Here is a 61,742-nt window from a genome sequence, read left to right on the forward strand (position 1 = left end):
ACTTCCTCCAGCCCACCCCTCATGAAGATCCCCTCCAACAGAAGAGCCCCGTACTCGCAAGCCCCTCTCACTTCTGGGGGTGGCTTAGATTCTTGCTCCTAAGTAAATTTCTTGCTTTCCTAAATACATGTGTGTGTCCTGAGTCCCCCACAGGGAACTCCTCCAGACCCTCCAGAGAATCCTCTTCCCTCCTGTCACGGTTGGGCATAGGACTTTAAAGAGAAGCTTAAGATAAGAGGTCCTTAGGATGGGCCCTGAGCCAATAAAACTGGTGTCTTTGTAAGAAAAGGAGATTAGAGCTGGGTGCTGTGGTACAGGCCTGTGATCTCAGTATTTGGGAGGCTGAGACATGAGTATTGCAGGTTTGAGGCCAACGCCAGCGGTTTAACCAGACCCTCAGTGACCTAGTGAGACTCTGTTTCAAAATAAAAAAATAAAATAGGGCTGGATGTGCAGCTCAGAGGAAGAATGTCCCTGGGTTCAATCCCCTGTACCCCCTGTTCCCCCCCCCCCCACAAAAAAACTAGGATTCAGCTGTGTAACAAGGGAAATAACTAGGTAAGCCACAGGAGGAGGAAGGCAGCTGCCTACACACCAAGGACAGCGGCCCAGGAGGGACCGGCCCTGCCCACACGTGGCCTCCTGACCTGGGAGGACAGAGAGGTCTGCGTTAAATCGCCCCGCTGGTGCCGCCAAATGCCCTTGCACGTTGGGGTCACCGCTGGGCTCTGGTGGAGAGCAGAGCAAGGCCAGGCTTCGTGGCTCTGCTGCAATTCATGGCGGGCCATCCCTGGCTGAGGAAGCCGGGCTGTGTGCTCTGGGCCTTCCAGCCACCCCGAATCAGCAACTTTTCCACACTTTCTCGGGCCAACTGTGTCCTGCTCCCCACACACCAATCCTGCCTTTATAGCTTTCGTGCACATTCTGTGCATCGTGAGCCCAGGGGCACGGGGTGGGCCTGGGTGTCCCATAGTCTGGACTCCCTTGGGTGGGCTCCAGGGGTCTCCTGCCTCCTCTGTTGGGGTTTCCCAGAGCCTGCAGCAGGCCGAGGGTTTCTGGCCACTGCCCTAGAATGGGGTATGTCTGCTGCACCCTATACCCATCACATCAATTGTATAAATTGCCTTGACTGGGGGGAAAAATTACATGAGCAGAAATGAAAATCAGCAGAAATGGTGCACCTTAATTTAATCTCTGTCCCAGCACCCGGGGATCGAGGCTGAGTGTTTATTGTTTTATTTCTTCTCATCTAAAGGACTCCGCGTGTTCAATAGTGTTGAGTCTTCATTTTCTTTCAGACATTCATCAGCAAGGAAATGAATGTTGCCATCTCAGAGGGCCCTGGAGAGCAAACCTTGAGCTCTCTGCCCTCCGACTCGGACGAGCTCTGACAGCACCATCTGCGACTGCAAACTCAACGCCTTTCTCCCGGGCACTGTGCGTTCACTGTGGGGTTTTCAAAGATAGTAAAAGGCAAGCCGCCCAACCTAACTGTACTCCATCTTTGTCCTCCAAGTGCCCTGTGTTTCGGTAAAAACCAGTGTTAAGGCCTAGAAACCAGAGTGACTTCATGTCTGCCCCTACCTTCACTCACACACACACACACACACCCCTTTAACCTGCTGAATCCTCGCCAGCCAATCAGCTTAAAGGTCAGGTCCCCAAGGGCCTGGAAAGCTAACCAGCATTCTGTTTCCCAGGCCACGGTGCCCTGACCCTTGGCGATAGCCAATCAGTGTCCGGCATGGTTTGATAGCCGCCGCAACTGAACCGAGCACCTGCTTCTGTCCTTCATGTACGTCTGTAGATTTTTGTCTTTATAAACCCTGCCTTACCCTTTAACGGCGTGCCTTCTTGAAGTGTCCATCTTGGATATGGAGGGTTGCCGCCGGCCAGCTTATTAAAGGCTTCTCGAGAACTGGCTGTACTGGCGGTCTCCTGTGGTTTCTCAGGCCCTCGCTCTGGTGGTTTACAACAATAGCTAATATTTCTGGGGTGTGATAACCACTTCCTTGTCCCTTGTGGGCTCATTCGATTTATTTTCTTATATTTTTTTGTGGTACTGGGGATTGAACCTAGAGGGCTCTACCTCTGAGCTATACCCCCAGCCCTATTTTATTATTATTAGTTTTTTTGTGGAACTGGGGATTGAACCCAGGGGCATTCTACCTCCGAGCTACACCCCCTGCTCTATATTTTATTTTATTTTTATTTTTTATTTTTTGGTGGTACTAAGGTTCCTGGAAACCCAACTATACTCCCAGATTTATTTTATATTTGTACTTGGAAAGAGGGTCTCTTAAGCCAGCACGGCTGGCTTCGCGCCTGCGCGATACTCCTGTCTCAGCCTCCCAAGTATTGGGATTACAGGCGTCACATGAAGCTGCATGTGGTGGCACACACCTGTGATCTCAGTACTTGGGAGGCTGAGACAGGAGGATCACAGGTTTGCGGCCAGCCTTAGCAACGTGGTAAAGTCTTCTGCAACTTGGTGAGACCATTTCAAAATAAAAAGTCAAATAGGGCCAGAGGTCAGCTCAGAGATAGAAGGCCCCTGAGTTCAATCCCAGCACCACAAACAAACTATAGCACATGTCTACAGAGCGATGCAGTGACCCACGGTCCTGAGTCACCCGTTTGAGAGATCGCCCTGTTTTGTTCTGTTCCTCGCCCCTGTGAGGACTCTGGGTCTGCACCCCGGGAGAATGGAGGGAGGCATTCATCACAGGGCAGCACTGGATGGGAGGCTGGAGATTTTCTGATGAAAGCCATGTCAGCTAGTTAATGATGATGCCCGCCCATTTGTGAGATTCAATTACAATGGAAAATCAATCGTGGCCATCCGCAAAGTGATGGATACCAGAAAAGGCTCGGGGAGGTTGCACACTGTACACGATCGGTCGATGCGAGTCCTGGACAGCCCGTCCGTCCTGGTCTGTTCTTATTTATGGAGAGCCGACCCCAGCCCAGAAGCTGCTGCTGCTCCTGAGCTCGGGGACTTATTTCAGTGGTGGGAGGGAACCACAGAGCCTTGTCCTCAAACAGAAGAGCAAACAGATGCCAAAAGGGTCGGTAGAAAATCAAAGACAGCGCAAAGGTAAATAAATCTGTCCACCCACATCAAAGTCCATCAGACGGATGGGGAGGATGGGGTGAAGATGAAGGCCGGAGATGGGGGGAGATAAGAGCGTTTGAGCTTTGGGAATGTGCCCAGCTGGTGCAATCGGACTCTGATTTACAAAAGAACGCGTGTGTGAGTCCCACACACCAGTGACAAATGTCCTGTCTGCCCAGCTGGGTAGGGGCCCCTGCTCTTGTGCTCCCAAGCCCAGAGTCAAGGGCTAGATGTTAGAATCCAACACACATGTTTTCAAACCCCAGTACTGACACTTATTAGGTGGAAACTTAGCCTCCCAGGGCTTTGATTTCCTGGTGTAAAGTGGGGGTTTCATAAAGATCGAATAAAGTACTGCTTGCTTCCTGGGCCTGGCACACAGGAGACATACCCACACCTGGCGGTTCTTAATATCATAATTACCTTGACCTCTACCAGGGTGGTCTATTTCCGGTCTGGCCCCTTCATCATCCTGTGAGTTTCTTCTAGACACACACTGTATTGATTTTTATTCCTGCTGCTAAAGCAAGGTACCATAAAAAGGCTAGATAGTGGGGGAGAGCAGAAAGAAAAAAGGGGGGGAATATGAGCTAAAGATTCTGGAGGATCTGTCTTTTTTTGTGTGGGTGGGTACTGGGGATTGAGCCCAGGAACATTCTATCTGCCTCCAAGCTATATCCCCATCCCTATTTTATTTTTTAATTTCAAAACTGAGTCTCACTAAGTTGCTGAGGCTGGTCTCAAACCCGTGATCCTCCTGCCTCAGCCTCCCAAGTACTGGGATTACAGGTGTGTGCCACTACGTCCCGCTTGGAGGGTATGTCTTCTAAATGAACCTGTGGCCCGGGGCTCTTATTTTTCTGCTTTTTTTGTGGGGGGGGGGATCTGGGGATTAAACCCAGGGGGCATTCAACCTCCGAGCTACACCCTCTGCCCTAATTTTTATTCTTTATTTTGAAACAGGGTCTCACTGGGTTGCAAAGGGCCTCACTAAGTAGCTGAGGCTTTCCAGGAACCGCGATCCTCCTGTCTCAGCCTCCCAAATGCTGGGATTACAAGCGTGCGCCACCACACCCGGCACCAAAACTAAATGTGAGTAGCTGCTGGAGAGGTGAAGGGGGATTAAACTTTATTTTTCACACCTTAGGTTATTATTTGGAAGTAGCAATCATGAATGATTTTATAATGAAAAAAAAAGCCCTCAAAGAAATAAACCATGCAGCTGACCGTCACTTGTCCCTGCAGCCTACCAGGTACCAGGTATTTAGATTTGAGCTGAACAGGGCCCAGAAGAAACAGGACAGAGGATCGGCCAGGCTTCCACTTAAGACCTCCACATCTGGGAAGTCCTCCAACAAGGCAAAGCCACCACGCCTGTCTTTCCCCTTCTGTTTTTCACGGGTTTCCTCACATGATTCCATCGCGCCTCTAAATTAACCTCTTCTATCTGCCCCCCCCTCCCTTTCTGGGAGAAGCAAGAACCAAGAAGCAAAATCTTACCCAGCCACATCCTTGGGTTAAGAAAGGCTTGATGCTGTGAAGGAGAAACAATGGGTGTGGATGTCGGGATTCTCTTTGGCCAGACAAAACCGCCTTCCTTGACCACGACCTCCAATTTCCTTCTCTCACATTTCTTCTGTATTCTCATCTGGTTAAATTCTTACCCCCAAATGGAGTTTCTTCAATGAGAATGGCAATCATCAAGAAGTCAGACAACAATGAACGCTGGCCAGGATGTAGGGGAAAAGGAACTCTTCTACACGGTTGGTGGGATTACAAATTGGTACAGCCTCTGTGGAGATGCCCCAGAAAACGGGGAATGGATCCACCACGTGATCCAGCTATACCACTTCTGGATATCTTCCCAAATGGAATCAGAATATTACGGCGGTGTAGGCATACCCATGTTCATAGCAGCACAGTTCACAATGGCCAAATTCTGGAGCCAACCTAGGTGTCCATCAACAAGTGAATGGATCACAAAATCATGGGATATCCACACATGGGATTCTACTCAGCAGCAAAGAACAAAATAATGTCATTTCCAGGAAAATGGAAGGACTTGGAGAACATTATGTTAAGTGAGATGAGCCAGTCACAGAAAGCGGAGGGGCAGATGTTTTCTCTACTGTGCGGAAGCTGGGGAGTGATGGGAGACCCAGAGGGACTCCAGACAATGGAGGGGAAGCCCAGGGGGCCGGGAGGGGCTGGGGAGGGGGGGGCGGATCAGTGAGGAGTCACTGCCGTGGCAGCTTGGACAGAGGTGAGAATACCAGCATACCAGCGCCAGCCTCAGCACCCTGTGTGGGCAGGGGAGCGGGAGGGAGCCGGGGAAGGACTGTAAGGCACCAGTGAAGGTCTGAACACAGCGGGACTTCTGTGTGAGACAGGCCTCTAGTTTGCTATATGATCTCTCTCTCTCTCTCTCTCTCTCTCTCTCTCTCTCTCTCTCTTCTCAAAAGAAATAAAAATCTATATATACCGTTGGGGCGAGGCAAAGAGAAGGTTGGAGGGGCAGGGCTCAGAAGTTCCTAGGTGTGTTCCTAGTTTTGGGCTTGCTAATAAAGGACATCAAGAATCTTGAGAATTTCTGGGTGGGTGTGCTGGTACACGCTTGCAGTCTTAGTACTAGGGAGGCTGAGACAGGAGGAGTACAGGTTCAAGGCCAGCCTCTACTAGGGAGGCTGAGACGGGAGGAGTACAGGTTCAAGGCCAGCCTCGGCAACTTCGGGAGACCCTGTTTCAATGTTAAAAACTAGAGAAGTTGGGAGTGTAGCTCAGAGGTAGAACACCCCAGGGCTCAATTCCCAGAACAACATTACAACAAATAAAAGGAATCCTAAGAATGAACACAAGCAGCGGGTTATGGTGCAGTCGCCCAGGTAATTCTTTTTGTCTTTGTTGCCAGATCTCCCTCCTCCTCCTCCTCCTCCTCCTCTCCCCTCTCAGACTAAACAAATGAAAGGCCTTCTTTTCCTTCTCTGGGAAGAAAAGAAAATGCTTTTTTAGTTTCCATCAAATTCCACCAGACCACACAAATTTGCTGGGTAAGGCCATAAGCAGGTTGGCTAAGGGTTCTGATCTAATCCAGGGTCGCTAGCCGGGCGCACTTGGGAGGCGGAGACAGGAGGATCGTGCTGGCTTAAGAGACCCTGTTTCGAAATAAAAAAAATTATATAAAATAGGTCTGGGAGTGTAGCCCGGAGGTAGAAGGGTTTCCAGGAACCCCAGTGCCACCAAAAATAAATAAATAAATCCAGGGTTGCCTAGGCCTCGCCCTGACGCTCAGCTGACACCAGAAGCAGAGAGTGGGATACACCCATAAACCACTCGTGGCCAGAGTGGGAGCTGTGGAGACCCTGCTTGGAGGAGGGGCTCCCAGACTTGTCTCTGAATCAAAGATCTTTCTGCATATCATCGGTTTTTTCTGTTTTCGTTTGGTTGTGCTGGGGATGGAACCCAGGGCACTCTGCCTCTGAGCTACACCCCCAGCCCTATTTTATTTTTAACTTTTGAAACAAGGTCTCATGAACTTGAGGAGGGCCTGGCTAAGTTGCAGAGGCTGACCCCAAACCGTTGAACCTCCTGTCCCAGCCTCCCATTAATTGTGTTTACAGGCATGCGCCACCACGCCCAGCTCAGGGGTTTTATTTAGTGATCTAAACTCAGCTTATGCTTGAAGCTGTTGTCTGTTTGAAAACTATCCATGAAAACCAACCTGGGCAGACGTTAGAAGTGTGTGGATCAGAGGAAGGAGTCGTGGTGGTGCTCACCTGCAGTCTTAGCTCCCATGATGCCGAGGAGTGGGGGATAGCAGGCTGGAGACAGGCCTTTGCCACCTGTGGAGACCCAGTCTCAAAATAAAAGGGGCTGGGAGTGTGTCTTGGCGGCGGAGTGCTTGCTCAGCATGTGCTAGGTCCTGGGTTCAATCCGTGACTCCACACAGATGTACATACACCATTTTGCCCAGTTATCAGGCAGTTAGCAGGCAGCAGGCTCTCTGGCAGGAAGTGCCCTGAAGGACTCCTCCTGGGCCCATCATGACCCATCCTGGCTGTTTGGTTCACCCCAATCTGGTTCAGGGTGCCTTTCTGCAGCCAGCTCTCCAATGTGCATGTCTAACATTTCCCTGCCAAAGGGCCTTGTACTTAAGAACAAAACTGTCCAGTAATGCAGATAAAACCCAGTTGCTGGGACATATCAAGGTACTGATTTTTTCCACAGTGACTGTAAAAACCTTTGGTGTAAAATCTTTGACCTCATTAGGGCTGCGATTACTTAGCAGGTCTTATCCTGCTGTCTTCTTCCGCTGCTTGGATCCCACAGTGCCCGAAATAAAGTCCACGCTCCCTTGAGTCCCGGCGTGCTGGGAGGCACGTGGGCTTTGGACTCAAACAAACCTCTGTCACGTACCTCTCAGTGCCTGGTTGCTCAGCTAAGAAAACAATCCCGTGGAGCCCTTGTGACGATCACAGCCAGTTGGCATACAGGTGCTCAAACACAAACAGAGCGATAGTGGCGACCCAAGTGCCTGTGTACCCGGGGATGAACGGAGGAACGAAATGCCATCTCCACATAATATTTCAGTCAGGAGAAATTGACCTACTTTATACCCAAGCGGATTAGTAAATTATTCATATCTCCATCGGGAGTATATAGTGTTCTATATACAAAGTAGATTGAGTTTTTTAATGAATTATGCTATTCAAATCCTTCACTAAACTTGATCTTTCTTCGTACTCTCTTTTTCTGTCCTATTAATATTTACTTTCTGTATGTTGAAGCCCATAGGCACCGGAGGTGTAGCTCAGTGGTGGAGTCCATGCCCAGATGTGTGAGACCCTGGGTTCCATCCCCAGCACTGAAAAAACAGTTATCGAGTCTTGTAACATTTTATTGTTATACCTTCTCTATAGATTCACCCTTTGCCTTAAGGTACATTCTTTTATCTCCACATGGTCTTTCTGTGTTAAAGTGTGTCATCTTTTGTTTTTTGTATAAAGTTCCTGTGGTGGTATGTATTTTTCCACCTTTACTTTGAAAATGTATCTTTTGAAGGCTGCATATAGATGAGAATTAAAAAAAGTTCTTAGGATTACTGTTTTTGGATTGGTTATAAATGGTCAGACTATAACCCATTTTAATTTATAATGTAGCCCTGGTCTTTATTCGAGGGGCCCCATGTACAATATTATAACCTTTCCTATAGCATACCTATTGGCTAACAGGAAGAGCGTGAGATAACTTTAAATCAAGAAAACTGTAATATAGAACTCATACTTGGGCATCCTTACAGGTGAGCTGTCTGTGGAATTACATACACAGTGCACATCTGTGGAAAGCCCCATCGACTCTGCTCAGATGGGGACCACAGCATGAAGGTTTCAGTTCCAAGGAAACGGTGACTCGTATACTTTTTCTTTTCCATTTCTTTCTGTCTTTTGAAGATAACTGGTCTGAAAGAATGAACAGAGGAGAAAAAGTGCCTGTGTTGCCAAGAAAGTTAAATGTTGCTAGAACGACAGAGCCCAAGAACATTACATTGTTTACCTCCAACCCACATTTTAGTCCACTAATGCTAAAGGATTGAACCCAATTTGAAAACATAACTCTGGTTCTGTAAGACATCTTTAAGTGACAACTGACAATGTCGTTTATAACTTTACCAAGTCTATGATGTAACTTACAGTAGCAAAAAATATTTAGTTTATTTGTATTATCTACAGCCCCAAGACTGGCACTATTTAACATGTATTTATGCTATGCATGTTATATAATACATTCATATAACCTCTCTCTCTCTCTCTCTCTCTCTCTCTCTCTCTCTCTCTCTCTCATGAGAGATTTGAAACTCACTGTGATATTACGAAGTCTTTGTGGTCCATACTACTCTCTGTATTCACTTGTACTTTCAAGTTGCCTATGTATTTAAAAATAAAAACAATCACTTAAAATTATATTTTCATTAAAACTCTATCATCTATCACTATTGTGTGTGTGTGTGTGTGTGTGTGTGTGTGTGGTGCTTGGGATGGAACCCAGAGGCATTATATCTTCGAGCTACCACCCTCCAAGCCCTATTTTATTTGGAGATAGTGCCTCCATAGGTTGCTGAGGGAGGGTCTTGCTAAATTGGTGAGGCTGGACTTGAACATGTGTTTCTCCTGTCTCAGCCTCCCAAATCCTGGGATTACAAGCATGCGCCACATGACCAGCTCCATCTGTCACTAAGGAAACAGTTTTGAATCCCTACCTACTAGTTAGTAGGGATTCCTATTACTTAGAGATGCCTTATCCACTGGTAATCAAGACTAACCATACAAGTCTTTGCATCCCAGAATATGGCAAAAGGATCAGTGATACAAGGTTATCTGGAAATAAAGCCATGCCGTCGGCCCTGGAGGACCACTCCGCAGCAGGCCTCCAGGCCAGATCCGGCCGTGTGGGCCTCCCACTGTCCTGGTTGGGGCCTCCAGGGGGCTGTTTGCACCGAGTTCACCTGATGACACAGTTGCCAACACATTTCTAAAGTTTAGAATAAAATATGTATTTATTATGCTTCTAGCATTTTATCTTGAGAAACAAAAAAAAAAGATATTTATAAACCTAAGGGAGTCCAGGTTCATAAAAGATTAAAATTGCTCGTCTTCTAGAACATTCTGCTCATTATTTATTATATTAGCCATTAGTTGATTAAGTACTAAATTTTCATGTAGAGACAAAAACTAAATCTTTTTTTTTTTTTTTGGTGGTACTGGGGTTCCTGGAAGCCCTTCTACCTCCGGGCTACACTCCCAGACCTATTTTATATTTTTCAAACAGGGTCTCTTATGCCAGAGTGACTGGCTTTGAACCTGCGCGATCCTCCTGTCTCCGCCTCCCAAGCGCGGGGATTACAAGCGTGCGCCACCACGCCCGGCTCAACCCAGGGACATTCTACCTCTAAGCTACATTACTTTGAAACAGGGTCTCACTGAGTTGTAAAGGGCCTCACTAAGTAGCTGAGGCTGGCCGCAAACTGTGATCCTCCTGTTTCAGCCTCCCAAGTACTGGGATTACAAGTGTGTAACTATTACTAATTATTAAAAAGCTAAATCTTTAGCTATTACTAATTACATCTACCATGATGTTCCTCGTAGTTTGTTATACCAACAAGTCCTAAAATAATCAGCATGAAACCACATACTCATCGCTTATATACTCTTGAGTTCTCCATTTTTTCCTCTGGGATTGAATTTTAATCAGGATAGCAATCAGGACACAGAGAATGATGAAGAAAGGAATCATTAAGAAATAAGGCCAGTTGCCAGGTTTGGACCGGCGATGGCTCTGCACGTAGTGGCTTCCTAGGAGAGAAAAATGCCGGAGGTTAGAAAATCAGTCGCCAGAAATATAGTAGAGATGTTTCTGATTTGTATTGCGACTGCAAGGATAAGAATGTGAGACACTTAATAGCCTTACAGTCCGCATATTGTTGACAGGGAGTAGGTAACCTGACTGCCCAAGTGTGGAGACGCCCTCCCAGCGCGTCCACGGGAGGCCTGGCCCTGGCTCTCTGTGTCGAGAACCTTCTATTCTCTGTCTGGAACCCTAAAGGAAAAGTGTAATCTGTATAAGATTTGGGTGTTTTTTTTTTTTCTTACACTCTAATCTAGCAACAAATACTGCGTATATAATATTTAAATGAAGTTGAATCTTTCTTTTCTAGTATTGATATGTGTTTTCATGCCTTTTCTAAGAAATTGCTGTTTATTCCAAGGTCATGAAGAAATTTTCTTTTTTTTTTCTTTTTGTGGTATGAAGGATGGAACTCAGGGGCCTTCTATCTGGGAACTACACCCCCAGCCCTATTTTATTTTACTGCTTTTGTAACGGGGTTTTGCTAAGTTGCTGACAGCCTCACTAAATTGTTGAGGCTGCCTTCGAACCTATGATCCTCCTGTCTCAGCCTCCCAAGTAGTGAGATTATAGGTGTACACCACCTTACTCGGCTTCATGTTACCTTCTAGAAAATTTAATTTTGGCTTTCACATTTAGATAAATGAACTATTTCATACTGACTTCTTTTTTGGTACCAGGGATTGAACCCAGGAACATTCTGATTTCAAGCTACACTCCCAAGCAGCACTTCTTATTCTTTATTTTTTGGGAAACAAAGTGTTGCTAAGTTGCGGAGGCTGGCTGCGAACCTACCATCCTCCTGTCTCAGCCTCCCAAGTACTGGGATAACAGGTGTGCGCCACTGTGTCTGGCTTGTCAATGTAAGCGTTATCTAATGGAACTCTCCTGATGCCGGGCGTGGTAGTGCACGCTTGTAATCCCTGCGCTTGGGAGGCTGAGACAGGAGGATCACACAGGTTCAAAGCCAGCCTCAGCTACTTAGTGAGGCTCATAGCAACTAAGGAGACCCTGTTTCCAAATAAAATATAAGATAGGTCTGGGAGTATAGCCCGAAGGTAGAAAGCCTCTGGGTTCCACCCCCAGTACCACCAAAAAAAAAAGGAACTCTCCTGACCCTGGATGCGCTGGCTGCCCGCAGGTTTTCTCTGATATCAGCCTGCCTTGTCTCTGTTTTTGTTGTTGTTGTTGTTGTTTTGCTGTATTTGGGATGAAACCCAGGGACATTCTATCTCCGGGACCCCCGGCATTACTTTTTACTCTTTATTTTGAAACAGGGTCTCACTGAGTTGCAAAGGGCCTAAGTAGCTGAGGCTGTTTGCAATCTGCGATCCTCCTGTCTCGGCCTCCTGAATGCTGGGGCGACAAGTGTGCGCCACCACGCCCAGCTGTCTCTGTTTTGATTCATGTTTCAGGGGGCTACTTTCCCCAAGCTCCTTGACCTGCCATCTTTGAGTTAGGTCTGATATTAGAGTCCCTGGGGAAAAGTCAGAGGATCAAAAGAATGAAATTGCTCTAGCACCCCCTCCCCCTCCCGTCCTCTCTAGCTGAGCCAGCAGGGGTTGTGTATATCTCCAGTGCTGTGCAGAAGGAAGTGCTCCTGAGGCCCATACCCTGGCCATCAGGGGTCTGTCACATGGCCAGGGATACAGCCCAGGTATGGGCCCAGTGACATCATAGCCGCTTCTTGTCCCTGCTGCCCTAAAGGAGCGGTAGTCATTCCCTATTGTTCATATCTGAATTGCTTCACTCTTCTCTGATTGGCTGAGAATGTGTTAGAATGTTATAATGACATGCTGTTCCTAGCATGTCTACAGTCTAGGACTCCTCTGAACGTGTCTGCGGTCCAGTTACCTACTTCCTGTAAAAAAAAAATATGCTGATTATAAGATTATTTAATGTCTGAATTATTTAATGTCTGGGATGGAACCCAGGGGCTTTCTACCTCCGGGCTATACTCCCAGACCTATTTTATACTTTATTTGGAAACAGGGTCTCACTAAGTTGCGGAGAGCCTCACTCAGTAGCTGAGGCTGGCTTCAAACCTGTGCGATCCTCCTGTCTCAGCCTCCTAAGCACTGGGATTACAAGCGTGCACCACCACATCTGGCTATTGTCCCACATTTTTATTCTTGCAGTCATAATACAAATTATTGCTAGAAATATTGTATACATATGTACACACACATATATTACTCACTAGAAGTAAAACATAAATAGCCACGTGTGGTTTATTATTAGATGTGCTAAAGACCGTTTATTAAATTTAACACATTTACAATGCTGTTTTAATGATGAATTCTGTTTGTTCGTGAGACTTACTGGCATTTTCTTGGGGCTGGGTTTGCCGGTTGCCACTGTCAACACTCCCACCAGGATAGTCGTTATTCTGTTGTTCACAATATGGAGGTAAAAAAGAGGGGTAACAGTGACAGTGTCTTCTGTTATTGCACACCTGAAAGAAGAAAATCTTGTATGATAAGCAGCTCGCTTTATATGTGCTTGAGGAGAATCATAAAATAATACTTGGGCTTGAGGGTGGGAGAGGGGAGAGGGGAGAGGGGAGAGAGAGGGGAGAGAGAGAGGGGAGAGAGAGAGGGGAGAGAGAGAGGGGAGAGAGAGAGGGGGGAGAGAGAGAGGGGAGAGAGAGAGAGGGGAGAGAGAGGGGAGAGAGAGAGGGGGGAGAGAGAGAGAGGGGAGAGAGAGAGGGGAGAGAGAGGGGAGAGAGAGAGGGGAGAGAGAGAGGGGAGAGAGAGAGGGGAGAGGAGAGAGAGAGGGGAGAGAGAGGAGAGAGGGGAGAGAGAGAGGAGGGAGAGGGGAGAGAGGAGAGAGGGGGAGAGAGGGGGAGAGAGGGGGAGAGAGGGAGGAGAGAGAGAGAGAGAGAGAGGGGGGGGGCAGGCTTTTGTTTTTCTGGGATCACTGAAAATAATTTCTATCCTTACCTCCTAGTCTTGATACTTACACCCCTATTGTTACAGTTTTGTGGCCTGCAGTCATAGTTCAAGTATGCACTATTTACACATGTCTTATTTCGGCAAATCTGAAAAGGAGGGGTCAAAATAAGCTAATGAACACGCCATCTAGATTTGCCACTTAATTAACATAATCCCATACTATCCTGGAGTTAAACTACAATGAAATATCGCCTCACCCCAGTCAAAACTACTACTATCAAAAGGACACCTCAACAAACACAGGCGGGGAGGGGACAGGACGCTCAGACACTGCTGCTGGGACTGTAGCCGGGACAGCGCCCATGGAGAGCAGTATGAAGTGTCCTTAAAGAAAAAGAGAGACTGAGAGAGAGAAAACAAAGCAAAGCAAAACCCGGGTACAGTGGCGCACACTCGCAATCCCAGCACTGGGAGGCTGAGACAGGAGGATCACAGGTTTGAAGCTAGCCTCAGCAACTTAGAGAGGCCCTCTGCAACTTAGTGAAACCTTGTTTCCAAAGAAAAACTAAAATATGGCTGCAGCTCTAGCTCAGAGGTAGAAGGCCGCTGGGTTCCACCCCATAAGACCTAGCAATTCCCCCTGCTGGGTATTTATCCAAAGAACAGGAAATGAATACACTGAAGAGACATTTGCGTTCTCTTATCTATTGCAGCACTTTGACAAGACACAGGAAGTAGAAGCCGCTGAAATGGCCATGAGCCTATGAATGCATAACAAATCTAGAGAGACTAGAGTAGTATTCAGCCACCAGAGAATGAAATCCCGTCCTTCATGTCAGCACAGGCAGCCCGGAGGACCAGATGCCACATGAATAAAGCCAGGCACAGGAAGACCAATCCTGGAGGATATCAATGATATGTGAATAGAAAAGGCTCAAAAGAAGTGGAGACTAGAATCCCGGGGGCTGGGGGATGGAGAGGGATAGATCCATGGTGCAATGTTACGGCTCATCTGGCAGAATCATTTCTGGTACCCTAGTGCAGAGTAGGAGGATTACAGCTAACAACAACGCATGGCAGATTTCATTATATATATATTTACTTTTTTGTGTTACTGGGGATGGAACCCAGGCGCATTCCACCTCCGAGCTACACTCCCAGCCCTATTTTTCATTCTTGTGTGTGTGTGTGTGTGTGTGTGTGTGTGTGTGTGGTACTGGGGGTGGAACCCAGAGGTTTTCTACCTCCAGGCTATACTCCCAGACCTTTTTTATATTTTATTTGGAAACAGGGTCTCACTAAGTTGCTGAGAGCCTCACTAGTAGCTGAGGCTGGCTTCGAACCTGTGTGATCCTCCTGTCTCAGCCTCCCAAGCGCGGGGATTATAAGCGTGCGCCACCACGCCCGGCTTTATTTTTCATTCTTTATTTTTGAAACAGGGCCTCAGTAAGTTGGCGAAGGGCCTCACTAAGTAGCTGAGGCTGCCTACGAACCTGTGATCCTCCTGTCTCAGCCTCCCTAGTACTGGGATTGCAAGCATCTGTCACCACGCCCAGCTCTACTATAAGTTTTAAAAAGGAGATTTTGAATATTCTCACAAAGAAGAAATGCTTAATGTTTAATATAATTGAATCACTTGCATTTGGCCATTACATACAGGTATCCATATTTCAAACTGTTACATCATATCCATAAATATATATAATCATTGTGTTTCAATGAAATAAAATACAAAACATTTCCCAATACTCAGTCAAGTCTGCAAATACAGGGAGAAATAGACTTTTTTTTCTTTTTTTCAGCTACACTATTCTGGAGTATTTATCCAAAAAAAACACTAAAATTGGTATTCTATATCAATACATGCATACCCACGTTCAGAGCAGTGCCATTTACAATAGCCAATTTATGGAGGAACCAGCTTACATGTCTGCCAACAGGTGAACGGGCAATGAAAATGTGGAGAAAACAGCCAATAGCTCCTTCAGCCATAACAGACAACAAAATTATGTCATTTATAAGAAAATGGACAAAACTTGAGAGCATTTTGTTAAAATAAGTCAGACTCATCAAGTCACAGGTCATATGTTTTCTTGAGTTTTATTGACGATAGAAGGGAAAAAAAGGAAAAAACGGGGAAGGGGAACTGAGTGTCACAAAAATAGAAGAGATCTCTGCAGTAAAGCAGAAGGGGGCCAGGGAGGAGGACAAGGAGAGGGGGTCCTGGGGAGCAAGGCGGGCCAAAGCACATTGTGTGTATGGGACGGATCCCACCCTCCTATAGCACTATAATGCACCCATTTCAAAAATGAGGACAGCCTCAGCAACCTAGTGAGACCTTGTTTCAAAATCAATCAATTAATTAATCAATCAACAGGGCTCCTGTCTCAGCTTCCCAAGTTTTGGGATTATAGGCATGCAACATCACACACACCCAGGAAACAGTGATGGGGTGTGTGTGTGTGTGTGTGTGTGTGTGTATGTGTGTGTGTGTGTGTGTGTATTACTGGGGATTCAACCCAGGGACATTCTACCTCTGAGCTATATCCTATTAGTCCTATTTTTTTTTTTTTTATTTTGAAACAGGTTGTCTCTGAGTTGCTGAGGCTAACCTCAAACCTGGGATCCTCTTATCTCAGCCTCCCAAATACTGGGATTACAGACATGTGCCACCACACCAAATGAACAGTGTGATTTTTAATTCAGTAAATTAAAAACTATATGTTTATCTTCCACAAAATAGTTACATAATCGTCAAAGGAACTGGCATAGTGTTGTTATTATTCATGATTGCAGAGTGTATTTTATTTTTAAAAAATTCCACTGGGCATGGGGGTACACCCTTGTAATCCCAGTACTTGGGAGGCTGAGACAGGAGAATTGCAGGTTTGAGGCCAGCTTCAGCAACTTAGTGGGGCCCTCTGAAACTTAGTTGGGCCCTCTGAAACTTAGTGAGACCCTGTTTCATAATAAAAAAATAAAATAGGGCTGGGGATGTAGCTCCATAGTAGAATATCCTTGGGTTCGATCTCCAGCCCCTAAAAGCACCAAAATTTTTTTAAATCTTATTTCCAAATTTCTATGTTGACTATATAATTGAATTATGAGAGAAAATACTAGACATATTTTATTTAAAATAAAATATTGGGGAGTACTGAGAAGAAAAGACTACGTGCCTTTCCCGCACCGCAGATCGTTCCGTCTCGCACCCACATCTTACTTTGCCCTTCATGACCATAAGGAAAGTCCAGGGAGACGCAGAGTTTTCGATTTACGTTGGCATAAATGATTATGGCATCGTTTATTTCAATTATGTCATCACCAAAGTACTCACATATTAATTTTCCACACTTCCGATTACTAGAATTTGCCCATAAATGAAAATAATTGATTTTAATAAAGACATATTTAAGTATAATTCCAAAGCTAATACACTTAAATAAAACAGTCAAAATTTGTGAGAGGATGCATGTAATGAATTTGGAAACACCAGAAAGTATAAGGGCCTAAATCATGACTGATGACAGCTGAACATTTTAATAGTTATGAACTAGGCCGGGCGCGGTGGCGCACGCTTGTAATCCCCGCGCTTGGGAGGCTGAGACAGGAGGATCGCACAGGTTCGAAGCCAGCCTCAGCTACTGAGTGAGGCTCTCCGCAACTTAGTGAGACCCAAATAAAGTATAAAAAAAAATAGGTCTGGAAGTATAGCCCAGAGGTTAAAAACCCCCTGAGTTCCACCCCCAGTACCACACACAAACACAAAAACTACTTCCTAATTAGGTTTATTATTATTATTATTATCATCATCATCATCAGTATTTTGCATGTGTGTGTAGGTGTGTGTGTGTGTGTGTGTGCGCTGTGGTCCTGGGGATAGAACCTAGGGGCCTTCTACCTCTGAGCTAAACCCCTAGGCCTATTTTATTTTTTATTTGGAAATAGGGTCTCACTAAGTAGCTGAGAGTCAAACAAAGTCACTGAGGCTGGCTTTGAACCTGCGACCCTCCTGTCTAAGCTTCTCAAGTCCTGGGATTGCCAGCATGAGCCACCACACTTGGCTTGTGATTACTTTTTGTGTGTGTGATTCCTTCAGTCTTGATCCTTAAACACATAAGCAAATCCAAACTTATTCATCATTCAAAAAAAAAAAAGAGTGAATTTACCTAATTACCAGTGCTGTTGGGTTTCCTCTTGAGCTCCACACCATTGGCCTCAGACTGAGGAGATGGTAAAACTTGCCTTCAAGAACCATTACATGCAAAATGCGTGCGTGCGCGCGCGTGTGTGTGTGTGTGTGTGTGTGTGTGATGTGCTGGGGATTGAACCAAATGGCATTCTACCACCGAGCTACACCCCAGCCCTATTTCATTTTTTATTTGAAAACAGGGTCTAAGTAGCTAAGGCTGGCCACTGAAGTCTTCTGACAACTTGGAGGACAAAGTCCAGATACCCCTCGCATATGGAGAGGTGGGCGTGCGGGTCTGCATACCACCAGGCATAGCCCTGTTATGCTCTGAAAGAAGTCCCCATCAGGGCATATAAAAATAGCTGTTTAACCTTGTATTGCTTTAGGCACAGCCCGAGTTGGTTATTACCCTTCTTGTACCCTGACCCTCTTTGTTTAATTCACCCAATAAAAGTAACGGCTGGGTGGATTTCGTTCCTGCGTGCCGTTATTTGTTCGGTTCCGACTCACAACAGGTCACTGTTGTGATCTATCTTCGTCCCCCAAGTACTGGGATTATAGGTGTGTGTCAAAATGCCTGGCTGGAAATGATAATCTTTGACCAAAAAAAAAAAAAAAAAAAAAAAGAATCACAGTTTTTTTTTCTTTCTTGAGATTGGCAGAATTGAGAAAAACACCTCATGATGAGGTGATTAAGACCAGATGTGTGTCATCTGAAGCACAGGTCTCCAGTCACCCATCTCCTACATAAACTTGTTCTACAGTCAGCTTCAGAGCAAGACAGTCCTGGGGATGGCCTGTCGCCTTATGATGGCTGGGGTGGAGCCAGAAGGTCGAAGGTGGAATATTCCTGGGTTCTGTCCCCAGTAGCACAAAAAAATGTACAAAGATTTGTGTTAGAGCGTTTTGTTGAAATTAGAATGATCACTAGAAGCTTGTGTCTTACAAACAGAGATTTAAGTAAATGGGTATAGTTCTTGAAGAATCATGTAGGCTTTTGAAAAAGTTATAGTAATTGACCCAAAGAAATCCTTTCTTGCAAAATGGAGATCATTTAGAGAAAGCTTAAAAATACACAATGATGGTCATGTACTGTATTGAATAAAATAATAACTACTGAACTCAATGGATTTTAATGATTACACAGATAAGAAAATAAAATAAATAAGTAAATATGCAGAAGTGGAATTCTTTTTCCAAGAATGTATTTCTAGCTAATCAAAACAAGAATCAATATTCAAGTTACGCAACCATCAGTGGATTTTTAAAAAGTGGGTCAAAGTTTGAAAAAGAATACATTATGCCCACAGTCCCCCACAAAACTATATATTGAATACAAAGGGAAAAATAAGAACATCAGTGTTGAGAGACTTAAAAATTAACTTTTAATGTTACCAAGCTGTTTAACTCACGACTTCCAATATGGAAAGAAAATTGTATGAGCCTTTATAAAACTGACACAAAAGGTGCTAACATTGCTTCAGGATAAACAAGGCTAAAATATATGCCCCCAAGTTTAATTTTGGAAAATATCAAACAAACTCAATTTGAGGAAGAATTCTACAAAGTCATTAGCTTTGTAGGATTAAAAGAATTATAGGATTAAAAGAAGCAAACACCCAAGGAAAAGAAACACAAATCGAAACAAGAGAAAGCCAGGTGTGATGGCACTTGCCTGTAATCCTAGTACTTGGGAGGCTGAGACAGGAAGGTGGAAGGTTCAAGGCCAGCCTCCACAATTCCCTGAGACCTTGCTCAAAAAATAAATAAATAAATAAACAAACAAACAAATAAGGGCTGGAGGTATAGCTTAGAGGCAGAATGCCCCTAAATTCAGTCTCCAGTACCACACACACATACAAAAATATGTTCCAGATTAAAGACATCTATACACACATTATAAATGAATGCAAAAACTTGACTCTGTATTTGTTGCTGAGCAAGGGAAAATATCTCTAAATACTTGTTTGAAATGACTAAGAAAGTTTGAATATGGAGCCCCGTTTGATAGTTATGATCCAGTTATGAAAGAAAATATCTTCATTTCCAGGTAAGACACACTGATTTACTGAGGGGAAAGAAGCCCAGACTCCAATTCGCACTCAGCAGGTTCATAAAAAATAATTATAAAGAAAGAAGAGTTGTAAAAACAAAAGGATGAAGAAAACGAGCAGAAGATATTGTCTGGTAAACATGGCCAAAGGGGCTGGGGGGCTCTGGGCAGCTCCTGCCTGAGGAACGAGGAGGTCCACAGTGGTGTAAATATTTGAAATCCAGAAATCTGGCTGTAGGGTATATGCCTTTAAATACTATTCTTTACTTTCCAGATAGTAAAAATTCTTGTAATGTCAACCCCATAAGGATCACCAACCTTTGTAAAATTCAGAAGATAGCATGCAAAATTAAAAAAAAAAAAGATTACTAATAGGTGATTCATGAACCTTGCTGTTCATAAAACTCTTGGTGGTGAAGTGTGATGGTTGAAGATTTGGGCATATAAGAGATGCAGTCTCTTTTGCACCTGTGACATTTATAATTGGGTTAAGCAAGATCTTACTTCACTTCAACAGGTAATTTTTTTTTTTTTGCTTACATTGATATTGAATTGGTGATGTTTTCAAAGATAAGGTAATAGGGGCTCTCAGTTGAATTCTTGAAGCCTACCTGGCCTCACATGGCTTGTATCCATCAGCTTCATAACCACAGTTCCCAGATATATCACTCTTAGAATTCAGTTCCTGATAACATGCATCAGTACCAAAACTTGAAGCTGAAAAAAGGAGGCTGTTAGTCACATTAAGCTAAGCACATAATAATTTATTATTATTATTATTATTATTATTATTATTATTATTTTTGTGTGTGATACTGGAGGTGGAACCCAGGGGATTTTCTACCTCCAGGCTACACTCCCAGACCTATTTTATATTTTATTTGGAAACAGGGTCTCACTAAGTTGCTGAGAGCCTCACTAAGTAGCTGAGGTTGGCTTCGAACCTGTGCGATCCTCCTGTCTCAGCCTCCCAAGCGCTGGGATTATAAGCGTGCGCCATCACTCCGGTTAAGCACATAATAACTTATATTAAAACAATTAGTAAACATGTTGACAAATCTGAGATGATTTTAAACAGATTGCACAAAGTACAATCAATAGTACAATGAAAATTTAAAAATAACTAGGTTTAAGGTCCCACGAAACCAATTCAATGAAATATTTAAAACCTGAAAAGATTCTAGTGATTTCAAAGTTTCTTGTCTAATTTTCAGGTCTTGGATCCATCTCAAGTTGGCTCTTGTGTGGGGTGAGAGGCAGGGATTTAATTCCATTTCCTACCTATAGATAACTAGTTTTCACAGCACCATTTGTTTAAAAGGCTGTCTTTTCTCCAATGTATGTTTTTGGTACCTCTTAACCAAGGAAACACTTCCATGGACATTATGTTCATCTGTGAAAATCCCAATCTCCATATCCTGTATGAAGAAGGAGGGAGAGGGAGCCACTCGCTGTTGTGGGCACGTCCGTCACCACCACTCTGAACTACATTGGGATGTGAGACTATAATTCCCCAATAAAAGTATAAAAATGTAAAATAAAAATTGACGTTTGGGTTGGGCGTGGTGGCGCACGCTTGGAATCCCAGCATTCGGGAGGCTGAGACAGGAGGATTGTGGTTCGCTGCCAGCCTCAGCTACTTAGTGAGGCTCTTTGCAACTCAGGGAGACCCTGTTTCAAAATAAAGAATAAAAAAATAGGGCTGGGGATGTAGCTCAGAGGTAGAATGCCCCTGGGTTCCATTCCCAGACCTGCAAAAAAAAAAAAAACAAAAAAAAGAAAGAAAGAAAGAAAGAAAGAAATGGAGTCTCAGCTATTATCCACACAGATGCAAACATATGTATGTTTAATAGATATATACATCTTAGCATTCACCAATGTGTGCTGACTAACTTCTAAAGTCACCATGCCCAGCTGAGAAAATTATTTTTAACAAATAATTGACCTGCTAGTCAATATGTTATTTTTGCATAGACATAGTATTGAGATTGGAGTCCAGAATTCCGCCTAAGTTTTTTGTTGTTGTTGTTGGCCTGGGGATTGTACCATGGGCATTCTACCTCCGAGCTACACATCCTGCCATATTTTTTATTCTTTATTTTTGAAACAGGGTCTCACTAAGTTGCGGGAGGCCCCTCTAAGTAGCTGAGGCTGTCCGTGAACCGCGATCCTATGGTCTCTGCCTCCTGAATACTGGGATTACAAGTGTGCACCACCGTGCCTGCCCGGCTTGGATTCTGCATAATTGAGGTGGGCGCCCAGGATTCTGCATAATTGAGGCGGGCACCCAGGATTCTGTGTAAATCCCTAGTGCCGGCCTCCCTTTTTTAGACTCCCTTTTGTCCCTCCACCGGTGTTCTAGTCCCTCTTATATCCCTATTTCTCCCTAGCTTCTGTATATGAGGAAAATAGATGATCTTTCATTTTTTTTGGTATCTGAGTGATCTCAGTATATATTCCCTAGTTCCACCCATTTCCCTGAAAACAACATAGTTTTGTTCTTTATGGATGAGTAGAATTGCATTGTGTGGATATCTCCTAATCTCGTATTCCATTTGCCTGCTATTTACTGAGCCTGGCTCGGAGCTTGCTGACTACAGACTGTGCTATCAACATAGAAATGCTCATCTCGACTTCCGGGAAGATGGCGACCGAGAAAAGCGGGGCTTAAGAGCCCCGCTAACAACCAATCTCCATTACCACAAAATCAGCGCCTTTCATAGCCAGAAAACACCATCACCAGAGAAACAAAAAAATCACCAGGCTCCAGAGAGAAAGCGGACTGAGAACAGAGCTCAGAGCCACAGAGGAGATACACCGGCCTCACGCCCGAGGACGCGGCAGCAGCGCCATACTGCTGGCGGCACCGGCGAATTCACTGGAAGGCTACAGCAAGCCGAGGTGAGCCGCTGCAGAACAGCCAGGTGGGATCGTTCGGCGCAGGGAGCATTTAAAGCTCCCAGTGGCTGAGCTCAGCACACGCTGCAGGGACTCAGAGTGGATCTCAAAACCAGAGAAGAAAAAATACGCCAGCCTCACGGCTGAGGGCGTGGCAGGGGCGCCATATTGCCACCGGCGGCAGCAGCATTGAATTCACCGAGTCCAGTACAGCTACATCTGCGTACTCAAGAACAGTGAGTCAAATTGCGGGCCACAGAGGAGAAATCCCAGTACTGTACTCCCTGGGACTTGACCCAGTGGGGGAGTGGCGGTGGCAGAGATATCACACCATAGGAAAACGTACAACCTGGCACCCCCATAGTCTAAAGCAGCCTCTATCGACTCCCTGGGTCGGAGACTCTGTGATACAACCCAGTAAAGGAGTAGTGGGGTCTGAGATACTACAGACTCGAGATCCAGAGCACCTTAAGCGTAGTCATAGTGACCCAAGGGAAGAACCCAGAGAAGGCACAAACTTCCGAAATCATGGGAAAGAGGAATAACACTGGAGCAATGAATGCCCACAACCCCACAACATCAGAACCCAATAAAACAGAAAATCAGAGATTTCTAGAAGATCAAATCAGGAAAATAACTGTAGAAATAATAGAGATGCTTCGAAAAGAACTCAAAGAGAGCCAAAAAGAAATAAAGGATGCAATTAATGAAGTAAAGGCCTCAATTCAAAGCATGAACAACCGATTAGATCACATGGAGAACAGAATCTCGCTCTTAGAAGATGATCATTCCAAAAATGAACGCATAGTTTCTAATCTAGAAAAAAATATCCAACAGCAGGAATCTGACATCGAAGAAATATGGGCCCATCTTAAGAGAGCTAACCTAAGAATAATTGGAATAGAGGAGGGAAAAGAAAGTGAAACCAAAGGGATCAACAATCTCTTCAAGGAAGTAATAGCAGAAAATTTTCCAAACATAGAGCAAGAGGTTGACACACAGGTCCAGGAAACTTATAGAACTCCCTTTAGACAGGATCGGAGAAGAGGATCCCCACACCACATAATTGTCAAAATGACCAATGTGGAAGCCAAGCAGAGAATCTTGAAGGCAACAAAAACAAAGGGCCAAGTGACATTCAGAGGCAAACCAATTAGAATCACTCCAGACTTCCCAAACCAAGTCATGAGAGCCAGAAGGGCTTGGAGTAACATATTCCAAACTCTGAAAGAAAACAACTTCCAGCCAAAAATTTCCTACCCAGCAAAACTTTCTTTCAAATTAGATGGAGAAATAAGAAGCTTCCATGACAAACAGAAACTGAAGGAATTTATGTCTTCAAAACCAGCGCTAGAGAAAATACTCAAAGAGATTAACTACAAAGAAGAAATAGGTAACACACACCAGAACCAGAGAAACAAGATTTTCCATCCAACAGACAACTAAGATTAGTTATCTTTGGAGATTCATTATTTATGTTAGTCTTTTACCTATCTCTAAATTGTATTGTTTGCTTTTATTGTTGCTAATTTTTAGGATTTCTAGTTGGAATATTAATATACCTTCAGATATAGCATTTGGAAATATTTTATCCCATTCTATTAGTAACTTTTAACTCTGTTTACAGTGTCTTTGGATATACAATATTTTTTTATTTTTTAGGGAGTTTGTATACTCTTCTGTTGCCTGTGCCATTGATATCATATCCAAGAAATCACTGCCAATTTCAATGTTGTGAGGTTTTATGACCCAGATTTTCTTCTAAAAGTTTATAGTCTTAAGATTTATATGTAGGTCTTTTATCTATTTTGAGTTAATATTTGTATATGGGATTAGGTAAGGATCCAATTTTATTCTTTTCCATGTAATTATTATTTTTCAACAATATTTAGTTAAAAGATTATTATTTCCTCCACCAAATGTTCGTGGAAACCTTGTCAAAAATAACTTGACAATATATGGAGGAATGTATCTCTAGGCTTTTATTTTATTCCAATGGTTTGTATATCTGCCTTTAGAACAGTACTACACTGTTTCAATTATTGTAGCTTTATATGGTTTGAAATCAGAAAATATATATCTTCTAGCTTTGTTCTTTTTCAAGATCATTTTGGGTAGCTAGAGTCCATATTCCATATTAGGATAGATTTTTTTTTCTGAAAAATAAATATATAAATATATGATAGTTTCACCTAAAAAAAAATAGAAAAAAATATTCTCTGGTAAGAAAGAAAGCAAAAAGAAATATTGAAATGTTATCTTTAAGTCATCAAAAGCTTGGTATCAGACAAATGAAACTGTTATGTGAGATTATCATTGTTAATTTTGGATAAATTGCTATAATACTAGATGTCAACCACTAAGCCAAGCATGGGAGGGAGGGATGGGGAGAGAATGGGGTGGGGATCGGGTGGGGGCTGACTGGGCGGTGTGTGCATGTATGTCTGCAAAAGTTTGTATCCCACTATGATGTATGAATACAGTGCACCAATAAAAATAAAAATTAAAATTAAAATTAAAAAAAAAAAGAAATGCTCGTCTCTGGGCCGGGCGTGGTGGCGCACGCTTTTGATCCCCGTGCTTGGGAGGCTGAGACAGGAGGATCGCGCAGGTTCGAAGCCAGCCTCAGCTACTTAGTGAGGCTCTCAGCAACTTAGTGAGACCCTGTTTCCAAATAAAGTATAAAATAGGTCTGGGAGTGTAGCCCGGAGGTAGAAAAGCCTGAGTACCAAGCAAACAAACAAACAAAACCCCCCCAAAAGCACTGAAATGCTCTGACCCTTCCAGCTTTAGCCCCTTTGGAAAGAGGCACAGGAGCACTGCTTAACACCTACTTCCTTGCAGACTTCAGAAAAATCCATATAGAGAAAGTCAAATGATACCGATTCCAAATATAGCTTCACATTGCTTTATCCCAGAGATGCACACGCCCGAGATGCAGACCCATTTGTTCTGGCCACAGGGATGCCCGTCGATGATGTAGAAGTTTTCGGGACAGACCGAGGAGCTGCCGTTGCAGTACTCCTTGAGGTCGCACTCATCAATGTTGGACCTGCAAATTGCTCCGTTTTCCCTAAACTGATGGGGTAACAATAAACAGCGTCAAAGGAAGCTCAGTGCAAATGAACAAGCATTCTCTAAGTGGTGATATTTTCTGTTGTCATAGGCTGCATAGCATGTTCTAGAGAAACTCTTACTTGACAGCCTTCACAGCACTCCCCGGAGTCACAACTGGCGCCTTCGGAGAGTTGGCAGGTTTGGGGGTTGCAGCACAAGGTGGAGGACTTCATGCATTCCTGAAAGGCAGAGCAGAGGCTCCACAGTACCTCCCAACGTTTATTCACATTGGATACACACATCTGTGTGTGGGGGGTGGGAGATGTACTGGAGATCGGACCTAGCGGTAGTCTACCTCTCCAAGATATGCCCTCAGCCTTTTTTATTTTATTTTATTTGTTTTTGAAACAGAGTCTCCCTAGGTGGCTGAGCGCTCCCTCTCTAAGTTGCCAAGACTGTCCTTAAACCTGCAATCCTCCTGTCTCGGCCTATGAAGGATCAACAATCTCTGGAAAGCTAACCTATTATAGTGCAAATACAATGACCAATATTATATTACATACTTGAAACTTGCTAAGAATATAGCTACTAATCGTCCTCACAAGGAGAGAAAGGAAGGAAGGATGGAAGGAAAGGTTAGATGAGGATAGACCTGTTAATTAGCTTGATTATCTCAGCGACTACTTCATAATGTATGCATCTACCAAGTGTCAAGCGGTATACTATAAATACAACCACAGAGTTGTTAATTATACCTCAATAAAGCTAGTGTGAAAAAATCAAGATCACTTGCATAGAACACATACACCAATATATAACTTCCCTCGTGAGTCGGCTAAGGTCCCTGTGTCCTTTCCTAATGGATTTTGTACAAAAACCAAATGTATGGCAAGCAGTCAGGCGTGTTGGCGCACGCCTGCCATCCCAGTACTTGGGAGGCCAAGATAGGTGGTTCGCAGGTTCGAAGCCAGCCTCGGCAACCTAGTGAGGCCCTTTAGTAACTTAGCAAGACCCTGTTTCAAAATCTAAGGTAACAAGCACTGAAGGTGGTGTAGCTTGGAGAGAGAACTCCTTGGTGTTCAATTCACAGCACCAGGGGGCAAAAAAGGTAACACACACACACACACACACACACACACACACACACACACTAGTGTGTACAAGGAAGAATGCAGTACCACACTGCGAGCGCTGACAGTGCCTTGGGTGCTTCAGGCCCGCCCCGGCGGGTTAGGACTGACCTCCTCCGTCCCACAGTCACAGGCTTCTCCTTCTTCTACTTTCTTGTTTCCGCAAGTCACTCTCTTGAAAGATTGCCGTAAGCGCGGCTGATTCTGCAGACAATTTGAGTTTTGCTTGGTAAAAAAGTGTGTGAATTCCTCCATGCTGCAGTTACTGAAGGCCTTCACACCGCTGGAGTATCTGGAAACACAGCACACCCATCCATATCGGCCTTTCTAACTCAGAGGACCAGCAGCACACCAGAGCCCTGGGCCACTCCTAGACCTGGGGTGTCCCCTGGACCATCTCAGGGCCACTTTAACGTTTTAAATTCCCTGAACTCTTGTTGCTTCTTGCCCCAAACCAGCCCTTCCAAAGGGAGACACAGTGTTTTACAATGTGTCGTCTGTGGCTGATCAAACCGCTTGGGTTAAAATTTTGGTTCTGTCATTTGTACCCTGTAGGTCTTCATAAAGGGTATTGAAAGCACACACGTGTGCGCGCACACACACACCTCAATTTCTTTTTCGCAATGTGGAGATAAAGCCATCTCTTATTTCGGGGAGTTTTGAGAACACAATACATGCATCGCACTGACAACGCTAAGCGTCTGCCCATAGCTTGTACTGCTGATATTTCCAAACTCAATAAGGAGAGATTCCAACTGGCTAGTTGATCAGGACCAAAAAAAAAAAAAAAAAAATCTCAAGGTCGTATTCTATTCCTTACCAACTTCCAAATCGTTCATGAAATATTGTCAACTCTATCAACTAAATATATCCAGAATATGTTTTTTCGAACAACCACCGAGGCGCAGCCTTCATGACCTCTTGCTGTGCACCAAGTTGGGGAACTGGCCATCCCTTCAATACCTGGACTTTGTATTCCTTTTCCTCAAAACACAAGTAGATTTCCTAAAACTCTGACCATTTTATATGAGCTCTCTGTCTAACCCACCACAATCAGAGTACAAACGACATGGTTGACTCCCCAGCACCTTCTCTGAAATTCTGAAATCCTCCCTTCCTGCCCAGCTCGCCCGCTCTGACAGCTCTCGACTGTCCTCTCTGTCAAGTATTTAGCTCTTCCCTCTGCATACCTTCCTCTCTTAATTACTTCAGATCTCTGTTCAAAATTTACGTAGAGATGATATTTTTTTCTTTTCTTTCTTTTTTTTTTTTTTTTTTTTGGTAGTACTGGAGCCCTTCCACCTCCAGGCTACACTCCCAGACCTATATTATACTTTTTATTTGGAAACAGGGTCTCTTAAGCCAGCACGGCTGACTTCGAACCTGTGCGATCCTCCTGTCTCCGCCTCCCAAGCGCGGGGATGACAAGTGTGCACCACCACGCCTGGCATCAGAGATGATATTTTTGAGCACACATTTGAAATGCCACACTTCTTAGTAGTCCTTAATTTCTTTAGTGACTTTTTTTCTTTAAAATACTTATCACAGCTGGGCATGGCGACACACACCTTTAATCCCAGGACTTATGAGACTGAGATGGAAGGATCGCAGGTTTACAGTCAGCTTCAGCAATTTAAGTGAGACTCTCTGCAACATGGTGAGACCCAGTTTCAAATCACAAAAATAAAATAAGGCTGGAGGTATAGTTCAGAGGTTACTGAGTTCAATTCCCATTAGCACACACATATCAGCAATATTATTAATTTAGTTATTGTATTCTGTTACTATTTCTTCATCTATAGGAGAAATGGCATACTAATAGTGTCATTTTCTAGCCCAGAGTCAGAGCCCAATAATTACTTTTGAAAAACAAATGGGTGCCTGATTAAAACTATCTCTTTGCTTTTTCTTCCTGTGGTGCTGAGAATTAGGGGAATTCACCTCCAACCTCCAACCCCAGCCCTATTTATTTTACCTATTTATTTTTTATTTGGAAACAGGCTCTTGCCAAGTTGCTAAGGGTCTCACTAAGTGGCTGAGGCTGGCTTTGAAACTGCGATCCTCCTGTCTCAGCCTCCCAAGTACTGGGATTACAGATGTGAAGGTTGGAGGTAGAATGCCCCTAATTCTCAGCACCACAGAGAGAGAGAGAGAGAGAGAGTGGAATATGTATTTTGGCTTTGGGGTCTTTCTTTGGTCACAACTGGTATTTGGCCCTAATGTTTATTCTAATGGCTTTTCTTAAATACACTGAAATTATCTTTTTCTGCAATATTGGGGATTGAACCCAGGGTCATTTTACCTCCAACCTCCAACCTCCAACCCCTGCCCTTTTTAATTTTTTATTTTGAAACAGAGTCTCGCTAAGTTGCAGAGAGCCTCACTAAGTAGCTGAGGCTGTCTGCAAGTTTGTGATCCATCTGTCTCGCCTCCCAAGTGCTTGGTTACAAGTGTGTGCCACTGCTCCTGGACTACAGTCATCTTACTCTAAGCTATAGGTGTATGGAGCACGAAGGCTGGGTGTCTTACATTGCCTCTGGGTTCATCACACAGACGGCTCCTTGGCACTGGCAGCTGCTAACGTCGTAAGGGATCCCCATGTTGAGACTCAGTAACTGAGTTAAAATAATCCCAAGCGATTCCAAGCCTTTGGTTTTGGGGTGCTGAAAAAAATCCCACACATTTACATGGACACATTGTGAGTATTTTATTTACTGGTGGAACAATATAATGACTTAAAAGAATCATCTAATAAATGGAATTGAGACATCTAGTATGTTGTCTACACACGTGCCATTCATACTGACCTACCTCAATATACAGCCTGATTTTTTATTCTGTATTTGGAAACAGGGTCTCACTGAGTTGCGGAGGGCCTCACCAAGTAGCTGAGGCTGGCTGCGAAACCCGATCCTCCTGCCTCAGTCTCCCAAAGGCTGGGATTACAAGCGTGCGCCACCAGACCTGGCTTTGTCTATATTCTTGATGAGTGCCATTCTAATGGTGCTCAGTGTATATTTATTTACATTTCCCTGATTATTAATGATGTTGAATATTTTTCCTATATTTGTTGGTCTTTTGTATTTCTTCTTTTAAAAAGTGTCTCTGTAGAGCCGGGTGTGGTGGCGCACGCTTGTAATCCCCGCGCTTGGGAGGCTGAGACAGAAGGAGCCCGCTGGTTCGAAGCCAGCCTCAGCTACTTAGTTAGCGAGGCTCTCAGCAATGTAGTGAGACCCTGTTTCCAAATAAAAAGAAAAAAGTGTCTCTGTAGTTTAATCGCCCATTTTTTATTGGACTTTATTTTCCTACACATCGATGTCCAGGTTTCCCAACACCATAGGTTAAAAACGCTGTCTTATCTATAACATATATTTTTGACATCTTTGCCAAAAGTCAATTGGCTTTAAGTGTGAAAACTTGTCTCTATACCTTCTATTCTATTCCATCGGTCCATGGGTCTGTTTTATGCCAGTACCACGCTGTTTATATTATTACAGCTCTATCATATAATTTAAAATCAAGTACTGTGATCCCTCCAGCATGGTTCTTGCTGCTCAGGATTGCTTAGGCTATTCTGGGCCATTTGTCCTCCCCTATGAATTTGTGTGTGTGTGTGTGTGTGTGTGTGTTACCAGGGATGGAACCCAGGGGCATTCTACCTCTGAGCTACACCCCCAGCCCTACTTTTTATTCTTTATTTTGTGAATTTTAGGACTGCTCTCTCTAGTTCTGTGAAGAATAACATTTTGGTAGGGCTTACATTGAAGCTCCGGGTTGCTTTGGGGATACAGCCATTTTGACAATATTTACTCGCTGTATCCATGAACATGGACGGTCTGTCTTCTGAGATTTTCTGGGGTCCTCTTCACTTTCCCTCTCCAGTCTTTCTTAGCTCAGTTCTGCCCTCTCTTTGCTAAGCATCTAGCTCGGCCTCAGTATTTGATTCTGGAGCGTTGCGAGGGTGTCTTTGAGGGAGTGAGCCACACTGCAGCTTTTGAGGTGAGGGAAATCACTTGTGCATAAATGCCACGTTTTTCAAACTATGAATTTTAAAGATAAGTGTTGTTTCTATTTGGTTCACTTCTCTCTCTCTTTATTGGTACTGAGGCTTGAACTCTCATCTCTTTTTTATTTTCTGTTACATCTCACTAAGTTGCAAAGAGTCTCACTAAGTAGCTGAGGCCGGCCATGAACCTGTGACTCTCCTTGTCTCAGCTGCCCGAGGCCTGGGATTACAGGCCCGTGCCTCCAGCTTGGCTTGATTCAACCCTACCTCTCCACTGAGCTTCACTTTAACTTGTTTACTAAAAGAAGGGTATTATGCACTGAGCTCTGAAACTCCAGCAGACCTTGTACAAACACACAAAAAGTAAAACAAAAAGATAAGTTCTACTTGTCAGAATAATTGCAATATCACGAAGCAGTGGCAAAACGCTCTTCAATGACAGATACTCCTAGGATGACAAATACTCTTCAATTGAAAATACTCTTAGGATCTCTACGAGGGCTCTCCTTTGCCTGTCGTTTTCCTATGCCCTATGAAGCCTTCAAAGGTGATCAATAGCTAATTCAGATGATGTCTTTTTTGTGTGTGTGGTACTGGGGATGGAACCCAGGGGCATTCAACCTCCGAGCTACACCCCCAGCCCTATTTTTTATTCTTTATTTTGAAACAGGGTCTCACTGATTTGCAAAGGGCCTCACTGAGTAGCTGAGGCCATCTTCAAACCACGATCCTCCTATCTCAGCCTCCCAAATGCTGGGATTCCAAGCATGCGCCACCACGTCCAGCCAGATACTGTCTTTTAATCTGGTTCATAATTGTGTTACACAACAAATGCATAAACTCTATGTAAATTAATATAAACGCATGCAATGAAATTAAATACAGGATTAAATATGAAGACTGAAAACTTGATAACACCGTACAAAACTCAAATAGATCACTGCCTGAACAACGTCCTAAAACAGGACGTACTGCATTCAGGACAGGAACACTAACATTTTTATTTGTAGTAAGTTCAGTGAGGACTTCTTATAGTTCAAATATTTCTGTAAGTGGTAGGCACAAAAGTCAATATATTGATGCACATCTCAATGTACATAAAAGTAATAAAAATAAGGACATCTTTGACCCTATATGCTTTTCCCGAGCATGCTACCGACACCTTTTAGCCAAGCAGGTTAGATGAGGCCGTACCAGGGCAATGCCGCCTGCAAAATCCTTGTCGCACATTTTCCCTTGAAAGGTGGCACCGACATAATCCTCTATTTCTCTGTAACTTCAATGGCAAAACAGATCAGAGTCACATAATTTTGCAAGAGTAAGCACAACTGAGACTCAGTTTCCACCAAATAAATGTTAGCTTTGGACACTACTGTTAAACTCCGAAATATTCCCACCTAACAGGAGCCTAACACGGCTTGGGATGTGCCTTAAATTTCATGTGACCTTCGATGGTCAAATAAAGATTTATCTTATGTTGTCTCCTGAGACTGAAATGAATATGATAAAAAAAAAAACTTAAAGCCTCCTTATAAGGAGAAAATTAACGGAAAACAGCTGGAAAATGAGCCTGAAGCCGCCTCCTGAATCAGGTAGCATCAGCCTGCCAGAGGTAGGGCAGGTGAATGGGCAGAAGACAAAATATCAAAATTTAAAAGTTATATAAAGAATTTACTGTATATGGAGTATATCTGAGTTAACAAGAGAAAATCCAAGAGTTTATTAAACAAAAAAGTATTTATTTCATACTAAAAACCATCACAAGGTGTCTATGTTATGTTCATATTATACTGGAATATAAAATTGTGTTTCCATTTCTTTGTAGGTTGTGTGTGTGTGTGTGTGTGTATGTGTGTGTGTGTGTGGTGCTGGGGATGGAACCTGGGACATTCTACCTCTGAGCCATACCCCTGCTCTATTTCCTATTCTTTATTTTGAAACAGGGTCTCACTAAGTTGTGGAGCACCTCGCTAAGTAGATGAGGTTGGTGCCAAACCACGATCCTCCTGTCTCAGTCTCCCAGGTACTGGGATCACAAGTGTGCGCCAACACGCCCGGCTGTCTTTGTAATTTTAAAATCTTTAACAAAAACAAAGTAAAGAAAACTAACTTTTATTCATGGAATTCAGGTGTGTCTCTTTGAATAGCCACTGTTCACATTAATGCAGGGTCACGGACTCTGAGTGACGTGGTACGTGCTGTGCTGTAGTGTAGGAAGACCTGGGGTCCAAGAGGTGGAGCTCAAAGGTAAAATGCCATGGCTTCAATTCCCAGTACCCTACACACACACACACACACACACACACACACACACACACACACACCAAAAAGAAAAAAAAAACCATGATCTTCTAGGTCAGAAAAAAAAAAAGAATAACAGGAGACATTTTTTCCCATAAAGGCCTGTCAATGTCAGCAATTGGGCCAGATGAGTATGCTTTCTTTAAATAAGTTTTAGTAATTCCCAAATGTGCTTACACAAGTAAAAACGCCACATCGTGCGGCCTCAAAACAAGAAAAGATTTTTTCCATGTGAGAAATTGCTGTAATAACTCGTTAACATCTCCAGTGACCCTCATTTTGTTTTCGTCTACCCAAAGCTCCAGCGAAGACAGAATTACTGTAAGATTAATGGAAGAGAACATCTACAACAGAACACATTCAGAAGACATGGTCAAACAGCGTGTTCTCAGTGGATTTCACCATCTATCTATGAAAATAACAGACCACAGAGGAACTGCAAGTCTAGACCGAAGCCGACCAAGCATAACAGTAGGTACTAAAGCTACCAATCAGAACACGTTAAATGCTTGGCACTAAAGCAAGTGTTTAATCCTTATAAGAACCCAACAAGTTATATATAATAAGCATTATTCCTATTTTACCAGTAGAAAAACTACAACTTAAAAATTAAACAATCTTCTCTACATCACACAACTTGTATACTAGGGCAATGTCATTCACTTAGAGATTTTTTTTTTTTTTTTTTAGTATCATAAGCAAATACAAAAGTATTCAAAAAACAAACACTTACAGCATTCATCAATCCAATCAAATTGAAAATTTTTTGAGTGACGATAGTCGTATCAGAACCCATAAAATCATACTGTAAAACACAATCATCTTTTAGGTCTCTAAATATGCATTGCTTAATATTTAATGATTATTATTCTTATGGTTAAAGTTTAGCATAATAAAGTAAAAAAAAAAAACCTGTTTGAATTATAAGCACATTGCTTTTATTTGTAGTACTGGGGATGGAACCCCGGGTCTTGTGCATGTTCCGCAAGTGGCCTGCCCCTGAGCCACACCCGTGGCCCTTTGTATTTTATTTGAGACAGGGTCTTGCTAAGTTGTCCAGGTTGGCCTCTAAGTCTCTAGCCTTCTGCCTCAGCCTCCCCAGCAGCTGAGATTACAGGCATGCACCATTGTACCTGGCAATGTATTAGTTTTTGTTCAATTATTACTAGACACACCATATGATACATAGCCAGTGTAGAAAATGGTAATTTAAGAAAATGAAGCAAAAAAGAGACTAAAAACAAGGGAGAATGCCACTGTCAATAAACTGATGATAATAGTTACAGATAGAAAAATACTCACTTTAAACTTTAAGATTTAAAGCTGGGCTTGGTGGCACACACCTTTACAGCTGAGACAGGAGGATTACGGTTTGAGGACAGCCTCAGCAAGTAGTGAGACTCATCAACCTAGTGAGACCATGTTTCAAAATAAAAAAAACTAAAAAAATAAAAAAATAGGGATGGGTGTATAACTTGGAGGTAGAATACCCCTGGGTTCAATCCACAGTACCACACACACACATAAACTATAAGATCTAAATGTGAGTAACTATTTTGCAAAGCAAAAAAACCCTAAATCTAAAAGATTATAGATGAGTGGACTCATTTAAAGCTGTGTCTGCTTGAAGCCTCACTAAAACAATTATAAGAATATCAATAGAAAGAGAGAGGCTCTCAAAAAATATACATAATCTTTCCTTTATTTAGATACAGAAAAGAAAAAGAGGGACTTCCAGGAAGATGGTGACCGAGAAAAGCGGGGCTTAAGAGCCCCGCTAACAACCAATCTCTATTACCACAAAATCAGCGCCTTTCATAGCCAGAAAACACCATCACCAGAGAAACAAAAAAATCACCAGCCTCAGAGAGGAGGGGGTCTCAGAACGGAGCTCAGAGCCACAGAGGAGATAGGCCAGCCTCACGGCCGAGGACGCAGCAGCAGCGCCTTACTGCCGGCGGCAGTGGCGACCTCACCAGATGGCACCAGACCAACGCACTCAACAGCCCACCAGGCTCCAGGGAGGAGCGGCGGACAGCGAGCCGAGGTGAGCCGCGGTGGAACAGCCCGGCGGGATTTGGCAGATTTTTCGGCACAGGGAGCGTCTAAAGCTCCCAGTGGCTGGGCTCAGCACACGCTGCAGGGACTCAGAGCAGAGCTCAAAACCAGAGAAGAAATACACCAGCCTCATGGCCGAGGGCGTGGCAGCGGCGCCATATTGCCACCGGCGGCAGCAGCATTGAATTCACCGAGTCCACTACAGCTCCATCTGCATACTCAACAACAGTGAGTCAAATTGCGGGCCCCAGAGGAGAAATCCCAATACTGACTCCCAGGGACTTGACCCAGTGGGGGAGTGGCGGTGGCAGAGATATCACACCATAGGAGAATGCACAACCTGGCACCCTCCATGGTCTAAAGCAGCCTCGATTGACTCCCTGGGTCTGAGACTCTGCGATACAACCCAGTAAAGGAGTAGTGGGGACCAAGATTCCACAGACTCGAGATCCAGAGCACCCTAAGTGAAGTCGTAGTGACCCAAGGGAAGAACCCAGAGAAGGCACAAACTTACGAAATCATGGGAAAGAGGAATAACAATGGAGCAATGAATGCCCACAACCCCACAACATCAGAACCCGATAAAACAGAAATTCAGAGATTTCTAGAAGATCAAATCAGGAAAATAACTTTAGAAATAATAGAGGTGTTTCAAAAAGAATTCAGAGAGAGCCAAAAAGAGATAAAGGATGCAATTAATGAAGTAAAGGCCTCAATTCAAAGCACGAACAACCGATTAGACCACATGGAGAACAGAATCTCGCTCTTAGAAGATGATCATTCCAAAAATGAACGCATAGTTTCTAATCTAGAAAAAAGTATCCGACAGCAGGAATCTGACATCGAAGAAATATGGGCCCATCTTAAGAGAGCTAACCTAAGAATAATTGGAATAGAGGAGGGAGAAGAAAGTGAAACCAAAGGGATCAACAATCTCTTCAAGGAAGTAATAGCAGAAAATTTTCCAAACATAGAGCAAGAGGTTGACACACAGGTCCAGGAAACTTATAGAACTCCCTTTAGACAGGATCGGAGAAGAGGATCCCCACACCACATAATTGTCAAAATGACCAATGTGGAAGCCAAGCAGAGAATCTTGAAGGCAACAAAAACAAAGGGCCAAGTGACATTCAGAGGCAAACCAATTAGAATCACTCCAGACTTCCCAAACCAAGTCATGAGAGCCAGAAGGGCTTGGAGTAACATATTCCAAACTCTGAAAGAAAACAACTTCCAGCCAAAAATTTCCTACCCAGCAAAACTTTCTTTCAAATTAGATGGAGAAATAAGAAGCTTCCACGACAAACAGAAACTGAAGGAATTTATGTCTTCAAAACCAGCACTAGAGAAAATACTCAAAGAGATTAACTACAAAGAAGAAATAGGTAACACACACCAGAACCAGAGAAACAAAAGTTTCCATTCAACAGACAACTAAGATTGGTTATCTGTGGAGATTCATTATTTATGTTAGTCTTTTACCTATCTCTAAATTGTATTGTTTGCTTTTATTGTTGCTAATTTTTAGGATTTCTAGTTGGAATATTAATATACCTTCAGATATAGCATTTGGAAATATTTTATCCCATTATATCAGTAACTTTTAACTCTGTTTACATTGTCTTTGGATATACAATATTTTATTTTTTAGGGAGTTTGTTTACCCTTCTGTTGCCTGTGCCATTGAAATCACATTCAAGAAATCACTGCCAATTTCAATGTTGTGAGGTTTTATGACCCAGATTTTCTTCTAAAAGTTTATAGTCTTAAGATTTATATTTAGGTCTTTTATCTATTTTGAGTTAATATTTGTATATGGCGTTAGGTAAGGGTCCAATTTTATTCTTTTTCATGTAATTATTATTTTTCTACAATATTTAGTTAAAAGATTATCATTTCCTCCACCAAATGTTCGTGGAAACCTTGTCAAAAATAACTTGACAATATATGGAAGAATGTATCTCTAGGCTTTTATTTAACTCCAATGGTTTATATATCTGCCTTTAGAACAGTACTACACTGTTGCAATTATTGTAGCTTTATATGGTTTGAAATCAGAAAATAAACATCTTCTAGCTTTGTTCTTTTTCGAGATCGTTTTGGGTAGCTAGAGTCCATATTCCATATTAGGATAGAATTTTTTTCTGAAAAATAAATATATAAATATATGATAGTTTCACCTAAAAAAAAAGAAAAAATATTCTCTGGTAAGAAAGAAAGCAAAAAGAAATATTGAAATGTTATCTTTAAGTTATCAAAAGCTTGGTATCAGACAAATGAAACTGTTATGTGAGATTATCATTGTTAATTTTGGATAAATTGCTATAATACTAGATGTCAACCACTAAGCCAAGCATGGGAAGGAGGGATGGGGAGGGAATGGGGTGGGGATCGGGTTGGGGCTGACTGGGCGATGTGTGCATGTATGTCTACAAAAGTTTGTATCCTACTACGATGTATGAATGCAGTGCACCAATAAAAAATTAAAAAAAAAAGAAAAAGAAAAAAGATAGTGACAACATTTGTAAACTGAAATATGAATGAGTACCAAGTGATGAGGCATAGCTAATAAACGTGAATCATCAACCAGCAGAAGAATAGACTCCACCGTGAAACCCCTCAGCTGACGCACGCCGGCTAAGCCGCTGGCTCTGAAAGCAAGAGAAGTTGGCTGTAACAAGAGATGGGCTGACTAATTTTGTTTAAGCAGTACTTACGGATAGAACTTCTACCAATGGGTATATGAAAAAACTCCCCAAATGTCATATATTGAATGACTCCATTTATATAACATTTTAGAAATAAAAAATATCTAGAAATGGGGAACAGATGAATGGATTCCAGAGGTTGGGAAGGTGGATGAGAAATGGCGTAAGATCCGACACTAGAGAGCCTCGCTGCGATGGAATCTGCGTGTGTCTCGACTATCAGTTACAGCATCCTGGATGGAATATGCTAGAGAGTATACTGTTTAAAGGGTAGACAAGACTTCTATACAGTCTTTCAACTGCATATAAATATACAATTATCTTTGAATAAAAGGTAAATTTTTTTGCAGTACTAGGGATGGAACCCAAGGGCATTCTACCTCCGAGCTATACACCCAGTCCCATTTTTTATTCTTTAGTTTGTTGTTGTTGTTGTTGTTTTGGTGGTCCTGGGGTTCTTGGAAACCCTTCGACCTCTGGGCTATACTCCCAGACCTATTTTATATTTTTTTAAAATTTGGAAACAGGGTCTCTTAAGCCAGCGTGGCTGGCTTCGAAACTGCACGATCCTCCTGCCTCAGCTGCCCAAGTGCGGAGATTACAAGTGTGTGCCACCACGCCCGGCTTATTCTTTATTTTGAAACAGGGTCTCACCGAATTGCAAAGGGCCTCACTAAGTAGCTGAGGCTGTCTGTGAACTGCGATCCTCCTGTCTCAGCCTCCCGAATGCTGGGATGACAAGCGTGCGCCACCACTTCTGGCTAAAAGTAAAGTTTTAAGAACTAAAAACTACTCACTTACTGTAAGTGAAAATAATAACAGAGGAACATAATAATTATTAAACTTAGAAAAAATCAAATGGCAAACATAAATATACACATATGTATGCATAATGTCATTAAATATTAATCGATTAAATAATCCAAGCAAAAATGAGAGACTGTCAGACTTAACTGAAGAAACAGAAAAAAAGAATTAATTGTGCACAGGAGACATACTACATTTTCAAAGAGACATACTACATTTCAAAGATATACACTGCTTGACTGTAAAGGGTTGAAAATATACACCATGCAAACAACAATGAACAGACAAAATTATCATATACGCACCCAAGAGCAGAGCCAAAAAATTACGAACTAAACAGTGGCAGATTCAAGGAGGAGGAGGAGACACAGAGAATCCAGTAATGCAGATTTAAATATACAACTTCCAATAATAAACCCATACAGATATAAAAAAGGAAAACCAGCCTATAAGTCAACAGTTATCGATAGAATATTTCACGGCGAAGCAGCTTCAGGGCCTGTGAACGCAGGTGAGAAGCAGGGCGAACAGAAAGCTCAAAGAATAATTCAAAACAAATTTCAAACAACAAAAATATGCTCTCTGGACATCACAAAATCAAATTAAAAGCAAAAATGGAGAGAAATTTGAAAAATTCAAAATACGGGGAACCAATGATAAATGGGCAATGATCAGGCTGGGCGTGATGGTGCATGCCTATAATCCCAGTTCTTGGGAGGCCGAGATGGGAGAATGGCAGGCTTGAGGCCAGCCTCAGCAAGTTAGCGGGACCCTCGGCAACTTAGTGAAATCCTGTTTAAAAAAAAAAAAGTAAAATAGGGGTGGAGGTGTGGCTCAGAAGTATAACACTCTTAGGTTCAGTCTCTAGCACCAAACAGAAAATAGACAAGGATTAAAGAAGAAACAGCAGGGGACTTAGAAAATATTATATTAAGGCTGGGCGTGGTGGCGCACACTTGTAATCCCGGTGCTTGGGAGGCTGAGACAGGAGGATCACGTGTTCAAAGCCAGCCTCAGCTACTGAGTGAGGCTCTCAGCAACTTAGACCCTCTTTCCGAATAAAATATAAAATAGGTCTGGGAGTATATCCCGGAGGTAGAAAGCCCCTGGGTTCTACCCCCACTACCACACGCACAAAAAAGGAGAAATAAAGACTTAAAAAAAAGAGAATACTATATTAATCAAAATACAACATAACAAAACTATGGACATTAACTTAACCTGACAATTAAAAAATTTTAAATAGGAAGAACAAACTACAGCTAAAGAAAGGAGATAAGAAAACATAATAAAAATCAAGGCAAAAAATTTGGAAATAAGGCCGGGCGTGGTGGTGCACGCTTGTAATCCCCGTGCTTGGGAGGCGGAGACAGGAGGATCGTGCAGGTTCGAAGCCAGCCGCGCTGGCTTAAGAGACTCTGTTTCCAAATAAAAGTATAAAAATGGTCTGGGAGTATAACCCGGAGGTAGAAGGGTTTCCAGGAACCCCAGTAATACAAAAAATAAATTTGTTTTTGAAATAAAGGTATAAAACTACACAGATAATTAACAAAACAAAGTTAATTATTTGGTAGGAGGAAAATAATCAAGAAAACTTTAGCCACACTAACAAGAGCAGAAGAGAGATGTTTAAAGTGATTGAGGTCAGCTGGGAGTGGTGGTGCACGCTTGTAATCCCAGTATTTGGGAGGTTGTGAATGGAGGATCACGGTTCTCGGACAGTGTCAGCTTCTTAGTGAGGCCCTCTGCAACTCAGTGAGAGCCTCTTTCAAAATAAAGAATAAAAAATCGGGCTGGGGATAGACCTCAGAGATAGAATGCTCCTGGGTTCAATATTCAGTTCTGGACAAAAAAATATAAAGGCCACAAATGACTACAATGAACCCAGAAGAAAAACAAAAACTAAAACAAAGATTGGAAATTCAATTTCATAACTTCTTACAAAGAAATGGCTAATTCCAAATGACTTTGTCAGTAAATTTCATCAAACATTTAAAGAACTCCAATTCTCCAAAAGCCTTCTAGAAAATAGCAAGAAACACCAGGTGTGGTGGCGCACGCTTGTCATCCCGATATCTGGGAGGCTGAGACAGGAGGATCGGAGTTTGCGGCCAGCCTCAGCTACTTAGTGAGGCCCTCTGCAACTCTGTGAGACTCTTTTTCAAAATTATAAATAAAATATAGGGCTGGAGGTGTAGTTTGGAGGTAGAATGCCCCTGGGTTCCATTTCTAGTACCAAAAAAAAAAAAAAAAAAAACCCCACACCTATTCATAATAAAAGCATTCAAGAAACTAGAGATTGCAGGGGACTTTTGCACCTGATGAAGGGTATCTATGAAAAACTCATCGATCTCATCCTGCCCATGAGTAAAGCCCCGGGTGTGATTTCCCCCAGATCTGGAAAGACAAGGGCCTCCATGTTCATTGCACCCATTCCTCCTGTCGCCAGAGGTTCTGGGATAGGTACAAGAAACCACATATACGCATTGAGGAAAGTGAGACGTTATACTCTGCTGATAGACAAGAAGATCTGTATCTAGAGAACCCCGAGAAAGCCAGTAAAAACTAACAGAATGAATCAGTGATTTCAGTAAGGTCACTGGATTAAGGGCATAGATATGAAATCAGTTGTATTTCAGACACCAGCAATTTCCAAAAATTACATTCAAGAAAAAATATCCATCTACAATAACATGAAAGTACACATAAGAGGGAAGAAAAAGAGGTGCAAGACAAACCCCGAAATCTACAACCTGACGCTGAGGGGAGCAAAAGCAATGTAAATACCCAGGAAGTCAGCCTGTGTTTCTGGATCGCAAGATTTAAGACCGGTAAGACGACCATCGTTTCCAAGTGGATCCGTACATGTGAATGCAATCCTTCTCAAAGCGCCAGCTGCTGTTTTCGCAGGAAAGAAAAAGCTGATTCTAAAATTAATTTGCATGTTAACATAATTCACAATGTCCACAGTGTCTTAAAATGAGCAGCACTGAAGGACTCATGCCCCCAGTTTCAAAGCTAACTTCAGAGTTACGGCGACGAAGACGGTGTGTTTGGCATCAGATTGGACCTAGATCAACGAAGGAGAATTGGGTGCCCGGAGATAAATCCTAACATTTATGATCAGATGATATTTGAAGAAGAATTAAATGAAGAAAGAAGGTATTTTTTAAATTACAAGCCTCATAAGTTAATACAGTCACGAGAAATAAAAAATATACAACTTCATCAAGAAAATAAAAGACAACCTGCAGAGTGGCTAAAAGTATTTGTAAATTTTACAACCAATAAGGGTCTAGTTTTCAGAATACACAAAGGATGCTTGAAAAGTAAAAAGACAACCCAATTAAATAATGTGTGTGAAGGCTTGGAGTTCTTGCACATATCCAGTTTTTAAGCCACTTAAGATTGGTGCAATAGACAGACTTCAGAGTCTAGGAATAAACCTCTGGGTTACTCTCTCAGACTCATTTTACTTTTTATTTGGAAACAGGACCTCACTAAGTAGCTGAGGCTGGCTTCAACCCTGCACAATCCTCCTGTCTCAGCCTCTCAAGTACTGGGATTACAAGCGTGCGCCACCATGGCCGGCTAGAACGTCATATATTTTTAGCGATAAATTTGGGACCTTGTCTACAAAATACAGGGAAAAAAGGATAGGAAAAAAGAAGATAATTAAATCATAGAGAGATTTCTAAATTTCAAATCATTCTCCATTTAATAAGAGAATCCCCAAAGAAATAATCTTTAGAAATGAAGATACCCTTCTCTTTCCCCAATATGAACCATCCTTCACCTAACCAAAAGATGTTACAAATGGAAAACTCTTATTTCCTCTTTTTTTTTTTTTTTGGTAGTACTGGGGTGGAACCTAGGGGCTTTCTACCTCCAGGCTATACTCTTAGACCTATTTTCTATTTTATTTGGAAACAGGGTCTAAGTTGCCGAGAGCCTCACTAAGTAGCTGAGGCTGGCTTCGAACCTGTGCAATCCTCCTGTCTCAGCCTCCCAAGTGCAGGGATTACAAGTGTGTGCCACCATGCCCGGCTTCTTATTTTCTCTTTTAATAACAATATTAAGCATTATTTTCAAAAATTGAAAATACTGGAATACAATATTTTCTATACATATAGTTTCTATGATTCTAAAACTATCCATAAATTTTTATTTACATTATTACTTGAAAAATGAATAAATATTTTATAGAGATGTGATTCCCAAATTCCTACTGATACCAATAATGTAAAATGTACTAAGTAAATAGTTTAAAATGTACTAAATAAATAAAATGTACCAAATAAAGATACTAAATAAATAAAATGTAATAAATAAATAATTAAAATGTACTAAATTAAAATGTATTAATTAATTTAAAAGTACTAAATAAAGTTATTCTCTCCTGTAACAAAATCATTCCTAATTATTTTCATAGCCTTCCATTGATACTATACAGTAATACAAGACAAATCAGAATATACTTACCAACTGTTTTTCAACCACAACATGCATTTCTATATAGTGAGATAACTTTACTTGCTGAAAAGAATCCACAAAGTTTATGTCAAAATTGGAGAATTACTTAAATATTTTTCATGTCTATCACTATGTCGAACTCAGTGTTGAAAAGCATGATTTCGCATACAGAACTAGAACCAGATAACATAAGCAAAACTGGACGCCCCAGAATCTCCTTCTTCTCTATCCCTAACCAACTACTTAATTTATTCAGAAAAGAGCTTTCCTCTCCTGTTGTCCGTCCACTTTCCCCCAGGCCTGTGTGGTCCCATTCACTTCCTGTGCTTTCATCACATGGCTGTGTGGAGTGAAATCACATATGAACTTGCAGGAGTAATGGGGTTAGCCATGTTTTTAAGGGACGGTGTTTCATCTAAAGGATGGAATTAATCCTGTATCCTCAAAGCAGAATGAGCATCGACGGGGCAAATTATGGATTTTCTTTAAACGAGGCCTCAAAGGTCTCAAGATGGGTGTGTGGGGTAGGAAGCCAGAATCATAGGTCTTAAGGTGATAGCTAGCTAGATACCTGGACCAATGATGGACAGATGACACATAGGTGAGGCTGATGCGGGTGATAGATGATGGGTCAATGACAGATAGATATAGATAAGGTAGATAGTTATGTGTGGATATGTCTGCATATATATATGTCTGCATATATGTATGTATATGTATATATATATATATATATATATATATATATATATATATATATATTACTTTGCAGTACTAGGAATGGCATTCAGGGGCATTCTACCTCTGAGCAATGCCCCCAGCCCTACTTTTTTTCTTTATTTTGAAACAGGGTCTCACTGAGTTGCAAAGGGCCTCACTAAATAACTGAGGCTGTCCTCAAACTGTGATCCTGTCTCAGCCTCCCCAAAGCTGGGATTACCAAGCGTGTGCCACTAAGCCCGGCGATGTCTGTATATTTTTAACTTGGACAACCAATATGTCCCATATGAGATCAATAACTCAGGGGAATGTTAGGGGCGGGAATGGGAGATCTGTATTATAAAGTCGTGGGAAAATGTGTAGAAACATCAATATTTAAAATTTGAATGTCATTGAGATTAGTGTCGATGGTTTTGAATATGTACAGTTCAAATACTGCTATGTACAGGTACAGAATAAACAACACTAATCTTAGTGACATGTGTCAGGAGGGAGAGAGTGGAGTGGGACCCAATTGCTACGTGTATGTAGTTTTTATCACTGTGAACCTCGTTATCATGTATTTTTGTGTGAGTGTGTGTGGTACTAGGGGTGGAACCCAGGGGCTTTCTATCTCCAGGCTACAACCCCATCCCTATTTTATAATTTATTTGGAAACAGGGTCTCACTGAGTTGCTGAGTACCTCACTAAGTAGCTGAGGCTGGCTTCGAACCTGCGCAATCCTCCTGTCTCAGCCTCCCAAGCGCGGGGATTACAAGCGTGCGCCACCACGCCCGGCTTTATCGTTCGTGACCGGCCTCCGCTACTAGTGAGACACTGTTTGAAAATAAAAAATATGGCTGGGGGTGTAGCTTGGAGGTAAAATGCTCCTGAGTTCAATTTCCAGTCCAACAACAAAAAAAAAGGTGTCAATGTCGAAAATGATGTGGAGAAATTGGAATCCTCATGCACTGCTGTCGAGAACGGTAAATGCAGCCACTTTGGAAAATAATCAGGCAGTTACACTAAGTGCAAACCAATGGAGTTTCACCAGTGACCCAGCCATTCAAATCCTGCTCTGCCTACAGAGCTCAAAGCATATATCCACACAAAACCTTTTACATGAATGTGCCTGGAGGCATCTTAATATTCCTGAAGTAGTGGAATAACCCTACTATCCATCAGCTGGTGGGGATGGAAGTAAATTGTGCATATTCACAAAATGAAATATTAACAAGAGCGAGGGCACAGATAGTGCCGTAACACACAAACTTTGAGGACCGTGAACTTTGATTTCTATAAAGTCTACGGGCCAGAATTGGCCCGAGGGTAGTGGTTCGTCAAGTTGGCTCCTGATGAGAACGGCTCGTAAGTTAGGAAGGGTTTGGCGCACGTATTCATATGTGCGTGGGTGCGTAAGTCAAGAGTTTATCAGAAAACTAAAGAGCTTACATCGCCATCGAGTAATAACTGTACAGTTTACTACGGCACCTACCCGTATGCTTTGTATCTTATAAGAGGCATTTCTGAAATCAGTAGCCTTCTCGGCGTATACGTCAATCCCTCTACTCTTATACCTTACTTTGTAAAGTATATGTTCAAAGCCCACGGAAGCCTCCAATGGCTCAATCCCATAAGTAACATTTTCAAACTGCAGCAAGCCCCTGGAAATTAAAAAAAAAAAAAGCATAAATAAAATAATGCATTTTTAAAAGTTAATGAAATGCTGCTCAGGGGTGTGTGTGTATGTTGCTGGGGTTTGAACCCAGGGACATTCTACCTCTGAGCCATTACCCCGCCCCAGGCCTTTTGATGTTTTGTTTTGAAAAAGGGTCTCACTAGGTTGCTGCGAGTCTCACTAAGTTGCTGGGCTGGCCTCGAACCTGCCGTCCTTCTGCCTCAGCCTCTCAAGTACTGGGATTACGAGCCCCACCACCGCTGGGTCACTTCTCTAACCCTATGCATATTGGGCATATCAGTATCACCCTTAGTTTTAGGGGGTAAAATAGGAAGCGTTACTGAATACCTACAAGCATTACTGAGTACTACAGAACAGTATTGCGACTGGCATTTGTATGCCTATTAATATTTCATGCTCTCCATGTATAAGAATTATCTTGTAATAAAGGTAGGAAACCCCATCAAAAATAATTTTCAAGTAAATAATCCATACTGTCATCTATGCAATTATATGTTACAACCTGATTCCAGTACATGTGGTAGCGATCACCAAAGAATTTGGATAATCTTCAATGTAGCCTTGGTAGTAGCATAAGCTCTGAAAGATAAAATACATCTAGCTCTACTAAAATAGCGCAGATTTTGTGTGCGTGTATATAAAATACTCAATGTTTCCTAAATGGATTCGTCGGATTATTAGATAGGCTTGTTGCCAAATTTTCTGGAATGTTCCCCACAGGTACAAAAAGAACAAGTATATTTTTGTATTTTTTTAAAACGCTATAAATTAAACATGATATTCTTGGTCACTGAGACAAGGTCAAAATAATAAAAATCTCATTCCCTCCCCACATTCTTCTGACTTAATTTTGTATAGTAGAAAACTGAAATGAATCCAAAAGATAAAGTGTTTTTCCAAAACTATTTTGAGTGTAACGATGAGAGAATGTGTATAGACTTAACCCGCTCACAGACGCCAATATAAACACTGGATAAAAATAAAATATGTATACATACTTAAAAGCATGCATATTTATATTTAAGAATATGTTGGGGTGTGCACACAGTGCCTAGAGATGCAGCCTCCCTCGGCCTGAGCGGCCTGCAGGCTAAGCCTTAGGTAAAGTTTAAGAACTTCCGCAGAAAAGGGGCTAAGATGAGCTTGGAGGAAGCTACGAAGGCCTGGTTTCCCCATTCGATATGGGTGGGGAGACTGAGCAGTTTTTCCCTTTTTCCCTTTAAAGGAGCTTCCGCACACATGAATGGCTCGTGTACTGGCCTGGGATTGGCTGTGAGCTACATGCTGGGTCTGTGAAGAGGTGACCTTTATCCCGATAGGCTAGGCAATTTCCTCATTGGAAATTCCCCTTGTAGTTTTGTGCTATATATATATATATATATATATATATTGCTTGAAGAAGAATAAATGAGCTCCTGCTTGACTCAGCTCCCAGCTCGTGTGTGTTTTTGTTTGGGCCATTGATACCGACCATCTTTCTCAGTCCCGCCACTGACGGACTGGACCCATCAAGAATATATTACATATAAAATTATAAGTAGAGCTGGGCATGGTGGTGCACACTTGTAATCCCAGAATTCTGGAGGCTGAGACAAGAGGATCGCAGGTCCGCAAAGTCTCAGCTACTTAGCGAAGCCCTTCGCAACTCAGTGAGACCCTGTTTCAAAAATAAAAAATAAAAAATAAAAAATAAATTATTGTTGGGGGTGTCTTTCAGAGGTAGAATGCCCCTGGGTTACATCCCCAGTACCACAAAAATAAATAAAATTATATATATACTTTTACAGTACTTGGAATGGAACCCAGAAGCATCATACTTCTGAGCTAAAGCCCCAGCCTGATTTTTTATTCTTTATTTGGAAACAGGGTCTCACTGAGTTGCAGAGGGCCTCACTAAGTAGCTGAGGCTGGCCACGAACCTGTGATCCTCCTGTCTCGGCCTCCCAAGTGCGTGTGTGTTTGTGTGTGTGTATGTGTGTGTGGTACTAGGGGTGGAACCCGGGGACTTTTCTACCTCCGGGCTAAACTCCCAGACCTATTTTATACTTTATTTGGAAACAGGGTCTCACTAAGTTGCTGAGAGCCTAAGTAGCTGAGGCTGGCTTCGAACCTGTGTGATCCTCCTGTCTCAGCCTCCTAAGTGCTGGGATTACAAGTGTAAGCCCCCATGCCCGGCTAAAAAAATATATTTTAAATATATATATTCTTTAACTTCAGGTACAAAGGCAGACAAGAAGAGAAAGCAAGTGGCAGTCCATGCCGCAAGAATACAACTGTACTTGCTGAGATCCTTTTTGTGAGTTTCCATCGAAGGGCATCACAGAGAGGAAGGGACAGGCCCCGTACTGTCCTGATTATGCACACATGTGCTGTGTATCACTGCGATACTCGGAATAAAGCCTCATGATCTGAGTCATGGAAACTAAGTCTCAAAAAGGAGACCCAGGTGTTCCCTGAAGCTGGCCCGACTCCGCCACCCAACATGGGGTATGAACAAGTGACGCTGGGCGTGATGGCACACAGGCCTCTAATGCTGGTACCTGGGAGGCTGAGACAGGAGGGTCCCGGTACCACACACACACACACACACACACACACACACACACACACACACAAAATAATAAAATAGGGTTGGTGTGTGGCGTGGAGATGGAACGCCCCTGGGTTCAATCCCAAGTACCAAAAATAAATAAATACATAAATAAAAAGCTGGGCGTGGTGGTGCACTCTTGTAATCCCAGCATCTGAGAGGCTGAGACAGGAGGATCACAGTTCAAGGACAGCCTCAGCTACTTAGTGAAGCCCTGTGCAAATCAGTGAGACCCTGTTTCAAGATAAAGAATAAAAAATAGGGCTGGGGGGTGTAGCTTGGAGGTAGATTGCCCTCTGGGTTCCATCCCCAGTACTGCAAAAAAAAAAAAAAAGTTTTATTTAATAGATCTAACTTTACAAACTAGAGGGAAAGAGCTACATCGTTCCATCACCAGTCCCAAAGAAGCAACTGCAATTTAGAAAAACAAAAGCTGGGTGGAGGCGTGTGTAAATTTGCCTGGCCGCGCCCTGCCGGGGGCAGATTTTCTGCATTTCCATTCTCAGCATTAGGTTCACAGCACACACTCTGAGGGACCAGGGGAGTAGAAAAGACCATGAAGATTCAGATGAACAATATAGGATGGTATTAGGTGTGTAATAGGAATTAGGACTTAGAGTATAAGGTGAGATTAGGTGAGATTAAAAGGACAAGAAATAGGAAAATAGGATAGTAATAACTGTGAAGAATGACTTTGGAATAGAAAAATAAATGTTTTGATAGTATTTGTGAGTAAAAGTCATAGGATAGTTTTTCTTGAGAAATGTGTGGGTGTAAGTGTCTTTTATGAATTGCTTGAACTTTAGCTCCTGTACTCTGCTTACGCGAAGATGCGGCCTAGGTTTAGAAAGAGATAAAAAGCCTGTAAAGAAATGAATTTTGAAAAGTTTAGAAGTATGCTTTGCTTTTGAAATATGCTTTTGGAATAGGAAGGCTAAAGAAAGTTGAAAGCATTTTACAAGTTCTCTGTTCCAGGAAGCTCGTAACCAGGAACTAACTAACCTCTTTGGGAATATGTGAGCAGAGGTTCCCCCCCACAGCATGAAAGTTTAGCAAAGATAGCTTTATAAGTTACTTAAGATAGAATAGTGTTAAGTGATGTGAGAAATGTAAAGGTATTGAATACGGCAACTAGTGGGATTGTACTTAATTGACAAGCAGTTGACTGACAAGTTTCTGTTTTTCATCCTGATCTGCTTAAATTATTGCTTCTGTAAAATGGGAGAATGTAGGAAGGAGTGTGTTATCTTAGATAGGCTGGTGGGTACTGACAAGTTCCTGTTTTTCATCTTAATCTGTTTAAGATTTTGCTATCTGCTAGACCATCTGCAGGCCAGAGGCGGCACTAGCAAGCCCAGCATAAGGGAGATAAGCTGGCCCTTGGCGCAATGACGTAGGAAGACAGCTCTGTAAAATCATTTGCTGTGCATTAAGTACGAGTATACTTGCTTTTAAAATTATTGGTTGTACTTGTTTACAAGTTTATATGATTGGATATGCCTTTGGCGGGCTCTGACGTGTGTGACCACCCCCTCTTTGGGCTATAAATCCAGAGCTTTCCGGGAGCTTCTGGGTCGACCCTCGACCGAACTCCCTCCACTGGTGAGTGACGTCTGGGTTTCGACCCCTGGCTAGCCAGGAGAGAGCTGCAGCACAATGAACCTCGCTGTCTCTTGCATCTCTAGAGTGTCCTTCATTATTTGTGGTGGTGGGCTTGTCTCGAGCTCTTCAATACATGTACATCCTCACAGAACCAACAGACACAGCAGCCCCGTGTTTGCTTTGGTCGCCATCTGCTTAATAGGGCTGAGTACACGTCGCCAAAGGAAATGACTAAATTCATGTTCAAATGAACCCTGTCCTCAGTACTCTGTACTTTAGGGATATACGAAGCCTAAATAATGTGATCAGAGAAACTCGTATCACGAAGGTAAAAGAATCAACAAAAACCATACCTGAAACTCTTGTTCTAGAGGTTTCATTATTCCTTCGTTATCATAACCATAAACTTGAAAATTATGGGGTAAAAAATTTCTGTGAAAATAGAGAAACAACACTTAATGGAGAAAATTATTTCCTCAATCTTTATTAAAAATATACTTCTTATAGATATATCGGTTGTCAGGAAAAGATTTTTCAGTGTATGGGTCCTTTTACCTCCTTGTTGGTATCCCTACAGAGTCAAAGCAAAAAGGATCCAGCTGGCGGCATCAGACTCCCTGACTTCAAAATATGCTACAAAGCTACCATCATCAAAACAGCATGGTACTAATGCCAAAACAGAGGGCAATGAAACAGAGAAGATATAAGAGAAATCAATCCATGCATTTACAGTTCCTTGATTTTTTTTTTTTTTTCAGTACTAGAGATGGAACCCAGGGGCATTCTACCTCTGGGCTACATCCCCAGCCCTGTTTTTTATTCTTTATCTTTGAAACAGGTTCTCATTAAGTTGCGGAGGGCCTCACTAAGTAGCTGAGGCTGGCTGCAAACCTGTGATGCTCCTGTCTCAGCCTCCCAAGTACTGGGATCACAACCCAGCGCCACCACGCCCGGCTCAGTCTATTCATCTTCCACAATGTTGCCGAGAACACGCACCACGAGGTAAGAACAGACTCTCCAAAGAACTGTGTGTGGAAAACTGGATGTTCACACACAGAACAATGAAATTGGATCCCTGTTTCACACCGTATATACAGATAAACTAAAAACGGTTTAAAGACTTCAGTGTAAGACTGGCAACTATAAAGCCACTAGAAGAGAACATAAGAAAAACGCTTTTCAAGCTGGGCGTGGTGGCGCACACTTGTCATCCCAGCACTCGGGAGGCTGAGACCGGAGGATCGCGGTTCGCAGACAGCCTCAGCTACTTAGTGAGGCCCTCTGCAACTCAGTGAGACCCTGCTTCAAAAAACAAGAGTAAAAAATAGGGCAGAGGGTGTAGCTCGGAGGTCGAATCCCATGAGTTAAAAAAAAAAGAAAGAAGCCTTTTGATGTTAGTCTTGGAAGTTTTTTTTTTTAATATGATTTTTAAAAAGTATAGGTAACAGAAGCCAATAGACAAGTGGAATTGCATCAGGCCACCACGCCCCGCTCTCACGGCATCAAACAAAACGCAAAAGAGACATTCAGCAGAGTGAGACACGACCTACAAAATGAAAGGAAAGCACGCGTCGGATGAGGGAGTAACATTCAAACTCAATACATGAGGAACTCAGACAGCGCTACAGCTCACGTGGAGTCCTCGGAAGCTCTCATGGCATCGCAGATAGGGGCAGCTTGTTAAAAGATGCCATGACAGCTGGGCGTGGTGGCGCACGCTTGTGATGCCTGCGCTTGGGAGGCCAAGACAGGAGGATCTTGCAGGTTCGAAGCCAGCCTCAGCTACTTATACTGTTATAGTGAGGCCCTTTGCCACTCAATGAAACCCTGTTTCAGAAGAAAGAATAAAAACAGGGCTAGGGGTGTAGCTCATAGGTAGAATGCCTCTTGGGTTCCAACCCCAGTACCTCAAAATTAAATAAATAAACAAAATAAAGAATAAAAAACAGGGCTGGGGGTGTAGCTCAGAGGTAGAATGCCCCTGCGTTCCAACCCCAGTACTCCCACCCCCCCACACACACACAAAGATACCATGAGTATTTATCCTCACGTTATGACTGCATAGTCTGCCCTGGATCTCTTCCCAAGCTGGTCTAAAGAATGCCTTGAACCATGCAATAAAAGTAATCTCAGGCAGGCATTCTTAGCTCCTGTGTGAGCGCTCTCACGGACTTGTTGTGTTGCCGCGACAAGGCCCATTAGGAGCTAACTGCACACCGTCGAGGCATTGCAGTCTGTTGGAAATCCATTTAGCATGGACCTCTTGGCCAAGTCTGAAATGGGCAAGCTCCCAGGATGCCCTGGGAAGGGGTCGGCCGGCCGCCCGCTCTGACTGCTGCGGGCGCTGGAGGCTCCGTCACCTACCAGGAGCGCGCCCAGCAACACTCTCTGCACACCCAGACCACTGTCCTCTGTCTGCTGCGTGTGACATGAAAAAAAGGCAGAAAAGCTTTGCAGTGCGCTTGGAGGCCAGATTGGGCATTCGTATCTAAAAACCGTTTGATGGCTAACACTATTTGTTGTAATTTAGTGATACTTAGCTATAATGTTTTGAGAGGAAAAAAAAAAGAATACTTTTTCTTGAGCCAAGAGTTTTTTGGCAGTTACTGTACTCAGTTTACAAACAGCTGGGGCGTCTTTGACCAAGCATTTGTGACGAGGTCCCTATTGGATGGTGCTCATTGTTGAGAATGTGGCCGCCATCCAGGACGTCTTGTTGTTGTTCTCACGTGTGATTGCTTTCATTTAAACGCCCTGAGATTGCTTGTGTAAAAGAAAAGACATCCATCGTTTCTAAGCTGTATAAATGTGATAACCTACTTACTGGTAAATTGCATCGCGATTGTGTTGTACAGGCTACACCTTTTTTGTTACGGAAACAATACAGAGCGGTGGCAATCAGCTCATTCAGATCTTCTTACACTTCGAACCCATCACGCCTTACGTGGTTTAATCTATACTGACTGAACGCTTGCTTGTTCCGTACTGCGACCCGGAGCGTTCTTCACAGGACGCTGTATTGGACAACTAACTGGCTCGCTCTGAAGTGGCTGCAGAGTCTGGGTTTCTCTATGCATTTCTTGCAAAGATGTACTTTGAGACCCTGTTTGGTGACTCCCTGTAGTACTATTCATCTTATACATAAAAATATTTTTCAAATTTTAATGACGTATATTAGGATCACAGATATTAATTCTAGAAACAATGCAGGTGTATTTACTATTTTCCTATTAATTTGATGACTGTTTACAGGTGACTTTTTCCCTTTTTAAAATTTTTTTATAGTACTGGGAATTAAATCCAGGGCATTCTATCTCTGAGTTATATCCCCAGCCCTATTTTACTTATTATTTTGAAACAGGGTCTTGTTAAATTGCTGAGGGCCTCACTAAGCTGCTGAGGCAGGCCTTGAACCTACAATTTTCCTGTCTCAGTCTCCCACATTCTTAGATTATAGGCCTGTGCCACCAAGCCTGGCTTGACTTCTTCCTTTCATTATTTTTAGACGTCTATTCTTATTTAGGACCATAGTAATCTTGATTTTCCTTTTTCACTGGTATGCTCTGCTATTTTTTTTAACCAAGTTCATTAGTTGGTATGGGATTGAATACAGCTGATTGCAATTGAAACCTAAGTCCTTAATACATCGCGACCAGATTTTCATACTTAGTGTTTTTTTTTAATTGTCCCAATTCATGCCAATCAAGAATCTGATGTGATCCGTCAACTATAAATTAAAATGAAGGGGACTTGAAAAACAGCAGCATTTATGACAGAAAATTATCAAAATTTGGGAAAGTAGAAAACCATCAAAATTTGTTCTGTGTGAAATCTCAAGGATAGCCCAAACCCAATCTGATGCGACTAGGAATGAGGAAGACGGGAACATACGCCAAGGATTCAGGTCCCAGGTACTTATTACAGAGACCAAAAAAAAAAAAAAGTTGTTTAAATCACAAACAGAAGAGCACAATGAACATTCATCAGCTAGAAACTGAGTTTTCAAATGCAAAACAATCACGTGTTGGATAATTATAAAGAGTAATCACAAACAGAACAGAGACCAGATGACAGCTTGGAGACCACCTACTTTTGCTGTAGGTTCATAATATACGTTTTTCCATCAATTGCAATTTTGTAGGACACCTACGGGTGAAGGAGAGCACATGTAAAAAGCAAAGAAACGGGAAAATGAGAGGGGAAAGTTACAAGGAAAAGCTGTCATTTTACATTAATGAGAACCACATTCTGAAACACGTTGCCACGATAGAGAGACACATTTAGAATTTACTGTTGATTTCTCTCCATGTAAAAATTTTAGCTTTTCAAAACTGATAAAAGAATATAATTGATATAATGTATAATGTTTTTGTTTCTTAAAAATTTATCCAATAAAATAGAATCTGAAGAATGAATTGCTGTTTACCTAGAATGGATTACTGTTGCTCAAATATTTTTTTACGTCAGAAAATTGGAGCTTTCATTTTGCTATTTTCTCACGTCTGTTGTTGATTTTGAAAGTTCTGCAATTAGCTTATTTATTCTTTTACTTATTACTGAAAGTTTGGCTATTGGCCCTTTCTTTCAACGCTGCCTTCGGGACATTTTCTCTGCTTTGGGATTCCGAGGTATCAAGGTGTCCCTTGACTTCTGTCCATTGTGCTTTGAGTTGTGACACTTGAGCTGAGGATTCTATTTCTTAAAGCTGTTGCTCGGTTAAAATCATTTCTACTCTAATCTTTCCCCCTTTTGGAAGAGTTCTAGTTATTCTAGGTTTCAAATTCTACCTGTCTCTTCCATTCGCCTTTCATATGTTCAACGGATTCTCTTCTGCTGTCTCTGATCTGCTACTAATCCCTGACTTTTACAGTTTCATGCAGCTTTTTTCATGTCTGCAAGATCCATTCTGTTCTTTATTAAATCTACTAGTTTAAGTTGAATAGTCTCCTCTTATGGTCTATATCCTCAACTAATTATAAATAATTATTAATTATGGTAATTGTAAACATATTATTTCATATTGTTGTATTTAATAAATCAGTAAATACAACAGCCTCACTGATTAAACATTCTATGAGTTTCTTACTATGTCCTGGGTAATAAGAATGGTGATATTAACAAAACAGACAACTTTGTCATGCATTTGACAGTTGGAGATGGCTTCTTTCTTCTTCAATTTCATTTACTGCATATCATCGTCTTTTAACAATCTGGTGAATCCTGTTTGAGGCTATTTCCTCTAAGTATAATTTCCCACTAAGTAGTCCCCTTTAAGTATTTCCTTGTTTATTTTTTAATGTGACTAGCACCCCATAATAGTTTTGCATTAAAATACTGTCCTAAAATACTACAAAAGCCTCTCTACATTTTTTTGTTTAAGCCAATGTAATTTTATGAAAAGCTATGCATTTCTTTTAAAAAGTTATATAACAACTTATAAGCTTAAATTAAATATTAGGGTGAAGAGTGAAGAGTTGCTAAGAAAATACTTGCATTTAAATAACTTGGACATCTACAATTCAACCAAAAAGAAAAGTATGGTGTGAGGTTTCAAGAAACTCATTTTACTTCCCCCAAAGCTTCTGGAGCTTCGTGCAAAACATAAGCAGCTTTCTAATCCAAAGGGGGGGGGGTCGTCCTAAACAACGTTTTAACAAAAACAGCTGAAAAGGAAGTCTTTATCATGAACATATTTGTAGTCAAAAGGGAAAAATCATTAACCCATCATTAAATCAAATGATCGCCCCCCCCCCCCACAAATTTCTTCAAATACAGGCTGGAGGGCAGGTGAGAACAATCTGTAGGGGATGAGGTCAACCAATGCTCAGCGTTTCCCAGGAACGAAACAGATCTGGAAGGTGGGTCTTAGGGTTTTAAATCCCGACTCACTGAGCCACTATTTCTGAGAAACATAGTTAAATCGGTTCATTTTCCAAAAGGTCTTTCCACTCAAGAACAGTGCCATACAAATGTAAAATTCTGCAAGTGTGCATGGGTGAAAAATGCTACATTAACCCCTGAGAACAAAATATCCATATCATCTTACAGTCCCCAGTCGCCTCAGCGGGTGATTACCTGTTCCTCGATTCCCTCCTTTATTGTTGACTCTATTTTCTCTGGAACGGTCACTTGAATGTGTAGTTTTTCAAAATCTACAAGGGGCAAAAGGTTTCATGAGCACAATACTCCTCCTGTATGGCTTATTTCCTCATCTAAATCCACAATCTCCAAGCCCCTGGGGCAAGGTGGCATGGCTGTGATCCCAGTACTTGGGAGGCTGCGACAGGAGGACGGAGGTTCCAGGCCAGCCTCAGCGATTTAGTGAGGCACTCAGCCACGTAGTGAGACCCTGTTTCAAAATAAGAAAATAAAATAGGGGTTGTAGCTTGGGAGTAGAATGCCCCTGGATGCAATCCCTGGTACCAATCATACATAGATAAATCAATACATGAATCAGTAAATATATTCTATGTGCCAGTTGTCAGTTTTACTGTTTTCAAATACTCTCACTTCTTTTTTTAGTTTGTGTGGTATGTAAGGGATTGAACCCAGAGGCATTCTACCTCTGAGCCACACTCCAGGCCCTGTTTATCTTTGTGTCTTTATTTTGAAAAAGCAAGACACAGTTGCGAAGGCCTCACTAAACTGCTGAGACTGGATGCGGACCTGCGATCCTCCTGTATCGGCCTCCCAAGTACTGAGATCACAGAGCGCGCACCCCCACGCCTGGCTGCACTTCTTCCTGGAATCACAAGTGTTTTTTTTTTTTGTTTTTGTATTTTCAGAACTATGGATGGAACCCAGGGGCATTGTACCTCCGAGCTACACCAGCAGCCCCATTTTTAAAGTCTTAATTTTTTGAAACAGGGTCTTACTGAGTTGTGAAGGGCCTCACTAAGTAGCTGAGGCTGTTAACGAACCATGATCCTCCAGTCTCTGCCTCCCGAATGCTGGGATTACAAGCCTGCGCCACCAAGGCAGGCCCTAAAAGTTTCTCTTAAAAATTAAAACCAAGGCTGGGCGTGGTGGTGCAGGTTTGTAATCCCAGCATTCGGGAGGCTGAGACAGGAGGATCATGGTTCGTTAACAGCTTCAGCTACTTAGTGAAACCCTCCACAACTCAGTGAGACTCTGTCTCAAACTAAAGAATAAAAAATAGGGCTGTGGGTGTAGCTTGGAGGTACAATGCCCCTGGGTTCTATCCCCAGTACTGCAAAAAAAAAAAAAAAAAAAAAAAGAAAAAATCTTTCTTTCTTTCTTTCTTTCTTTCTTTCTTTCTTTCTTTCTTTCTTTCTTTCTGTGGTACTGGGGTTCCTGGAAACCCTTCTACCTCCGGGCTACACTCCCAGACCTATTTTATATTTTTGTTTGGAAACAGGGTCTCTTTAAGCCAGCTCAGCTGGCTTCGAACCTGCGCGATCCTCCTGTCTCCTCCTCCCAAGCGCAGGGATTACAAGCGTGCACCACCACGTCCGGCAAAGAGAAACTTTTAAAACTTATATTGCTTTATTGCCCAGGGGTAGGAGCTAATAATTTCGGAGCAAAGCCCAAGCCATCAGCACAAATAAATGTAGAACCCTCCAACCAGAGTTTCTACAAGCCGGGTCTCAGCCTCCTCCAGTAAGGTTCAAACTCTCCCAGGCCCCAGGCCTCCTGGGGTCCCAGGTGTCAGGCTGCAGCCATCCCAGGGGCCCTGCAGCCCCAGGCCACACCGGCGGGCGGCTGCCGGCCTCTCCCAAGCTCACAGGTCTGCACTTACTGGAGTCTGGCTTGACGTCCTCCGAGGCGCCGAGCCCGCAGAGCCCGCCGAGCAGGAAGAGCACAGGCAACATGACGGCCTCCCGGATCCCGGTCCCGGCCCCAGCAGTGGCGGTTGGCCGCTACAAGACGGTTGGGGGCGCGCGGAGACCCTCGGCCGTGCACCTGCGAGGGAGACCCCGGCCAAGCCCAGGCGGGCGGAGGGAGCGCGCTGCTGAGCTGCCCAACCCGCCGCCTCTAGGTCCCCTAAGGAGGCCCCCTCGGGACAGGACACCTATTAGAAGCTAAGAAGGAGGGGAAAGGAAGGTTGCATTTATACTTCTTAAGTGACCTTTTAATTCTCAAGAATAATGTTATACGATAATATATTCATAGTGATCATATAATCATATACAACAGTACATTCGCATATGATAATACATTCATGTATGATAATATATTCATGCATGATAATGTGTTCATATATGATAATGTGTTCGTGTATTATGATGCATTGCATTAACGTGTGCAGTGTCAGTCATGGGTGCACAGCTTGACAGCTCGATTGATATTCGAGTGGATAAACCAGTGTAATTACTAACGACTAAGAAACGGAATAGAACCACCCAAAGCCAGGCTGTTTCCTGACAATTATTACCTCTAACAACCATCCATTGGTTTTGTCTGTTTTTCGAGTTCCTCCTCCTCCTCCTCCATCTCCTCCTCCTCTTCCTCCTCCTCCATCTCCTCCTCCATCTCCTCTTCCTCATCTCCTCCATCTCCTCCTCCTCCTCCATCTCCTCCATTTTCTCCTCTTCCTCCTCCATCTCCTCCTCTTCCTCCTCTCCTCATCCTCCTTCTCTTCCTCCATCTCCTCCTCCTCCATCTCCTCCTCCATCTCCTCCATCATCTCCTTTTCCTCCTCTTCCATCTCCTCCTCCTCTTCCTCCTCCTCCATCTCCTCCTCCTCTTCCTCCATCTCCTCCTCTTCCTCCTCCATCTCCTCCTCCTCCTCCATCTCCTCCATTTTCTCCTCTTCCTCCTCCATCTCCTCCTCTTCCTCATCTCCTCCATCTCCTCCTCCTCTTCCTCCATCTCCTCCTCTTCCTCCTCTCCTCATCCTCCTCTTCCTCCATCTCCTCCTCCTCCATCTCCTCCTCCATCTCCTCCTCCTCTTCCTCCATCTCCTCCTCCTCCATCTCCTCCTCCATCTCCTCCATTTTCTCCTCTTCCTCCTCCATCTCCTCCTCCTCCTCCTCCATTTCCTCCTCCTCCTCCATCTTCTCCTCTCCCTCCTCCATCTCCTCCATCATCTCTTCCTCCTCCTCCTCCATCGTCTCCTCTTCCTCCTCCTCCTCCATCTCCTCCTCCTCTTCCTCCTCCTTCATCTCCTTCTCCATCTCCTCTTCCTCCTCCTCCTCGTCGTCCTCCTCCTCCTCCTTTCTTAAGAATATTACCAATCACCACAAACGCTTTCGCTTTGGGGTTCTTTTAATATGAGGATTGTAAGGTTCATCCATAGCAATCGTCTCGGTTTTTTCCTCTTGGTGTTTATAACTCACTGAGTAGATTTTTACTGTGAGTGATCCTGTGGTTTACTTATACTTCCAGCTATCAAAAACAATAATTGGCCATAAACATTTTTATTTATGGCTTCTGGTATAAAGTGTAAAGGTTTCTTTTGAGCGAGCATCTAAAGTGAAGTCGCTGGCCACAGGGTATGTTTAGTGGACATTCCCAAAGTCTTCTCTGGAACTTGGGTACTACTTCATACTCCCACCGCAAGTGTATGAAAACTCCAGTTTCCCCATATCAAAATAGTAGTATTTTATTTACTTTGGGATCTGCATTTTGTGTTTTTAATTTGCATGTTCTTGGTAGTTAACTTCAGAACAGTTTTATATGTCTGCAGCAGTTTAAATAGCTTCTTCAGCAATTGTCCGCTTGAGTCCTTAGTTCATTTTCCAACTGGGTTGCTTTCTCTCTTATAAAACACAGCACCTCGTAATGCATTCTGGGTATGATTCCTTTGTTGAATGTAATGGTTGCAAATATCTTGCCTACTCTATCAACTTTTAAACAGCGTTTTGAGGGTACCATTAGTCATAGCCAGAATTTTTCTTTATTCCAAATGTGCTTGCATTTTTATGATCTGTATTTTACCCAGGATATTGAATTTAATCAAATGCTTTTTCTGTACAATGAGGTGATCCTATCGTTTCCTCAATTTTCTGTTAATGTCCTGAATTAAAATTTTTGATTTTCCATTGTCTACCTACATAAACCTTTATTCCTGTGATATATCCTATGTGATCATGATGTATTATTATTCTATTTTGATAGGTTAATTTGCTGGAGTTTTGTTCAGGATTATTTGTGTTCATGTTAGTAAGAGACATTTGTTTATATTTTTATTCTTTTGTAATGAACTTGCCAATTTTTCTATCAGAGTCATGCTGGTCTTATAAAAGAAATCAGAAATGTTATCCCTTCTATTTTTTGAAAAAGAATAATGTGTGAATATTTCTGTCTCTAATGTTTCTTAATATTTGTAAATAGTCATTAGGACCTGGGATTTTCTACTTATGGACCTAATTTCTTTAAAAATACTCACATGCTCGAGCTGGGCGTGGAGGCACACGCTTGTCATCCCCGCGCTTAGGAGGCTGAAACAGGAGAATCGCACAAGTTCAAAGCCAGCCTCAGCTACTTAGTGAGGCTCTCCGTAACTTAGTGAGACCCCATAAAATATAAAATAGGTCTGGGAGTATAGCCCGGAGTAACACACACACACACACACACACACACACACACACACACACGAAAAAACTTTGTTGAGATTTGTTTAAAGACCTAACATATGGTTTATCTTGAGAAATGTTCTATGTGCTAATGAGAATATATATTCTGCAGCTGTTGGATGTTAGGACAACTTGGTTTACAGAATAGTTTAATTCTGATGTTCCTTTGCTGATTTTCTGTCTAGATAATGTGTCTATCAATAAAAGTTAAAGTCACTAGCTATTCTTGTACTGGAGCCTATTTTTTCCTTTGAGGTCTAATAACTGCTTATTTATTTGGGTCATCTGCTGTTGAATGCATGCATACTTAAAATGGCTATAACCTCTCCTCCTCCTCTTCCTCCTCTTCCTCCTCCTCCTCCTCCTCCTCCTCCTCCTCCTCTTGTGGTGGTACTGGGGTTCCTGGAAGCCCTTCTACCTCCAGGCTGCATTCCCAGACCTATTTTATATTTTTTAAAATTTGGAAACAGGGTAGAACTACTCTTAAGCCAGTGCTGCTGACTACGAACCTGCGCCATCCTCCTGTCTCCGCCTTCCAGGCACAGGGATTACAAGCGTGCGCCACCATGCCCAGCTTAACCTCTTCTTAATAGACCTTTTATCATCACATAAAGAACTTCTTTATCTCCTTTTATAGTTTGTGGCATAAAGTGTGGTTTGAAAATGCACTTTAAGTGAAAGACAAAGTGGGAGAAACCATCGCTTTGGCTTCTATTTCTGTGGAGCAACATCATCCATTCTGTCCTTTCAGTCTGCGTACCCTCGTGGATGAAGCGAGTCTCTAGGAAGCAGTCTCTTGTGTGCTTTCATAAGAGTAGTTACTGCTATTTGGCTCCTAGATGTAGGGATCCCTTAAGCATCTCTACATATTAGGAGGTCTTTTTTCTTTATCCATCCAGTCATTCCATCTTTCAATGAAAGAATTTACTACAATTACATTCAGGGTGATTACTGACAGATCAGAAGGTACTGCTGCTGTTTTAAACGCTTTCCTTTTCTCTTCCTTTGTAATTAGGTGGCTTTCTCTAATAGTATGCGTCGACAATTGCCTTTTATTTTTAGAGCTGCTATTATAGGTTTTAGTTTCTGATATAAAGTCTATTTTACCTGGCATAAGTAGAGCTACTCATTCTCTCTTTTGGTTTCTATTTGCATAGATTTTTTGTGTGTGTGGTACTGGAGTTCCTGGAAACCCTTCTACCTCCGGGCTACACTCTCAGACCTATTTTTATACTTTTTAAAATTTGGAAACAGGGTCTCTTAAGCCAGCATGGCTGGCTTCGAACTTGTGCGATCCGCCTGTCTCTGCCTCCCAAGCGCGGGGATTACAAGTGTGCGCTGCCACGCCTGGCCCTAGAAAATCTTTTTTTTCATCCCCTTTACTTTCATTCTATGTGTCACTTTACCAGTGAGATGAGTCTCTTGTAGGCAATATATAGTTGAGCATGTTTTTATCCCTGCACCCAGTCAATGCCTGTTAAATGGGAAATCTAACCCATTCACCTTCGAGGTTATTGACAGGTAAC

The 61,742-nt window shown here is 42.6% G+C and overlaps 1 protein-coding gene across 1 annotated transcript; it reads right to left on the minus strand.

Annotated features, from left to right (window-relative positions):
• Window positions 1–7,584: 7,584 nt before the first annotated feature.
• ADAM2 (ADAM metallopeptidase domain 2) lies at window positions 7,585–57,510 on the minus strand (the record flags this gene model as incomplete). The annotated part of the gene is made up of 15 exons (XM_080710202.1): window positions 7,585–7,646; window positions 25,451–25,625; window positions 25,745–25,843; window positions 26,846–27,026; window positions 29,264–29,397; window positions 31,935–32,016; window positions 33,219–33,385; window positions 33,775–33,846; window positions 43,097–43,150; window positions 45,283–45,451; window positions 45,989–46,065; window positions 50,032–50,110; window positions 53,769–53,824; window positions 55,754–55,830; window positions 57,438–57,510. The coding sequence occupies 15 exons, from the start codon at window positions 57,508–57,510 to the stop codon at window positions 7,585–7,587; spliced, it is 1,557 nt and encodes a 518-aa protein (XP_080566328.1).
• Window positions 57,511–61,742: the final 4,232 nt, after the last annotated feature.

This window comes from Muscardinus avellanarius, assembly GCF_963383645.1.
Source record: "Muscardinus avellanarius genome assembly, chromosome: 14".
Lineage (NCBI taxonomy): Eukaryota > Metazoa > Chordata > Mammalia > Rodentia > Gliridae > Muscardinus > Muscardinus avellanarius.